This window comes from Bos grunniens, chromosome 16, assembly GCF_055505025.1.
Source record: "Bos grunniens cultivar Pamir isolate PY7600 chromosome 16, Bosgru_T2T1.0, whole genome shotgun sequence".
Taxonomy (NCBI): domain Eukaryota; kingdom Metazoa; phylum Chordata; class Mammalia; order Artiodactyla; family Bovidae; genus Bos; species Bos grunniens.
The window spans coordinates 79,263,607-79,319,483 of NC_141180.1; the positions used below are offsets into that span (position 1 = coordinate 79,263,607).

General features: G+C 49.3%; 2 protein-coding genes across 5 annotated transcripts; both read left to right on the top strand.

Moving 5' to 3' along the window:
• Positions 1 to 650: 650 nt before the first annotated feature.
• SLC45A3 (solute carrier family 45 member 3) lies at positions 651 to 21,299 on the top strand. Of its 4 annotated transcripts, XM_086345613.1 has the most exons (6): positions 1,009 to 1,075; positions 2,550 to 2,624; positions 14,135 to 14,529; positions 15,397 to 16,179; positions 17,039 to 17,304; positions 19,529 to 21,299. In XM_086345613.1, exons 3-6 carry the CDS (start codon positions 14,358 to 14,360, stop codon positions 19,958 to 19,960), a joined length of 1,653 nt encoding a protein of 550 aa, XP_086201739.1. In that variant the 5' UTR covers positions 1,009 to 1,075; positions 2,550 to 2,624; positions 14,135 to 14,357; the 3' UTR covers positions 19,961 to 21,299. The 4 variants fall into 4 exon arrangements, with proteins under 4 accessions (XP_086201740.1, XP_086201737.1, XP_086201739.1 ...); XM_086345614.1 differs by lacking the exons at positions 1,009 to 1,075; positions 2,550 to 2,624 and adding an exon at positions 651 to 726; XM_086345611.1 differs by lacking the exon at positions 2,550 to 2,624 and having other exon boundaries at positions 949 to 1,075.
• Positions 21,300 to 39,621: 18,322 nt separating this feature from the next.
• ELK4 (ETS transcription factor ELK4) lies at positions 39,622 to 55,253 on the top strand. The gene is made up of 5 exons (XM_086345615.1): positions 39,622 to 39,760; positions 45,984 to 46,199; positions 47,293 to 48,168; positions 48,855 to 48,971; positions 50,328 to 55,253. The coding sequence occupies exons 2-5, from the start codon at positions 45,993 to 45,995 to the stop codon at positions 50,424 to 50,426; spliced, it is 1,299 nt and encodes a 432-aa protein (XP_086201741.1). The 5' UTR covers positions 39,622 to 39,760; positions 45,984 to 45,992; the 3' UTR covers positions 50,427 to 55,253.
• The last annotated feature ends 624 nt before the right edge of the window (positions 55,254 to 55,877 follow it).

Below are 55,877 nucleotides of genomic sequence, written 5' to 3' on the forward strand. Positions count from 1 at the left end.
AGATTTCCCATTCTTCTCTGCCTTCAATTGGAAGTTCCCTTAGAGACCCTCTGGCCAACTCCTTCTTACCCAGCCTCGGAATATGGAAGGGACTTGTTCCCACATCATGCCTGGTTGATGTCAGGGCCAGCCTTGGAGCCCTGTGCCTTGGTGCTGGATCCATGGCTACAGTCAACTAGGTCCTCCCTTTCAAAAGCATCTTCCCCCTGATTTTACAGTATTCAAATCAACAATGCACATAAATCGGAGTGCTCTCCACTCCATGGAGGAAGAAAGACACAACTGGGCCCCCCACCCCAAGGGCAGCCTGGGCCCCCAGTTCTCTCCCACCTGCACAGTTCAGTCTTGTTAAAGGCATCCTAGAAACAGGCATCTTCTGGGACCTTGCTCAACAGCTGATAAAGGGAACATTTTACTGTCAACATATCCTATTTCCCCCGCCCCTTTCCCGATACACAGCCTTAAGCAGAAAGAAAAAAATCTGAAATCTTTTTTAACTTCAGAAAGAGGGACTGAGTGAGCCATCAGGAAGCTCTTTCTGCTTCCGAGAACAGCAAACAGTAGGAAGAGTAACTCGGGGAGAATACGACATCTCTTGCAAGGGCTGGTCCTGGGTGGGTGGGGTGCGGCTCGGCCCGGGGGACCAGGGGCTGGCCGGCATAGCTCGCGCGGGTAATGGCTGCAGACCGGCCGCGGGGAGCGGAGGCGCCCCGAGAAGCCGGGCAGGTACTACCTAAATGTTTGGTGGCGAGGGCGAGGGCGAGGGGGCGGCGCACTGCCCTAGGTAATGATAGTCTGGGAGCCACGCGGGGGCTGCCCGTCGCGGTCGCGGCTACAAAGACAGCTCGGGGACCTCCCGCTTTCCTCCCCTGGGTACCGGCCCCACCCCGCCCCCTCCCCGCAGCCCCCCACCTTCGGCCCGCCTCGCCCCGCCCCCTCCGGGCCCAGCGCGCATGCTCTCTCCCCCCGCCGAGTAACCTGGAGATTTAAAAGCCGCCGGCTGGCGCGCTGGGGGCGGCGGGGGGGACGAGCCCGCGCGCGGCGGCCCCGGGTGACAGGCGCCCGCCTCGGCCAGGTAGGGGCGCGCCCGCCGCGCTCCGCGGGAAGGGTCCCGGCGGGAGGGGCGCGGCGCTGCCGGGCTCCGCGGCGGCGCGTGTGTTGCGCCCTCGGGGAGGGGGCGGCTCGGTGGCCGTCCCGCGCCCGCGCGCTGGCTCCGCGAGTCCCGGGGGGTGTGACGGGCTGCAGGCTCCCGGGGCGCGCCCCTCGCCCTGCCGCGGGCGGGCTGCGGGGGCCCCCGCGGAGCCGCGCTTTCTCTCGCGGAGGCGGGCCAGGCTGGAGGCGCCGGGTCCCCCGCGTCCCCGACCGACCGGGCGGCGGGGCGGGCGGAGAGAGGCCCCTCCCTGGAGCCCCGGGTCTGGCCGACTGCGGGCGCAGCGGCCGCTCGCTCCGGTGGCCTTCTCCCGCGTCAGAGTTTTCTTTGGAAAGTTGCGTTTATTTTCTTCCCTTGTCTCGGCTTCACCGGAAAGGGGCAGGGTGAGTCACCGGGGCGCGCGCAGCCCGGGACCTGGGAGCCGAGGAAGGGGCCGACGGCCGGAACGCCGCGGGGTCCTCGGGCGCGGGCGGCTTGCCTGGGGGGAGTGAGGGGTTGTGAGGAGGGAAAGGGGGCTGAGCCCTTTTGCACGTCAGTCTCGGGGCTTGGCTCAGGGCCGAGAGCTGGGCTGCAGTGTGCGCGCCGTCCTGAGCCTCGGTTATCCGTCAGAAGAGGGGGGGAAAGAAAGGGCGTCCTTATCTTCGCCTCCCGGGCTCAGAGGTGCTGAAAATCCTGAGATCAGCCAACAGGTGTGCTGAGGTGGTCCCCGGGCACCCACCACAGCGTCGCAGGGCTCCGGGCCAGGCCTGCAGGGGAAGGCCCCAGGGAACTGCCGGGTCCCGTGGGTGAGGACCAGGTCTGCCCCGGTCCCCTGTGGTCCCCGGTGCTACATCACTGTGCGTTGACCTTGCCCTTGACCCCTGAATCGGTGTCTGCCTTCCTGACCGGCACTCTTGACCTGCTCCGCTTCCCGCCCTCCCCCGCCCCCCCGCCCCGAGGGCCACACCTCCCTATCTTTTTCCTCAGGGGCCAGACTGGAGGGTACAGTAGGGTTTGGCCCGGTGGGTACCTGGTGCAGACTTGTTCTTCAGCTGTAACACAGACCCCATCCCGGCGAAGCTGCCGTCTGCAGCTGGCCGCAGTCCGTGGACCAGGGCCTAAAGGGATCCTTGCTGGGCTCCCGAAAACGTTCTTCGGGGGCTTGATGAGGCCCTGGGGGGCTTCTGACTGCCTTTCCGGGCTCACTTCGGAGAGGGACAGCCTTGGTGTTGGACGCCCCTGCGCGGAGGCCCGCCCGCAGGCTGGCGTGTTGGGGTGGGGAGGGCAGTGTAGGCTGCTGATTGCCCCAGCCTTCCCTATAGAGCAACTTCTTCCAGTGTGAGATTGCAAAGTTATTTGAGATCACAGCCAACAAATACGGGTCTCATCCTCCCATTCCTCCCTTATCTCCTCTCACCAGGCTTGTCCGAAACCAGGACTCTGTTCTAAAAGTGCCCAGAAAAATGGAACTTGAGTCCACAGGATGAATCTGAAGGTAAAAATACAGCTGTGAGTACAGCTGTGGACGTTCAGGCTCCAATTTAGTGCAGGCATGTTGGGGGTGGGAGTTTTTCTGTCTGCTCATGGAGTGTGCCCCTCCCGGCTCTGCGGTGTCCTTCAGGAGGATGAGGAGCTGCACAGTGATCCTCGGTGGCCACTGAGATACCTCCAGGCTGGGTGCTGGAGGGATAGCGTAAATACCTCTCTCTCAGCCTGGGCAGGGCTCTGGAGAGAAAAGGGAGAGAGGCCGGCTGTTCTTGAGGACTCTGAAAGGCAGATTAAGCTCTCATCAGGACTCTTGGAGCCTGAAACATAGTATCATAGATAACAAGCCAGATTGTCAGGTGTTTATATCCTGGCTGCTCCACAGGCTGAGGGATGAAGGGCAAGTTACGTAACATCTTTTAAGTCTCAGTATCCCTGGCTACAAAATGGACATGACAGTAATAATGAAAATTCCTACTCTGTAGCTTTGTTATTTATTAAATAATAATGGAGCAAATATAAATATATGTACACATCAGTTCAGTTCAGTCGCTCAGTCGTGTCTAACTCTTTGCGACCCCATGAACCACAGCACGCCAGGCCTCCCTGTCCATCACCAACTCCTATGTCTAAAATGTAGAAAGCACTCCAGCTTTATTAAACCATGCATACAGAGCACTGGACTGTGTGCCTGATAGGTAACAAGTGTCAGTTACAGGTAACTGGTGTTAACTATACCCACTGTATGCACACGTGTGCCCTAGTGGACAACAGCACCCACCCTGGGCCTCTGTTCTTGGGTTCTGCTGTAGACTTTGTTTCTTTGGGATCAAGGCCTTCTGTACTCTGGGGAGTCCGTATGACTAGTTAAGAGCCTGGGTTTGAATTCTGTTTCCTTTTATTTACTTATTTAGCTGCACTGGGTCTTGGGTGTGGCATGCAGGCTCTTTAGCTGTGGCATGTGGACTCTAGGTCCCTGACCAGGGACCGAACCTGGGCCTCCTGCACTGGGAGTGCAGAGCCTTAGCTGCTGGGCCACGAGGGAAGTCCCAGTCTTATTTCCTTTTGCACAAATTACTTCACCTATCTGTGCCTCAGCTTCCTCCTCTGTAAGATGAGGATAGCAGTACCTGCCTCGCAGTATTGTGAGGATTAAACAAGCTGACGATCTCAAGCTCTGAGCACAGCCACCGTGATAACGTCAGCTGCTATTGTTTGGTAGCGATGGAGGCAGTCCTTATGGTTCATGCTCAGGAACCAAAGTTTCTTAGCAAGGGAATTATACCGTATACAACTGTATGTAAGCTGTAAACGACACACTTGCAGTTGAACTTGTCCGGTGCAAAGAACACAGCAGGACTTGACGTCCTGGTGTCTTCCCTGTCAGTACTGTGCATGGCTTGTTTTTCGATCAGTCCAGAAACCCCTGCCCTGCCTGTTTCCTCAAGTTGGAAGAAAGTGCCATGAAATGATGAAGGTACAGTGCCTGAAAGGTTAAATGCCTTCTGTGCAGAGAAGACTTTTTTTGTTCTGGTTTTTAGAGAAACTGTGCGAGAGGAGGGAGGGTTCTGAAGTTACTGTTCTGCTCTGTCCTCCCGCCCCAGCCCTGGGAACCCTTTGCTTTCTGGTGTCAGGAAGAAAAACCCAGCCTGGCTTTCTGTATGTTAACAGTCCGGGGCCCTGTTTGCTGGATAGCAAGGGCGGAGGCTGGACCAGTTGGTACCAGGCCCAGTGTCTTGAACGGTGATGCCACTTGACTCCCAGCAGCAGAGCTGCAGCGTGGAGCTTTGTCCAGTGTATTGAGTGTCCCCGCCTGGGGGCAGGGGCTGGTGACAGAGCCATCACGGGATCGTCCTGATGGCTGACCAGAACTTCCTGTGTAAGCCCTTTTTGTGCTACACAGTCTGTGTTTCCTCCCCCACGGGAAGAAGTCCACATTTTGCCACTGACCCTTAACGACTTGTGGGCCTTCTTGCTTCTGATGTTGGAGACAAGCCTACCTCACCTGTTGGCCTTGGTTTCTGTGTCTGTAATGGAGATGATCGTATCCACCTTACAAGGGTACGGTAAGGATTAAATGAGATCACCATATTTAGCAAGGAGCCTGCACAGACCAGGTGCTTGGTACGTTTGTTCTTTTTGCCTTCTTTGTTAATTCTAGAGGTCATTCTCTCTAGGAAGCTGGGATGAGCCAGCTGGAATGGAGTTTGGAGACCAGCCTCTGGTCTCATAGCCCGCAGTCCCTCAGTCATCAGATTCAGGCCAGATGAATGTCTAGGCAGACAGCATGCCCCCAGCAGCAGTCAGCCAGAGACAGACCCCCTTCCCCAGTGCTTTCTCTTATGCCCCCGCCTCCCCCGTCCCAAGCATACTTGAGTTAGCAAATAGCGTTCAAGCTGGGAGTGCCTGACCCATCCCTGGGAGTATGGCAATCTAGATTCCTGCTCCTGGCTCCTGTGGCTTAGAGCAGAGCACCTTCAGTGTACCTGGACACACTGGTCGGATCCCATCAGACAAGAACTCTGAATCAGCCGCACCTTTAAGGCCCTTGGTTGAGCACCTCCCTTGGCAGGGCCTGAGCAGGGACAATGCTCCTTGGTTTCTAGGAGCTGAAGGGCTGGTGGAGTGGGAGACAGGGAAGGACTACAAGTCAGAGACCAGGAGGACCATATCCATCACTCAGTGTCCAGTGAGTGTCATCAGGGTTTGGGAGAAAGGGGTCCTTGGCAGCTCGAGGTTCAGGTAGCCCTGGGGGACGTGGGGACTTTTGCTGGATAAGATTTAGGTGAAAGGGAGGGGAGGGCCAGGGGAGGTAACTGGAACATGATGGCTGCTTTGAAAATAAAAACAAGCCCAGTGCTGATGAATATCCCATGTCCCATGATTTGAGGTCTGGTATTCTTCCCGCCACACCTGACTCAGATCAGGTCAGTCGCTCAGTCGTGTCCGACTCTTTGCAACCCCATGAATCACAGCATGCCAGGCCTCCCTGTCCATCACCAACTCCCGGAGTTCACTCAGACTCACGTCCATCCAGTCAGTGATGCCATCCAGCCATCTCATCCTCTGTCGTCCCCTTCTCCTCTTGCCCCCAATCCCTCCCAGCATCAGTCTTTTCCAATGAGTCAACTCTTCACATGAGGTGGCCAAAGTACTGGAGTTTCAGCTTTAACATCATTCCTTCCAAAGAAATCCCAGGGCTGATCTCCTTCAGAATGGACTGGTTGGATCTCCTTGCAGTCCAAGGGACTCTCAAGAGTCTTCTCCAACACCACAGGTCAAAAGCATCAATTCTTCGGCGCTCAGCCTTCTTCACAGTCCAACTCTCACATCCATACATGACCACAGGAAAAACCACAGCCTTGACTAGACGGACCTCTGTTGGCAAAGTAATGTCTCTACTTTTGAATATGCTATCTAGGTTGGTCATAACTTTCCTTCCAAGGAGTAAGCGACACCTGACTGGGAAGGGGCTAAAAGGAGAGGCAGGTGCATATAGCAATCCCAGGCTCCCGTGGCGGTGTTTTATGGACATTGCCTTTTGTGCATAGTTCCTGCCTGCTGACTTTCACGGCTCAGCCTCCTCCAGGAACCCTGGAGAGCACGGAGCATGCACGCCTGCACCACCTCATGGTGCTTTGCCTGCATCTTGGCCCTTCTGAAGGGCGCTGGTGGGTTGTTTCCCAATCCCCAGCCCCTTCACAGCGGGGCTTGCACAGAGGGGGGCTCAGTGGTGGTGGGTGGGCAGGCTTTAGTCTCACTGACATTTCTCTGGGGGAGGTGAGGTTGTAATGAATGAGGCACACTCTCTTCAAAGGTGGGCAAACTCGGGCTCTTTAGCAGCAACAGAAAAAATGCCTCTTTCTTGGAGCCCCTCACACTCTGCTCACTGCTAAGGGGACTGTTTTGAAGAACACATCCCTAAGACTGAGTCCAGCCCAGAGCCCCCTCTGGTAAATGGGGCTGGTCACAGACCCTAGGATCAGTTCCCTTCAGTTCAGTCCCTCAGTCGTGTCCGACTCTTTGTGACCCCATGGACCGCAGCATGCCAGGCCTCCCTGTCCATCACCAGCTCCCGGAGTTTACCCAAACTCCAGCAGTCAGTCAGAGACAGACCCCCTTCCCCAGTGCTTTCCATTATGCCCCCGCCTCCCTCGTCCCAAGCATACTTGAGTTAGCAAATAGCATCCAGCCATCTCATCCTCTGTCGTCCCCTTCTCCTCCTGCCCTCAATCTTTCCCAGCATCAGGGTCTTTACAAATGAGTCAGCTCTTCGCATCAGGTGGCCAAAGTATTGGAGTTTCAGCTTCAGCATCAGGGCTGAAAGGGCCTCAGAGACCATTGAACTTGAGATCCAGGGGTGGGACCAGCACCATGGTCTAACTCCCGGGCCCAGGGCTCTCTGCTCCTTAGTAGGTCTGCCCAGACCTCCATGCCCTGGTCTCTTTCCTGTATCTGTCACCTTCTGAGGGAGGTCAAGCTCGGGGGTGGGGGTGGGGGGACAAGGATGTGTATGGCTGGGGAGAGCCGCCTGGTCTGGCTGGCTGGCAAAGTGCGAGTTCGCTGCAAGAGAGGCTGGTCAGGTTTCACTTTGCAGGGCTGTAGGGAGCAGGGGGAGGGGACTCCCCAGCAGCCTGAATGTGCCGCTTGCCCTTCTCCTGTGTTCCTCTCCCCCACCCCGGGCCAAGGGGTTCTTTGTGTACCACTACCCCCGCCTTGTAGGGAAGTGTTCATTGTGGCCCAAGTTGAGAAAGAATTTAGCTACTCTGCCAGGAACAGAGTCCAGCTCTGGGAGGGAGTAGGGGAGAGGTCAGTTCTGCCCCCAGATGGGTGGGTTACTCGGATCAGTTTCAGGTGACCGCTGACCCTTGGCACTCTATGTACTTGAGCACTGTGTAGGCAGGTAAAGGATGGGGTAAGTGTAGCTGGTGAACCCTTTTCCACCTGGTTCCTCTTGGCTCTCGGTGGTAGAGGACTAGGACTGCCCGGCCAGTGCCATGCGACATTGTTGGTGGGCACCGTCCATGGTGAGCACCCCACCTGGGGCCAGGGGGCAGGTGTGAGATCACATCGCCGTACAGTTGTAAAGAACTTGAGACAGCATCTAGACTAGCACTCATTTTACAGTGTGGAAACAGTCCCAGAGAGGTATTTCAGGATACACAGCTGTGAAAGTTGCTGAAACTGAACTACACTGTCCAGGCTCCTAGTTCAGAGCACTTTCTAGAATTCAGGAACAGTTTGAACTTTCCGTTCAACCGTTTTTTACCTGTGCAGCCTGGGCGTGTATTTCTCTGAACCTCTCCTTTCATCCTTGTGAAATAGGAATGTCAAATACTTTGTGGGATTGTGCAAATGGTATGAACTGGAGAAGATACATCAGGTACATGCAGACAACCTCCTGAACAGTCAGCAAGTGTCGGCCACTGTGATGATTTTCCGTGGCTGGGAACCACACTGTCCCCTAACTGGAAATGTCTACCCCAGCCTCCATTTCCCTTCGCAGCCTCCAGCACAGGCGCGTCTGCCCAGTGACCTCTCCTCACCTGCTGGGGCCAGCACCTGGGGAGGCATTTACATTCCTGGCATTCTTTGTGCCTTTGGGGGCCCCTGCAGGAGCCACGTGGGTGAGGGGGGTGGAAGCCGACGCAGAGCTGGTCCCCTTGCGACCTCTGCTGCTCCTGTTGGGAATGAGAGACCCCTTCCCACGTTTCTCCACGAGGAGGCCCAGTGCTGCATGAATTTGCAGGTCCTTGCTCTCACACACGGTGAGAGACGTTGGTGGTATTCATCTAAGCTTCCTCACCTGTCAAGTGGGTGCACTCATGCAACTGTCTCATCAAGCCAGTTGGAAGACTCAAACGCTTGGAAGGGCCCCTGGCATGTGGTAGACCTCAGTGTTAGCTGCTGTTGGTCATTGCAGATGAGGAAACTGAGGCTTAGGGAGGGCAGTGAACAAGGCCCTATAGTTACAGTGAGGTGCAGAGCTGGCAGGCGAACCCAGGTCAGGCTGATTGTCGAAACTTGGCCACCCTGGAGAACCCACTGGGATGTCTGGGTTGAAAGAGCTGCCAGTTGACTGTCTCCATCCGGACCGCACTGGGTCAAAGTGGTCCCGAGGGACCTTGGGTCGCCGCTGTTTGCAGGAGGGGCGTCTGATCCGGAGGCCGGCTGCCTGGCGTTAGGTGTGTGTCCGTTTTGACCGTCCCCATGGGGTTGCCAGGTGACTCTGGGAGGCGCGCTCGGCCTAGGCGGGCCCAGGTGAGGGTCGGCAGGCCCCGCCGCCCCGTGGCTGCATTGGCCGGGGGAGGTGGGCGGGCTCTGGGCCCCGGGTCCTTTCCCCTCCCCTCCCCCCGGCCTCCCCAGGCACTTGTGTGTCTCAGAGCCGGGTCTGGGGCTCTCAGGCAACAAAAGCGGCTTCCCTCCGCGCGCTGCCACCTGTTGGGTTTTCACACGTCGGGGGGAGTGGGGGGAGGGAGCCGCTGCCCTTTTCCCAGTGTCTGCGGCCGCCCCCCACCCCCAGTCCGGGGACTGGGGGTCTCTGCCTCCCAGCGTGGCGGGGCTCAGGGGCTGGGCGGGGAGAGGGCCGCAGCAGCTGGAAGGGGCCCGAGCGGGCAGGGGCCGGGGCGGCAGCCGAGGGGGAGTTTGACGGATTACTCTGCGGCCGAGAGGTCTCTCCCTAATCCCCCTTTGTGTCCCGGCTCGCAGCCCCGCGCTCGCTCTGACAAGCTGCTAAGCAGAAGGCTTCCCGTCCGAGCGAAGAAAAGGCGGCGCAGCAGGGCGGACGCTAAATCCCCGGCCCTGGGCCCGGGGGAGGCCGGGGCTGGGCTGCAGGAGGTGGGGGAGGGCCTTCTCTCTGCCGCGGCCGCAGCCCCGGGCCTCCCGCTCTGCGGCTGCATTCCGAGTGGGGCTCCGGCACGTCCTGGGGAGCCTAGGGGGTCGTGGGCCCTGGCTTCTTATGCAGATAGCTGTTGCCGGTGGTCGGGTCGGGGTTGGGGAGCAGACCCTTGCTTCTTTGGAAGTACACTTGAGCCTGGAGAATGCAGGCTGACGTGGGCTGGAAGGCGTGGGAGCTGCATGGAGGCTCCTCCCGCGTCCCCTTCTCCCTCGCTGCCCAGACAGGAGGAATTCCCACAGCCCAGCGGCCCAGGCAGAGAGGTTTGTCATGGTGGAAAGCTCGCCACCTCTCAAGCATGTTCATCTCCCATCTCCTGTCTGGCCAGCACAGGCTTTCTGGGGTGTCCTAAGGCTCCTGTGAAGAGCTCATTTTGGGGGTGCAGGGGGCTAGGTGTTACGAGGTAGGACCAAAGGTACTGGCCCCCTGGGTCTGAGGCAAGGGGCTGGGTGACCCCCCCCCCCCAAGAGGTTTTGGTGAGCTTCCAGAGCCATTCCCTGCCCACGACCCTAGAGGATCTGAGAGACGGCAATGTGGGGTGTGGCTCTGGGGTCCAGTCTGGTGTGGAGGAAACCGGGTCCCTCGTCCTGTGCGGTCTCGGGACCTCTACCTGTGGGATCCTTTGCACCTGCAGCCCCGGCCTGGGCTGGGGGGCATTAGGGAGCCTGGCCCGGGGTGACCCGACCCCTTTCTACTGCTGAGTCTAACCCTAACCCTGCCTCCTCCCCGTTTCCTTCTCTGCAGGGAGGGGCTCCCTGGCCTCGTGAGAAAGATGGCGGGCTCACACAGACCGCACGTCGCGGGGGGCTCGGGGTCAGGCCGGGGCTGGGGCCCTTTGATGCCTGGGCGATGTGGGGGCACCGGCCTGCATAAAGAGGCCACAGAGATGCCGCCCCCAGCCCACTCCCTCGGCCTCTGTCGTCCGCGGGGGCCGCCTGCTACCCCAGCCCCACCTCGCCGGAGGGGTGGCAGGAGCCCCTTTGAACGGCCTCAAAGGCCTCTTTATGCGTCCCTCCACACTCCCTTCCTGGAGGGGCCTTCCCACCCACCCCCCCACCAGCCTCCTCCAGCCCTCTGAGTTTTGGAGAGAAAGTTCAGGCCAAGTTTCACTCCTGTTGCTCAGTTGCACTTCCGTACTCCCTGCTGAGGCCTAACCTGAGAGGGGCCAGGGAGACAGGGGTGCCCTCCAGCCCAGGACCTTCTGCCATCCGCTCAAACCCCTGGCTGAGCCCTTAGGAGCCGCCCTCTGGGGGTCATGCTGGAGTCTCCTTGGGGTGTCTGGGCGTGGGGGCAGCACTTAGGTCCTGCTGTCCCTTCCACCTCCCACCCCGGGCTGCTGTCCGTGAGTTGTTCTTTAGATAAACGTTTCCCAGGCTCCTCTGCTAGAGTGGGTGCTGGAAAGCTGCATTGGTGCCTATAGCCCGCTCTGGGAGTGTGGCACCCGGAGTGTTTGGGTATCTGGAGCTGGGCAGGTAAAATGCAGGTTCACCCTCCATCTAAAGGGCTTGAGCTCTGGGGCAGAGGTCCCTAAAGCTTTCCAGAAGTCTTGGGGTTCCTTCAGCTTCCTTGCTGTCCTGTCATCCAGGATCTGGAAGGAAGGGGGGAAACAGTTGGACCTCGAGAGGGACTTGTTCTCCTAGAGGTCTTCCGTTCCTGTGCACAGGGTCAGCCCCCTTTCCCTCGTCTTCCCGCCCCCTCGCCACCAGGTGAGCTCCTCTGGTGGGTCCAGGAGCCGTGGGGAGGAGGATGAGTCAGAAGCGTCTCTGAGGCTGGAGGGTGGAGGGTGGAGGCGTGGAGTGGACCCTGCTGCCCTGCCTGTGTCCCTGAGGACGCAGGGGGCTCTGAAAGCGGGGGGACCTATCGGGAGTCGTCACTTTCAAGCTTTAGGGAGAGGTGTTCCTTGGGATGCAGATGGGAGCGGGAGGCAGGAAGGTGGTGACAGACTGCCTGTCCGAGCCTGGGCCCTGGGCTCTTCTGTGTCTAGAAGGCTCCGGGAGGACCACTGGTGACTAGAGTTGGTACTGTGGGAGTCCTCCTCTAGCTTCCTCCTCCTGAGGGCTGAGGTGGGGGTCCTCCTCTAGCTTCCTCCTCCTGAGGGCTGAGATGGGAGTCCTCCTCTAGCTTCCTCCTCCTGAGGGCTGAGATGGGAGTCCTCCTCTAGCTTCCTCCTCCTGAGGGCTGAGATGGGAGTCCTCCTCTAGCTTCCTCCTCCTGAGGGCTGGGGGGGGGGGGGGTCCTCCTCTAGCTTCCTCCTCCTGAGGGCTGAGGTGGGAGTCCTCCTCTAGCTTCCTCCTCCTGAGGGCTGACGGGGGGTCAAACGGGAGGCTGGGGCACTGGGGAACGGTAAGGAAAAGAAAGAGGGGCTTTGGAAGGGAGGGTGTTCTCATGGGCTTGGGCGTCTCTTGGGCAGTTCCGGGCTGGGGAGAGTCTGGGGTGGCAGGGGTGCCCAAGAGAGGGAGACCAGGCTCAGCACCCTGAGTGCAGAAGCAGCAGGGCTGGGTGCCCACCTCCTCCCCAGGAATCCCTCAGCTGGCCCAGGCCCTGGTCCTGGGCACAGCGCCTCCAGAGGGTGGAAAGAGGAGCCAGGCATGGGAAGGATTGCCTCTGGAGGGTGGAGAGAGGAGCCAGGCATGGGAAGGATTGCCTCCTGAGGGTGGAGAGAGGAGCCGGGCATGGGAAGGATTTCGTCCTCCTCAGTCCTGGCTGTGGGGAGCTGAACCGAAGGAGGGAGGGAGGCAGGGGGGTTGCTTGATAGTTGCTGGAGAGCTGCAATTTATTCTAAACAATCGGGGCAAACCAGGGTTTGGGAATGGGTGCCGGATGTGGGTGAGGCCGGGTCTGATAAAGTCTCTGTTTGCTCAGGGAGGACCTGGTCCCTTAAAGCCCAGGGCAGGGGAGTCCCCAGGGTGGGGAATGGAAGGGGCTGGAAGCCTTTAGACCCAGAACCCTTCCCTCCAGGTCAGACAGCACTGCCCCCTGGTCTCCATGGCCCCCCGCTTTCCTCCTGGGGTTGCCATGGCAGTGCAGGGACTGGGGAGAACTCGAGCGGAACCCACAGCCCCCAGCTAAGGGTGCTTTCTGGTCCCCCAACCCACTCTGGCGACCACATGGGTCCGTGTTTCACGTTTCTCCCATGCCATCCCCATAGCAGTCCGTGTCTCTTTCCAAAGTGGATGGTCTGGGTCTGAGTGGCTCTTGGAGGAGGAGGCTGCTGGTTGTCCAGCCTCGTGTGAAGTCCCTTTCTTCCTGGGCTACAAGTTGCACAACCCCAGCAGGCAGTTACGGGATGGACACTTCTTAGCCAGCACTGACCGCATCTGATTTCTTTGTGGCGCAGCGCAGACAGCACCTGCAGCATGCTTTGTAATGCACAGGCCCTGCGGGGCTTCGTGGTGTTAGATAAGGAAGCAGACGCTGAGATCGGAAGAGGGCACGGTGCTCCGGGAATGCGCTCGGTGGGGACAGGGGCTGGAGCCAGGCTCTCGGCCGTGAACCTTGCACTGCAGTAGTGCTTTTCAGCAGCGTTTGTGGCGCTGAGTCAGTGAGACTGGAGAAGGCACTCCAGGCTCCAGCCACGAGTGGCCTGAGGCTCTCTGTCCACCTGTCTACCCACCACGGGATGATGACAGGTTAGGGGACCAGGGCTCCCCTCTCTGCCTTCTCTGTGCAGCTGACTTGGTTTTCCCTCTTCTGTGGTCACTTGTAAACAGAATGGACTGAAGTGGGTGCAGTGGTCGGGAAGCAAGACCTAGAGGCCCACTGCCCGAGGGGCTGGGGACCAGGGTGGGTCTTCCCTGCTGGGATCTCTGAGCAGAAGGCCCAACGGAAAGGGCTGCGGGGATTTCTGGGCCAAGAGGGGAGCCGCCCCGGGGTCACTGGCATCATCACAGTGGCTGCCAGGTGGTGAGGCTGGGACCTGGGAGCAGCCCCCCAGTCCCCTGATAGTTGGGCAGCTTACACGGGAATGCTTCTTCCCCATGGCCACTGAGCATGGAGAGAAACTCAAGAGGGATTTTCAGGCTGAGGTTCTTCCAGGGGAGTGCTTTTCAAATGGTTTCAATGACAGGCTCAAACCCAACCCAAGAAACCACAGCCTTTTCTCTTCTCCTTGTCCTCCTCCTTGGGGTGGTAGTTTGGTGCAGCTTGGCTTGTGGCCAGGCAATGTGAAATAGGAAGTGTGATCTTAACAAAGGGGAATTGAACAGCCCAGCTTTGGCAAGTGGAGAGAGAAAAACAAACCGGGCCTTGCAGAGGGTCTCCAGGGGCACCTTGATAACAGTGCCTGGGGAACTGGGAATTCAGCTGGTTTGACTTTTTTTTTTCCCCCTCCCTTCTATACTAGGAAACAAGGGAAGTTGCAAAGATTTCAAAACAGAGAATTACTAACATCTAGTAGCCTCTGGAGTGTACTGAGGTTTAAATATCATGTTTACCTTATTAATTAGGTCAACCTTAAGCTAATATGAACATGCACTTCCTGCCTGCACAATAGGGGGTGGCTCCTGGGTGTCAGGGCCACGCCATCAGCCCGGGGGGTGAACCAGATTCAGAGTTCAGAGTGAATCCTAGAGCTTAGGTTCCCGGAACTTAATGCTCTGTGTTTGTGACTGTCCCTGCCCTTTTAGGATCGAGTGTTGACATCTGTACCCTGCCGAGGCCCCCCACGATGACAGGCGGTTAGCATGGCTGAGAAACCAGACCTGCACAGTGGGCCTGCAGGAGTGGGTTTCTGGCTGAGTCCTCGGCGGTCGGTGGCAACCAGGAGAGGCCTCGGCGTCTGCAGCAAGGCGGAGACGGAGCCATTCTGGAGCGTGTGAGCGGGCCAGAGCCCCACTTGCCCGGTCCAGCATGGTCCAGAGGCTGTGGGCAGGCCGCCTGCTGAGGCATCGGAAGGCCCAGCTCCTGCTGGTCAACCTGCTGACCTTCGGCCTGGAGGTGTGCCTGGCGGCGGGCATCACCTACGTGCCACCCCTGCTGCTGGAAGTGGGGGTGGAAGAGAAGTTCATGACCATGGTGCTGGGTGAGTCACTGCATCCTCTTCCCCTCCTGCTCCAGAGACAGGCCTCCCAGGGAAGGAAGGCACCAGCGCCTCTACCCAGAAGGTGCCTGCTGCCCCTTAGCCAGGGGGTCAGTGCTGCTGAACAGAGGGCTGACCCTGCGCCGAGGGGCTCCGAGAGAAAGAGGAGGACAGGGCCGTTCCCTGGTTACCTCTGTGTCCCAGGCCCCTACACATGTACAGCCCCCTGAGACGTGGAGAAACTGCCTCATCAGTTTGCAATTCAGACCTGTGGCCTCATCCAACTCCTGCAATAACGCTTTGAGGTTACCCATTTCAGAGAGAAGACAGTGGAGGCTAATGAGAGATTAGGTGACTTAGCCCAGCTGTACTGCTAACTTAGCTATGGATAAATTGGGTTGGGGTTCCCCCCACAACCAGCAAGGGCTCTTTCTGGCCCCCAGGGCAGGGGCTGGGCTCCTGGCTGGAGACGAATTCTGCGAAAGCCACAGAAGGCGAATGGGCACCATCGTTTGGTGGTGACCAAGCAAACGGTCACTTCCTTCACTCCCAGGAAGAGGGGTCTGTCGGGATGGCAGGGTCGGGGTCAGCCTGCCTGTTGAAACCCTGCCTCCCGCCCTCCCTGGCTCCGTGCCCGTGCAACTTATCACTGACCGGCTGCTTCATGCCTCAGTCTTAACATGGGGCGTTAGTGATCCCAGTTGTGAGGCATGTGTCGGGGTCCGGTGAAGTGGTTAGCACAGCACCAGTGCGGAGTGGGCCCTGCATGCGATGTCGTCGCCGCGTCCCTCCTTCTCGAGGAGGTTGGTCCCCGTCCCCCGCCCCTCCTGAGCCCTGGCCTTTCGCTCACACTCCTCGCCCTTCTTGCAGGCATCGGTCCGGTGCTGGGTCTGGTCTCGGTCCCGTTGCTTGGCTCGGCCAGTGACCACTGGCGCGGGCGCTACGGCCGCCGGAGACCCTTCATCTGGGCCCTGTCCCTGGGCGTCCTGCTGAGCCTCTTCCTCATCCCGAGGGCCAGCCGGCTGGCGGGGCTGCTGTGCCCGGACGCCAGGCCGCTGGAGCTGGCGCTGCTGATCCTAGGCGTGGGGCTGCTGGCCTTCTGCGGCCAGCTGTGCTTCACACCCCTGGAGGCCCTGCTCTCTGACCTCTTCCGGGACCCGGACCACTGTCGCCAGGCCTTCTCCGTCTACGCCTTCATGATTGGCCTCGGGGGCTGCCTGGGCTACCTCCTGCCCGCCATCGACTGGGACGCCAGCGCCCTGGCGCCCTACCTGGGCACCCAGGAGGAGTGCCTCTTTGGGCTGCTTGCTCTCATCTTCCTCACCTGCGTGGCAGCCACGGCATTCGTGGCCGAGGAGGCGGCCCTGGGCCCAGCCGAGCCTGCGGAAGGGCTCTCTGCCCCCTCGGTGCCGCCCTGCTGCCCAGGCCGCACCCGCCTGGCCCTGCGGAGCCTGGGTGCCCTCTGTCCTTGGCTGCGCCGGCTCTGTTGCCGCACGCCCCGCGCCCTGCGCCGGCTCTTTGTGGCGGAGCTGTGCAGCTGGATGGCATTCATGACGTTCACGTTATTTTACACAGACTTCGTGGGCGAGGGGCTGTACCAGGGCGTGCCTGGGGCTGAGCCAGGCACGGAGGCCCGCAGACACTATGATGAAGGTAAGGCCTTGGCTGTCCCGGGGGGCTGCTGTGGGAGCTGCCCTCCAATGGATGTTCGGGCATAGGGAGACGCCCACAGCCCACAGATTTCCCCACCTGGAAAATGGGCCAGCGTGCAGGCTGCATATGCAGTTGCTGAGGGAGAAGAGCAGCAGGTTGGCTGCAACCTCAGTGGAGCCTCGGGCTGTTTGTCAAGTTTTGATCAGTCATTGCCCCAACCTGGCGGATGGAGAGGCTGAGCTTATTTCAGGTCCGGAGGCCGGGCCGAGGTCTGCCTGGCCCCACGTTCTGTGTGCGCTCTGCGCCGCCGCTGCCGTGGCCACGCCTTGCAGCTCAGGTGTCCCAAACTCTTCCTTTGGAGGCCCTGGCGGGGCTGTCTTGGCCCCCTCCTGGAAGCTGAGTGCTCTGAGCCCTCAGAACGGCTTCCTTGGCCCTTGGCCAGTGGCTGTGATCACTTTCCCTAATCTAGACTCCTGCTGCTTGGGGTGGGTGCGGGGTGCTGGGTGCGGGTCTGGCAATAGCGGGTCTTGGGCAGCAGGGACCAATGCTCCTGGTTCCGAGTGCCCTGTGCCCCTGTGCTGAGCCTTCTCCCAACTACGTCTCATGGCCTTTCCCCCTCCACCCCCAGAGGTCCGGATGGGCTCAGGGACTGGTGCTCCTGGTTCCGAGTGCCCTGCGCCCTGTGCTGAACCCTCTCCCCAGCCCCATCTCATGGCCTCTCCCCCTCCACCCCAGGGGTCAGGATGGGCTCAGGGTCCGGATGGGCTCAGAGACCGGTGCTCCTGGTTCCGAGTGCCCTGCGCCCTGTGCTGAGCACTGTCCCCACCCCCTCTCATGGCCTTTCCCCCTCCACCCCCAGGGGTCCGGATGGGCAGCCTGGGGCTGTTCCTGCAGTGCGCCATCTCCCTGCTCTTCTCCCTGGTCATGGACCGGCTGGTGCAGCGGTTCGGCACCCGGGCAGTCTACCTAGCCAGCGTGGTGGCCTTCCCTGTGGCGGCTGGCGCCACATGCCTGTCCCGCAGCGTGGCGGTGGTGACCGCCTCGGCTGCCCTCACCGGCGTCACCTTCTCTGCCCTGCAGATCCTGCCCTATACGCTCGCCTCCCTGTACCACCGCGAGAAGCAGGTACTCAGCGGAGCCGGGGGAGGGAGGGCTGACCTAGCAGTCTGGAGCCAGGGTCTGGCCAGAGAAGCTGGAGGAGGAATTCTTTGACGGGAGAGGAAGCCTGTTGTGGTCCCAGGGCCAGAGACCTGGGCTGCGGAAGGAGGGTGTAGATAAGATTCTGGGAATGACATCCTGATGTCAGGATTATAAAGCCCTTCAAGTGGATGATTGCAGGAAATGTGAAATCCTCTGGAAATCCTGAAGAAGCAGGCTAGTCAAAGTCCTCAGTCTGGGTTGCAGTGTTCTGTGCAGAAGCAGGGGGCTGGATCAGATGACCTTTGGGGCACCTAGCTTCCGCAGCCTGTGAGTGGGAAAGGCCTGGCGTGGGCCTTGTCCAGGGAGAGACCTGGTTACTGACCTTGCTCTGGTCTCAGACAGGGAAGGCTCCCGACTCCTCCCTCCCCTCTTTCAGTTTATCTTCCTTTTCCTGCCTCCCTCCTTTGCCTCGTCCGCTTCCCCCACCCCCACGGTGGATCTCTCAGAGCCTGAGGCCCCTGCCACTGCTCGCCTGGGCACTGTGTAAGTCGGGGGACCTCCTCCCTGCTTAGCCCCCCTCTAAGCAGTGGCGATGGCACCCCACTCCAGTACTCTTGCCTGGAAAATCCCATGGACAGAGGAGCCTGATAGGCTGCAGTCCATGGGGTCACGAAGAGTCGGGCACGACTGAGCGACTTCACTTTCACTTTTCACTTTCATGCATTGGAGAAGGAAATGGCAACCCACTCCAGTGTTCTTGCCTGGAGAATCCCAGGGATGGGGGAGCCTGGTGGGCTGCCCTCTATGGGGTCGCACAGAGTTGGACACGACTGAAGCGACTTAGCAGCAAGCAGCCCCTCCAGGAGCCTCCTCCTGTGGGAACCTTCTGAGCCAGGCTGTGTGGTCACCTCTGTGACCTCCACTAGCCTCACTGAGCTGCAGCCCTGTTGCAGAGTTCTGTCCAGGGGTGTCCCAAGAAAAAAGAGACTCAGCCTGCTGTCATAGGGCTTCCAAACTGCAGGGGAGACCTGTTCTGCCCCTTGCAGGCCACGGGTGAGGAAACACCTAGCTGGGGGGCGTGTTAACCCAATCGGTAGCTGCAGGGGTGGGTGTGGGTGGGGGAACCTGACCCCCGCGGCCCCTGTGGGTGCCGATGACCTTTATCAGCCTCCAGTCTCTCCTGCGCTGACTGGGGGCTCAGGCTGGCGTCCAGGGGCCAGCCTTGGACACGTGCCAGGAAATGTGCTGCGGTTGGTCTTCCCCTAGACTGGGGAGCACGTCTGTCCCCAGGGCAGGGCGGCCGGCTGGGGCAGGGTCCCGGGCACCGTTGGCCCCGTGCTGCCTGCCCGCCTCCTCCGCTTCCTGGCAGCACACGAGCCTTGGCTAGAGCTCCGCCGCGGTCTCCCGGCTCTGATGCAGCCGACCCTGAGAACGCGGTGTTCCAGGCACGCGTGGGCCCTGGGACGGCTGTCACACGGGCCTTGTCCTCAGATGGGAGGCTCTGGGGCGTCCCAGGCAGGGCAGGGGCAGGCCGTGGTTGTCCCCGGCAGACGGTGAGAAGGACAGGACGGCTCCTACAGGAGCACATCCAGGCCATGGGAGCCAGGACGGGTGTTCCTCTCTTCTCCAGGCTGAGTCTGAGGACCCTGCCTGGCCCAGGCTGGGGCCACAGACCTCACAGGAGGGCAACAGCTGCAGCCTGGGCCTAGGCCCCGCAGCGGGCACATCTCTGTGTGGGGGTCGACGGTTTCCGGTGGCAGGTGGCAGGGGCCGGGAGGAGGAGGCCGGGAAGGAGCGTGCGGTTCAGGCGGCGGACCTCACCTGTGTTCCTCCGCTCCGCCGTGTCTCTCTGCCCGCCTGTCTTCCTTCTCCTGTCTTTCCTTTTACCTTGGGGTTCTGTTCCCCTCCGAACTGGCAGTACTGAGTGCATCTGCCATGCTGATTTGAGGAGAGGCTGGAGGAGACCTCGACATGTGGTTTCAGGGGTCCCCTTCCGGGCCCCCGACCCCCACTCCCGAGGAGACTCCTCGCAGGAGACGCAGACCACGCCGGGGTCTGCCCAGTTTTCTGCCCTGCTCCCGATTTTCATTGAGGCCCTTTGCTGGCTTCCTCTCGACCCTGAGTTGAAGGCCTGGGCCGGTTCTCACAGCTGGGGGACCCCGTGTCTGGGTGCTGACCTGTCCTGGTGTGTCCCCCTCCCCTCCCCCAGGTTTTCCTGCCCAAGTACAGAGGAGACGACGGAGGCGGTGCCGGCGAGGATGGCGTGATGACCAGCTTCTTGCCGGGCCCCAAGGCTGCATCCCCCTTCCCCCACGGACACGGGGGGCCTGGCGGCCTGCTGGCAGCCCCGCCCGCTCTCTGCGGGGCCTCCGCCTGCGAGGGCTCCGTGCGCACCACGGTGGCTGAGCCACCGGAGGCCAGGGCAATCCCGGGCCGAGGCATCTGCCTAGACCTGGCCATTCTGGACAGCGCCTTCCTGCTGTCTCAGGTGGCCCCGTCTCTGTTTATGGGCTTCATCGTTCAGCTCAGCCAGTCCGTCACTGCCTACATGGTCTCGGCGGCAGGCCTGGGTCTGGTTGCCATTTACTTTGTCACGCAGGTAGTATTTGACAAGAGTGATTTGGCCAAATACTCTGTGTAGGGTGCTCGCCAGGCACGGAGGGCGGAGGGCCTGCCTCCCGGTCCGGCTCTCCCTGCTCAGCCTCCTGGGGCCGGGGTTGGCCTTGCCCTTTCTGCTGCTGCCAAAGTGGTTGGTGTGGCTCTCCGCTGCCTCCTGGTGGCAGCGAGGTGCTTCTTCCCTCCCACCTCTTTCCCTCCCAGCCCTAAGCTAGTCTTGGCTGGCTTGGTAGCTCTTCAGAAGGCTTCAGTCTGGACTTCTTCAAGGGGAGAAGGGCAGGGCATTTAAGTAAGTCCACGCACTGGAATGCAGGACTCTGCCCAGGGATCACCCAGGCTCAAGGTGGACAGCTAGTGTCCTGGTCAAGATACACCCAGTGAAGGGATTGGGGTAAATCCCAAATTTGAGTAAATGCAACCACCTGTTCTGGCACCAAGGGCCTTTATCCTGTAGGTTCTCCCATCGTCGCTCCTGCGTGGGAGTTTCTGCTGTGAGACTCTGCAGGATTTGCAAGTACGAAAAGGACTTGGGGGGAGCACAATCCTGAGTGGTGAAGGCAAGCTGCCCCGCCCTCCAGCACCCCCTTTCTGCTATTCCCCCTCTCCTACACTTAGGACTTTGCTTGTTGGCCCCTGTGGTGCCATCACAGGGACCCTGGTCTTTAAATATTTAACTTATTTATTTAAGTAGAAGGAGAATCAAGGTGTCTAGGAGTTGGGTAGGATGAGATCCTCGGTGACTAGGTCCCCTGAGATGGTTGGTTATTGGGTTGAGGGTTGCCAGAATCTCCTTCTCCTGGAGGGATTGGTCTGGCCCCCAAACTGCCTAACCTTGACCTTGCAAACTCCACTCACCCCAACTGATATCCCAGCTCCTGGTACCCGAGGTGGGGAGGGCTGGGGAATGTGAAGGGTGGGGCTCCAGGTCTCAGCAGCCTCCCTAGCACCCCCTACCCCATGATCCTGCCAGCCCCCAAACCCCCAGCCTAGGGGGGCCTAGGACTGGGACTAGGCCTCCAAGCCTAGGACTTGGGCCTAGGACTGGGCCTCCAAGCCCACCTTTCCTCCCCCGCTCCACAGCCCCCTCCTTGGGGCTGTTTTGGGACCAGAAGCACAAAGTGTGGCTCCTTGAGCCTCTATCCGTCTCAGCCCCCAGGGCATATCTGTGCTTAAGAACTCTAGCGCAGAAACTCAGGAGCACCCCCTGCCTGGGCTAAGGAGGTCTTATCTCTCTGGGGGTTTAAGTGCCGTTTGTAATAATGTCACGTCTTATTTATTTAGCGGAGTAAATATTTTATGCTGTATGTGAGCAATCAGAGTATAATGTTTATGGTGATGAAATTAAAGCCTTCTTCTATGTTTCATCGGTCTTTGTGTCTTTTCTGAGGGGGAAACACCAGCCCCTGTCAAGACCCGGTCTGGGCAGCGGCAGGTCCCAGTACCACCAGCAGGTGGAGCCATAGACCAGCACTCATCTGTCTTCTGCCTGTTGGGTTGTGCTGCCTGAGGACTGGGGAAACCCTCTAGGGGGGAAGGGGAGTAAGGCACAGGGAGGGGGCGCATTTTCCTTATCACAGGGCTCACAGTGAGGCCAAGAAGACGAGCAAGCGCCCGTTATCAGCCTCAGCAAGAGGACGCACCTGGCAACCTTAATGGTCTTTGAAAGCTGCTTTGCTTTCTGGCATTAACAGATGTCCCGGCTCACCTTGTGTGTTTCTTGCCATAGATCTGAAATGAGCTATTTTCTCTAAGGGCATCTGATTGATTTCTGTGGAAAAAGGTTTTTTTCCACAGCAACCATAATATTGGCATTGGGGGTGCTTAGGTTGATTGTTGGTATTAGGCCTTTTCTGTGGACAAAACTAGGGGAAAAAATATTTAATGTCAATACGTGGTGAGTTTCTATTGATATTGCCTGTTTAAGTTCAGGATTAGAGATTCAGTTCAGTTCATTCGCTCAGTCATGTCTGACTCTTCGCGACTCCATGAATCGCAGCACGCCAGGCCTCCCTGTCCATCACCAACTCCCGGAGTTCACTCAGACTCACGTCCATCAAGTCCGTGATGCCATCCAGCCATCTCATCCTCTGTCATCCCCTTCTCCTCCTGCCCCCAATCCCTCCCAGCATCAGAGTCTTTTCCAATGAGTCAACTCTTTGCATGAGGTGGCCAAAGTACTGGAGTTTCAGCTTTAGCATCATTCCTTCCAAAGAAATCCCAGGGCTGATCTCCTTCAGAATGGACTGATTGGATCTCCTTGCAGTCCAAGGGACTCTCAAGAGTCTTCTCCAACACCACAGTTCAAAAGCATCAATTCTTCAGCTTTCAGCTTTCTTTATAGTCCAACTTTCACATCCATACATGACCACTGGAAAAACCATGGCCTTGACTAGACAGACCTTTGTTGGCAGAGTAATGTCTCTGCTTTTTAATATGCTATCTAGGTTGGTCATAACTTTCCTTCCAAGGAGTAAGCATCTTTTATTTTATTTTTTTTCAATTCTGAATACTCTTATATTAGCTCCACTTCAAACATCAAAACAAATTAAAAAAAAAAATCCACACTGGTCAAACTGCTACAAAACAGTTCTTTAAACAGGTTGGAGGCACGGGTATGGCTTCATTCTGCTGCATCACAGTTATATCTGGCAGTTTTGCTTACCTAATTCTGTTTCTGAAACAAGCAACATCCAAAACAGACAAGAGTCAGGAATGTGCCGATTGTCTCCGACGTTTCCAGGCGCTCCCTGATCAGGCCTTCTTCCTGGCATTACTGAGCTTTCTCTCCCTGACTCTCAAAAGGCTAGTTCCTTTCTCAGGACTGACACGGGGTCATCAATCGTATGAACCCAAAGTTTTTAGTCTTGAAAGTGACTTTAGAAGAGGGTATAGGACTCTCCGCCCTGGTATACCTCCATGGGGTGCAGGAGGAGGAGGGCAGGGGTGAGAAAGTCACCCCTCCTCAGGGAGCAACCAAGGCTGACACAGAAGGCAGGATGCACTGTTAAGTTCTGACCAGGATCAGACTGCAAGAATAGTCCTTTTGGCCTCAGAAAACCAGTCTGAAGCCAAGGTGATCAGCTTAGTGAAGTAGTCAAAGTCACTCAGTCATGTCCGACTCTTGCGACCCCATGGACTGTAGCCCGAAAAGTTCCTCTGTCCATGGGATTCTCCAGGAAAGAATACTGGAGTGGGTTGCCATTTCCTCCTCCAAGTAAGCGTCTTTTAATTTCATGGCTGCAGCCACCGTCTGCAGTGATTTTGGAGCCCCAAAAATAAAGTCAGCCACTGTTTCCCCATCTATTTGGCATGAAGAGATGGGACTGGATGCCATGATCTTAGTTTTCTGAATGTTGAGCTTAAGCCAACTTTTTCACTCTCCTCTTTCACTTTCATCAAGAGGCTCTTTAGTTCCTCTTTGCTTTCTGTCATAAGGGTGATCATCTCACACAGTAGCAAAGTAATGCTCAAAATTCTCCAAGCCAGGCTTCAACAATACGTGAACCGTGAACTTCCAGATGTTCAAGCTGGTTTTAGAAAAGGCAGAGGAACCAGAGATCAAATTGCCAACATCTGCTGGATCATCGAAAAAGCAAGAGAGTTCCAGAAAAACATCTATTTCTGCTTTATTGATTATGCCAAAGCCTTTGACTGTGTGGATCACAACAAACTGTGGAAAGATATGGGAATACCAGACTACCTGACCTGCCTCCTGAGAAATTTGTATGCAGGTCAGGAAGCAACAGTTAGAACTGGACATGGAACAACAGACTGGTTCCAAATAGGAAAAGAAGTATGTCAAGGCTGTATATTGTTACTGTGCTTATTTAACTTATATGCAGAGTACATCATGAGAAACACTGGGCTGGATGAAGCACAAGCTGGAATCAAGATTGCCAGGAGAAATACCAATAACCTCAGATATGCAGAGAGCAAAGATTATTGCCTTCTAAAAAAAAAGTTCAGGGTTTTTTGACTTAATGAACACTTTAGAAATACATGAGCACTTCAATCAATTATATATACATTTTCTCAGTCTTCTTGCATTAGTCATAAATATCCTTCACCCTGACTGCCTCACTGCTAACCTCACTGCCCCGTCATGTCGTCCCTCTCCTGGACTAATTCATTAACCTTAGCCATCTCCCTTTCTCCAGTCTAATCTCCATTTAGCCTGACTGCTTGGACTGCAAGCAGTTACAGGCAAGTTAGGTCCATGCTTGTCCCGCAGCCTGAGCTAGCTTCCCATGCGCCGAGCTGACGGCCCACGCAGGGGAGACTCGGGAGACTCACCTGCCTGTGGCTCCTTCACACGTGGCTCCATCCACCTCTTTATCCCCTTCCTCTCTACCTCCTCGTTCTCCCATCCCCTCAAACACCACTCCAGCCACAGTGGGTTTCTTCCCACTCCTCAACCAAACTTGGCTCGTATGAGCCTCAGGACTTTCGGCCTTGCTGCACTCTCTTCGTGGATAACCCTCTGCTTCTCTGCCTACAGCAGTTGTAGTTATTCTCCAGCCTTCAGCTTAAACCTCTCCTTCTTTGGTTCCCTGTAGTTAATCACTTCCTTTTCTGTCTTCCCACAACACACTGCTAACGTGCTACTCGTGTATGTTAGACAAAAACGTGGCTTATCCCACAGAATGGGGGAAATTAATGGAGTGACTGACAAGGGATTCATCTTCGAAATATATTCATATAAACAGCCCATGCAGCTCAATAACAAAAAACAACCCAATCAAAAAATGGCTGGAAGACCCAAATGGATATTTCTCCAAAGAAGACATACATTGGCCTCCAAAGAAGCCCAAAGTACATGAAAAGATGCTCAATATTATTAACTATTAGAGAAATGCAAATTAAAACTACAATGAGGTATCACCTCACACTGTCAGAATGCTGCTGAGTCACTTCAGTCGTGTCCGACTCTGTGCGACCCCATAGACGGCAGCCCACCAGGCTCCCCTGTCCCTGGGATTCTCCAGGCAAGAACACTGGAGTGGGTTGCCATTTCCTTCTCCAATTCATGAAAGTGAAAAGTGAAAATGAAGTCACTCAGCCGTGTCCAACCCTCAGCGACCCCATGGACTGCAGCCTACCAGGCTCCTCCATCCATGGGATTTTCCAGGCAAGAGTACTGGAGTGGGGTGCCATTGCCTTCTCCGCACTGTCAGAATGGCCATCATCAAAAAAAATCCACAAACAATACATGCTGGAAACGGTGTGGAGAAAGGGGAACTTTTCTACACTGCTGGTGGGAATGTAAATTGGTACAACCACTATGGAGAACAGGATGAAGATTCCCTAAGAAAACCAAAAACAGAGCTACCATATAATCCAGCAGTCCCACTCCTAAGCATTTACCTGGGGAAAACCATAATTTGAAACGACACATGCCCTCCAGTGTTCATTCCAGCATTATTTACAATAGCTAGTATATGGAACGGAGAAGGCCGTGGCACCCCACTCCACTACTCTTGCCTGGAAAATCCCATGGACGGAGGAGCCTGGTGGGCTGCAGTCCATGGGGTCTCTAGGAGTCAGACACGACTGAGCGACTTCACTTTCACTTTTCACTTTCATGCACTGGAGAAGGAAATGGCAACCCACTCCAGTGTTCTTGCCTGGAGAATCCCAGGGACAGGGGAGCCTGGTGGGCTGCCGTCTATGGGGTCGGACACGACTGAAGTGACTTAGCAGCAGTATACGGAAGCAACCTAAATATCCATTGACAGATGAATGGATAAAGAAGATGTGGTACACATATACAATGGAATATCAGTCATAAAAAAGAACAAAATAATGCCATTTGTAGCAACATGGACGGACCTTGAGATTATCATACTGAGTGAAGTAGGTCAGGAGGAGAAAGGACAAATATTGTATGATATCGCTTGTAAGTGGAATCTAAAAATGGTACAAACGAACCTATTTACAAAATAGAAATAGAGTCACAGATGTATAAATCAATCTTAGAGTCACCAAGGGGAAAGGGAGGCGGGGTAACCTGGGAGACTGGGATTGACATATGCACACTACCACCTATAAAACAGGTAACTAATAAGGGCCTGCTGTTTAGCACAGGGAACTCTACTCAGTGCTCTGTAATGACCTATATGGAAAAAGAATCTAAAAAATAGTCGGTATATGTATAACTGATTTACTTTGCTGTAGAGCAGAAGCCAGCACACCATTGTAAATCAATTATATTCTAATAAAACAAAACTTGGCATAATCATCTATGAATTCTTTCCACAAATACTTTTTAAGTAGCTACCATGTGCCAGGACTGTGGCAGGGTGAAAAGATAGGAGCCCTCTTGGAGGTCTCTTGGAGGTCCCCAACCAATGAGGACTTTGGAGACACACAGAAGCAATTCAGAACGTGTGACAGTGCTGTGACGAGGAGCCCAGGGCTAGGGGGATACACACGGGGGCCCCTGTCTGGTCGGGATGAGCTCAGGTGGGGGCGGGGTGGAGAGGGCGCCCCAGAGGTGATGGTAAATGAGATGGGGAGCCCAAGCAGATATGTACAGTCTGTTCTCCTATCAAGTTTCCCCAGAGCAAAACCTGCATCTCATTCATTGTTACTTTGCCCATATCCAGGTCTGTAGCTACACACAGTAGGGGATCACTAAATTTGCTTACTTGATTAAATGACTTGTTGAGCAAACAAAATGAATGGGCAAATAAAAACCGTCTTATTTTTAAGCAAACGGACAACCTCAGCTTAACACCCTGGCTTCTAATATCAGGTGGTTGAGCTGAGGATGAAGGCCGTGTTTTGCCTTTGCATTTCATGTGGTTTATTGTGGTACTTTTTTCTTTTTTTTTTTTTTGACCTTTAGGTTTGGTTTAGTAATACTGTGTGAGTGGTTTCGTGTTTTTTTTTGGAAAGACTTTGTGGCTTTTGTTTCAGTATGCTGTAGAAGTAAGTATTTAATGTCTATGAACTTTATGGATAGATAATATTTCCTTTAAAATACTTGTAAAATTTTCTTAATGTTAAAAAAAAAAAGAAAAATTACAGTTGTGAAGTGGGACTGGAAAGAGACTGTAGGGGTGATGGGCGGGACAATAGGGGAAGACAGACTTGGATAACCTTGCCTTTACGTCTGGGAGTTCAAAGCAGTTTCCCATCCAATGTCTCTCTTGTTCAAAACCAGGGCCAGGCCTTTTGAGTGACCATCATCTACTTCTATGGTTAATTTTATGTGTCAACTTGACTGGGCTACAAGGTGCCCAACTATTTGGTTAAACATTATGATGAATCTTATCTGTGAAGATGTCTGGGAATGAGGGTGATATTTAAATTGGTAGATGGAGTGAAGCCAAAATGGGTGGGCCTCGTCCAATGTTGAAGTTCTGCGTAGAAAAAAAAGGCTGACCTTCCTCTGTGTTAAACAGAGTTCCTTCTTCCTGACTGCCCTCAAATTGGAACATCGAATTTTTCCTGCCTTTGGACTCAAACTGAAACATTGGCAGTTCCTGGAACTTAAGCCTGCTGGTCTTCATATTGGAGCTGTGCCACTGTTATCTGGGCTCTCAGGCCTCTGGGCTTGGACTGGAACTGCACCACGGGCTCTCGGTTGACAGATGATGAAATTGCAGCCCAAGAAGGAAGGATCTTTACCTGACACACTTTACCTACCGTATTCACTACATAGCTGATGCTTGAAATCGCCTTAACTGGAAACCATATTTGCAAAGGATACTTAAAATGCAAATATCCCTAGGAAAATAATATACAGATATGGATTCATAAGAGAATATAAATGACTTGGTGGAATGTTTTCTGAAGAGCAGTTTTGGGTGGGGGAAGGCAAGTGTACAGGGTGAAATGGTAGACACAGTTCTTACCCTCTTTGAGGTCCTTGATGGATTAGACTTTCAGAGACGGATGGAAGCAAGCTGTGCACGATGGGCACGTTTGAATCTTAAAAGGAGGAGGCATTGGGGACAGTGGGACCTGGGTACAGGAGGGGCAGTGCAGGCCCGCAGACCTCACCTCTTTGACCTCAAGCACTGCCCCAGACCACGATCATTTGTGTTGTGCTGGGAAGTTGAGAGTTCACACATCCAGGGACATGAACGGCTGGAGCTGGCTAATCCTTAATTTCAGTGAGCTTGCAGGAAATTTCTGAAAATACAGACTTCTAGCAGTAACGTTGTCTCTTTTTAGAAATAAAATTCTGCGTGCATGTGTCTGCCTTCCTGGCTACACTGGGATGTGTCATGGGTAGAGTGGGTGGCGGGTTATGTTGGGATGTGTTGTGGATAGAGTGGGCAGAGGCTGTTTCAAGCCATGAGGTAACCAGAAGCCTATTTTCAAACCTTTTGTGTAACTTTTCTGCTTTTTGCTTGTATGAAGCTTCTGATTGAATGTTCTCTTTATGGCAACAGCTTGAAGGAGGAAACTGTATTATGCCCATCTGGCCAGTATCATATTTGTCCTTCCTATTTAAAACAGGGGCAGTGGGCAAGATGGTGAAGATACTTGAAATCCCACCACACGATGAAGGTAAAAGGAGTCAGGGATGTGTTTAGTTTGGAGAAGAGACTCCTCAGGAGACTTGAGAGCAGCCTTCAGCTATTTAAAGAGCTGGTCTGTGTTCTTCCGAGGGCAGGGCCCGCCTGGAGGAAGGTCACAGGAATGCAGATTTTGATAGTCAAGAGTACACAGGCTGTTTCAGAAGGTAGAGCGTTCTCTGCACTGGAGGCACTGGACACGTGCTTGGTGCAGGGTAAGCATGAAGGTCTGATTGGCCTATGCTATTTTTTAAATTTATTCATCTGTTTGGCTTTATTGGGTCTCAGCCGCGGTGCGTGGGCTTCTCCCTAGGTGCAGCGCATGGGCTTAGATGCCCTGCAGCATGTGGGATCTTGGTTTCCTGACCAGGGATTGAACCCGCGTCCCCTGCATCGGAAGGCAAATTCTTAACCACTGGACTACCAGGGAAGTCCCTCTGTCATCTTTCATGTAGATCTATTCTTGATGCAGATTCTGAGATTCTCTGGTATGAGGCTACAGACTAGAGGAGTCTGAAGAGATTTAAGTATGACCACTCATCCAACCAAACACGTTGGTCTGTTGTGTATGAAGCACTGTTTGGCATGAGAAACTAAAGTCCCCATCCCAAAGGCACAGATGCCTTTAATACAAAGTAGAATGTTGTGGGTCTTCCCTGGTTGTCCCCTGGTTAAGAATCTGCCTGCCAATGCAGGGCACGTGAGTTTGCTCCCTGGTCCGGGAAGATCCCACATGCCATGGAGCAACTCAGCCTGTGCACACAAGTACCGAAGCCTGCACTCTAGCCTGTGAAGCTTGCGCTCCACAAGAGCAGCCTGAGCACCACGACTAGAGAGCAGCCCCTGCTCACACAGCGAGAGGAAGCGTGTGCCCAGCAACGAAGAGCCAGAGCAGCCAAAAATCGATAGATAAAGCTTCTAAAGTTTTTAAAAATACTTTTAAAAAGTGGACTGTTGTGTAGGCTGTACGGTGTGCATTTTTCTTCTTCTGTTGGATACAGAACCTGGACAAGCAGGCAGAGTTAGGCTAGAAGCCAGGAGGTTGCTTTAAGAGAGCTAAGGGGAATGGGTCCGTAAGAAACAGCAAGAGGGGACCAGACGGGGAAGGTGTTGGGGCGATCGGCCCCGCGCCGTTTGGAAGGGGCGCTCTTGCCTGCACCCTATTGTGCATTTGGCATATCCGGTTACCATGTGCTATGGTCTGAATGTTGCCATCTTCCCTAAATCTGTGTATTGGCTTCCTAACCCCCAAAGACGATGGTATTAGGAGGTGGGGCCTTTGGGGTGTGTTTCAGTCACGAGGGTGGAGCCTTTGTGAGTGGGATTAGCTCTCCTATAAAAGAAAGTCCACAGAGCTCTCTTGCTACTTCCACCCTGTGAGGACAGAAAGAGGTGTTGGTTCTGGCCCAGGAAGCAGGCTCTCACCAGAACGTGACCATGCTGGTGCCTTGATTCTGGGCTTCCCAGCCTTCAGAACGGTGAGAAATAAGGTTTCTGTTTATAAGCTGTGTGGTCTGTGGTATTTTGTTATAGCAGCCTGAATGGTCTAAGACATCATGAAACATTTGACTCATTCAGCTCACTCCCTCGGCCCATACACCGTACTCACCAGTTAGCAGGATGCTCATGATGTGGTCTTTCACATTAATTTCTCTATGGGACACATCTCAGTCTTCTAATCATTGCTTGTCCCCCTACTACCCTTGACTGAGGTTACTTATGGCCCTCTCTCTTTTCACAGGACCTGGTACTTAGCAGCAACTCATGAAATTTCTATTAAATGATGAAGGCTGGAGGGAACTATCACATTTAATTGTGGTGGACGTGGGCAGTGGTCAGAAGAAATGAGATGTAACATTTGAGAGCTGGGCTTTCCTTGAAGTGGGAGTTCCTCATTCAGCACTTGCTGAGTCCCTATTATACCCAACACTGATCTAGGGGACACTGGGTGTACAGAGGTGACAGATACAGTACTTTTTCAAAGAATTCCATCGGATAGAGGAGACATTCCAGGCTGAGGGAACTACACACACAAAGTCCTGGGAGTGCTTGATATGTTTGAGGGGCTCTACTACGTATGGCTGGAGATTAGCCCGAAAAAGGGCTAGAATGCAAAGGGTCACTAATCAAAATAGGAAATGCTGTAGGATGATATGGCCTTTAAATCTTACTCCTCACAGGCCGCTTGGGCCAGAGTTTGGACTTTATCCCGGAAGCGGCAGAAAAATCAATCACAGGACACTAACATGGATGAGTGACGTAATCAAATGTGGGTTTTAGCAATTTTCCTTGTGGTAATGTGGAGGATGAGCTGAAATGCCTGGATACTGGGAGGGAAAGTAGAAAGCTATTGCAGTAGTCCTAGCAAGAGATGTTAAGAGCCTTTGGGATATGCATGAGGAGGGAACAGATGTGAGATATTCTAGAGATTAGGTACAACAGACCATGGTGACCAGTTGCATAGGGTGAGGAAAAAGGAATCATTAGAGATGACTAAAATGTCTGTGGAATGCTTTCAACTGAGGGGAAGGAGGATTTGGGGAAGGTGTGGCAGGGTATATATTCTGAGATGGAGGGAGGGTCATGAGGTCAGCCAGGGGAAAATACTCTGTAAGAAACTGGAAGCATGGATCCAGAGTTCAGGGCAGAAGTACAGATCAGAGATAAAGGTTAAAGGTCATTAGCACTGGGGTGGTAAACACAGCCATAGAGAAATTGAGGTCTCTTGTGGGGAGAAGCCCAAAGACAGAACTCTGAGGCAAGGATAGAACCCATTCTTCAGAGCTGGTGGAACAGAAGCCCCCAAAGAGAGAAAAACTGGCCAGAGAGAGAGAAGGAGAATCATGGAAGCCAAGAGAGAACTGTGTTTCAGGGAAGGTCCCAGGAAGGGACATCTAAGTTTGCTTTGGAGGTCAGGATATTTTGCCTAAGGGGGTGATGTCTGAATTAGTCTTAAGGACGGAGAACAGGATGAGGACTGGAAGGGGGAGGTTGGATCTGGCCATTTGGATGACTGTAACCTTCTCTAGGGCAGAGTCAGTGGTGGGGCCAGCAAACACATTCAGTGGATTAAAGATTGAGTACAAGGTGAGAAAGCGTAGGTGGCAAATATAAACATTATTTTTTGAAGCTCAGTACTAAAGGGCTTCCCCGATAACTCAGTTGGTAAAGAATCCACCTGCACTGCAAGAGACCCCAGTTCTATTCCTGGGTTGGGAAGATCCCCTGGAGAAGGGAAAGGCTACCCACTCCAGTATTCTGGCCTAGAGAATTCCATGGACTGTACAGTCCATGGGGTTGCAAAAGCTGGACATGACTGAGCGACTTTCACTAAAGGGAAGGAAAGAGAGGAAAACGTAGGCTGAGAGTTGGGGTTTCCTAAGGATGGTGACTTGTACCCCAGCACACTTCTCTGCATCATGCACGTTTGCGCTGTTCATCTTGATGATCTAGTCATTCTGTGAGTGTTTATTGAGTATGGTCCCTCCTGGGATAGGGACCATTCTGGGTGCTGGACTGCAATGGGGAACAAGACCTCTCAAGGACCTCATCCAAAGGTTAAAGAGACAAATAAGAAATTTCAGGGGCTTCCCTGATGGCTCAGTGGTAAAGAATCCACCTGCCAATACAGAAGACATGGGTTCTGTACTGTGAAGATCACACATGCCGTGGAACAGCCAAGCCCACGTGCCACAACTACTGAGCCTGTGCTCTGGAGCCTGGAGCCTGAAATTACTGAGCCCACGTGCTGCAGCTACTGAGGCCTGTGCACCCTGGAGCCTGCGCTCTGAAACGAGAGAAGCCATTGCAGTGGGGAGCCTGAGCACAACTAGAGAGCGGCCCCCGCTTACCACAACCAGAGGAAAAAGCCCACGCAGCCACGAAAATCCAGCAGAGCCAAAAATAAACACAATTATTTTAAGCAAAAAAGAAATTCCAGGTCAGTGCCACAGACAGGGTTAGTACTGGATACGATGGGAGATACTGGAGGTCACAAACCCCGCCTGGAGGCCTGGGAGGACTCCCTGGAGCAGGTGACATCTGAGCTGAGGCCTAAAGTAGAAGATAGCCAGGTAGGGCAGGGCAGGGGAAAAGGCATTCCAAGCAGAATGTCTTTCCTGCGCATCCCCTCCCCACCTTTCTCTAAACCCTAGACACCCTGGATGTCCATGGAGAACACAAGGAACCTCCTGTCCATGGTACCCTCGCCTCCCAGAACTTGTTTTTGCCCCCATTTGGCATGCCTTCCTATGTCATAGTGACTTTTGCCCCCTCATCTATTAGAAACGTCTAAAGAGAAGAGACTTGGCTTAGCCATCTGTCTGTCTGCTGACATATCTACAGCAGTTCTCATGGCTAATGCTTAAAAAAATTTTTATGTGACATCATCTAAGGGCCAAGGACCACTGTCGTGGCTAATGCATTTTCAAGGGAGCCACTGGCAAGCTTAGTAAATAGAGGTATAAAGGGAAACGAAACATAGACAGGAATTAAAATAAGGCTGCGAGAAAAGCCTGTGGTGGGAGGTGGAGAGGAAGCAAAGAAGCGAAGAGAAAGTGTGCACAGAGTGGGGAGGGATACAGTTCCAAAGAAAATCTAACCCGAACTCCCTACTCCACACAACCCTGCCTTTGGTTTCTTTTCTGTCATGGGCAGGACTCCTTGTTCTCCCTCTTCTTCAGGGTTTTCCTGTTGGAATCTGATTTCTAGACATATTTCATCAGTTATATGCATCACAACTGCATTTTTTTCAGGAATGAGGAGAAGCTGAGAGAGAGAGAGGTGAGGAAAAAAGCCCTCCAGACCCAGTAATTTTCCCACCTCACAGTGTTGAGCCCAAACAGAATTCAAATTTCCTTCCCTTGAGAGAGGGAAGCTGGTGGCCGTGTCACACTTCTGAATTGGGTACACAACTCACAAGCTAAGTTCTCTAGCACAGCAAAACTAATTTTGTTTTGCAGCTGGATAAATAAAGTAAGGAAGAAAAAAGCAGGCATTACACATTTTTGAATTAGCACCAAGTCTTTCAAACTCCGCCTCTTTCAGGAAATGTTCCTTAATGTGGTGGGAGGTGGTAATTTCATTCCCTCTCCCAATCCTGCCTCACCACAAGAAACCCTGTTTAGAGCTGCACTTACCCCTTCATTTGTCAGGCTGACTTTGCTTTGCCCGGTGTCTCTGGGTCCTTCAGTGAATTCTCTGTCTCTGCCAATGGGGTCAAAAGAAAAGAGTGTGGAAGAACTCAAAAACTACCAAGGAAGTTGTACATGGTGATGGTCTCTGAGGGTGTCAGTACCACTGGTCCAAGACTGAAAGTTTCTAGAAAAAAGAACAAAGCCCCTTTGAGTTTTTCCTGCAATAAACAGGTGAGTATTATGCTGAATTAGTGGTTTCTGAATTAACTGTAATTGAAAAAGAAAAATTTTCCAGCCAGTTATCATAATATATGCAAGAGAGGAAACAAAACTTCTAGTTTAAAATTCAGAGCAATACGATCCTACAAGGAGTTGGACAAGCCACCCAGAATCTTGTACGTTACACATGAAGTGGATTTCATGAGCTTTTGTCAATTGAGCTATATCTTTTCTAAAGAGCAGTTCGGAATCAGGTTCCCTCCTCTTCTCTAGAACACACTTCATATCAATTTTCATAAGCCTAGGAAAAAGTACATTTATCAAAGACCAATAAAGTTATTTTAGATTAAAAATATAGTGGAGGAAGAAAGAAGTAGCTGGGTGTAGATTTTAAAGATGAAAACTATATGAAGTTATTCCTGAGGTGTGTATTTATGACGAGTCATTAAATATATTAGATAATCGTTATGCCCCAGGCACGTAACTGCAGTAACTCATGTCTCATCATGTCCTCTCTGAGAAAAACAATGTTCTGTGTGAAATTTACAGCTTGGGCTGAAAGATGTTGCCATGAGCTTTCCTCATAGTCTAGAAGCCACAAGTACCTTGTCCAAGGAGCTTTTCATGGATTTCTCTCTGGACCTTGAATATTCTCTGATTGTAAGTCTTATTATTGGAGAGGAAGCACTTCCCCGGTGGCTCACTTGGTAAAGAATCTGCCCGCACTGCGGGAGACCTGGGTTCAATCCCTGGGTTGGAAAGATCCCCTGGAGAAGGGAAAGACTACCCACTCCAGTATTCTGGCCTAGAGAATTCCATGGAGTGTGTAGTTCATGGGGTCGCAAAGAGTCGGACACAACTGAGTGACTTTCACTTACTTACTTATTTACTTGGAGAGGAAATATCTTTGTCAAGAACAAGTCTTGGTGAAAAGACATTTCTAACTTTAATTTCATTGATTGTCTTTGGTGAATTTTAGGTCCTTGATAGGTAGTGGGCTTAGCAAATGCTGCCAGATTTGATAGACAGCTAGCACACATTTTCATTGGAAAAGACTCTGATGCTGGGAGGAGTTGGAGGCAGGAGGAGAAGGGGACGACAGAGGATGAGATGGCTGGATGGCATCACCAACTCGATGGACGTGAATTTGAGTGAACTCCGGGAGTTGGTGATGGACAGGGAGGCCTGGTGTGCTGCAATTCATGGGGTCGCAAAGAGTTGGACACGACTGACTGAACTGAATTGAACTGAGCATGCATTTTATTTTCAAAGATAACTTTTCCTCTATGATTTCAGTCTTCACAAATACAGTTAACTGTAGGATCATTTAATAGGAGTTCAGGCATTGTTTGATCAGCCATCTTTTTCTTTTCACTCTATGCACCACACACTAGAAGTGAAAGGTATGACTTTATTTTTAACAATGTTGAAAGGGAGGCAGAAAAGATAAGGATGTTATTTCCTAGGACTTCCTCAGGAGGATCAAGCTTTGGCTAGAAGCCAGAGACCCCTGATTTTTCTTCTTTCATATCAGATGTGGAGCGATTTGCCTCAGATCCATCCCTGCCTGGGATTGTTGGTGCTCCTTTTGATCGAAGGTTATCTCTTCTCTATTTTGTGTGCTGTAAGACATTGCCTGGAAGACGCGCAGGTCAACTGGCTGTCTCCATGCTTGCTCAGTGAGTCAGGGTCCATGAAACATCTCTTTAGGAAAAAGGGATACATTCATCCCTCATGATCTGTGGAGGGTTGCTTCCAGGAACCCTGAGGATACCAAAATCTTAGGATGCCCAAGCCCCATATATAAAGTATTTGAATATAAAGTACATCCTCCCATATACTTTAAATTATCTCTAGATTGCTTATAATACTAATACAGGGGAACACATGTATACCTGTGGCGGATTCATTTTGATATTTGACAAAAATAATACAATTATGTAAAGTTTTAAAATAAAATAAAATTAAAAAAAATACTAATACAGTGTAAATGCCATGTAAATAGTTATGTGCAGCCAATTAAAGTTTTGCTTTCTGGAACCTTCTGGAATTTTTTCCCCAGAAGTTTAGTTGGATTCATGAATGTGGAACCCCTGGACACAAAGGGCTGCCTGAGCTAACTTAGGGTAATGATGAGGTAGTGAAATAGAAGACAGGGATCAGGAAGTTGCCTTAAGAAGAAATGATCATAACTTACGGTTTCTTAGAAATGTAACTACGTTAGGGGAACTGGAGTGGCAGGTCTGGGATAATTGACACTCTAGGACATGTCAGGCAGAAACACGTGTTTAAATACTGCATAAAATCTGCAAATTATATGTGAGATAGCCCTGAGTAGTTAAGAATGAGAATCCATCTATCTGGTGGGAAAATGACAAACAAGATAACAAAAAAGCACAGTCTTTCTGGTTGACCAACATAACCACCATGGAGTTTTCAAAAACAGAACCATCTGTTGTATAAGGAACCCTGGAGAGAGAGTATGTATTTACAGAATCCCGCATGGGAAAAACAGGCATATTAATAAACTTTTTAAAAAATTAATTACTCTGAAATCCATTTTTCTTCTAGTTTCTCTGCTGTCAGCATATACTGTGTTGAAACAAACAAACAAAATATCCAGTCAATTTAAAAGCAGACAGACTTGCTATGACTAATTTAAGCACTTCCCAAAGTAGGCTCTTTTCCAAAAATACACAGCAATTGACAATACTGGCAGCTCAGTCTACAGGGTTATGATACAACTAAGACCCTGAGGATGAATGTGAAGTTTACTGCTAGTTTGGGCACAGTAGGGTAATCTGTAAAGGAGCGTCTACAGCCCTTAACTGTTTTTGGTATGGGGCTTCAAAATGAAGTCTTCCTATAACCTAATGTTTCCAATGGGTGTACCTTAAATAGTCTACCTTAATAATTCTTATTTTTCCCTCTTGGTTTCTAAAATGGAAGTTGTTGTAAGGAAAAATCTTGAAGGGCCCAGGAGCCCTAGTTGTATGCTCCTTTTAAAACACATTTCTTAGTGGCCTCCTTAGCACAGTAGGCAGTATGTCAGTCTCACAAAACATATATTTCTTTTAATTTTTTATTGAAGTTTAGTTGGATTATAGTGTGGTGTTAATTACTGCTGCGGAGAAGGCAATGGCACCCCACTCCAGTACTCTTGCCTGGAAAATCCCATGGACAGAGGAGCCTGGTAGGCTGCAGTCCATGGGGTCGCTAAGAGTCGGATGCGACTGAGCGACTTCACTTTCACTTTTCACTTTCATGCATTGGAGAAGGAAATGGCAACCCATTCCAGTGTTCTTGCCTGGAGAATTCCAGGGACGGGGGAGCCTGGTGGGCTGCTGTCTATGGGGTCGCACAGAGTCGGACACGACTGACGCGACTTAGCAGCAGCAGCAGCAATTACAGCTGTGCAGCAAAGTGACTCACTACACATATATTTACATTCTTTTTCATGGTCCCAAACTCCCACCCCTTGGCAACCACCATTCTATTCTCTAAGTCCCTGATTTTGTTTCTGTTTCATAGATAGGTTCATTTGTAGAATACATTTCTTTACCAACTGCACTATCAGGGAAGCCCTGTAGAACACCTTTCTTTATGAAAATATGTGGTAAAATTATTTTTTAAAGCCTAACATCTTTAGGTGTTGTTGCTTTTTCATGAATACCTTTGTGCGTTATAATCACTCTGTATTATGGTGGAGGAGGTTGGAAATCAAAGTAAGTGATGATTCTCTTCCAAAAGGCTTCAAAGGGATAGTAAGATCACATTTCTTCCTTCCTTCATTCCTTTTAAATCCATAATTTTTCTAGGAACTTTTTCAACTAAGTTTTCATATATACCTTCATAAAATTATTCATAGTATTTTGTATGTATGATGTAAGTATGATAGCTTTTTAAAATTAATTTTTATTGGAGTATACTTGATATACAATGTTGTTACTTTGTACTGTACAGCCAGGTAGATCAGTTACACATATCCACTCTTTTTTAGGGTTTCCCTGATAGCTCAGTTGGTAAAGAATCCGCCCACATTGCAGGAGACCCTGGTTTGATCCCTTCCTTGGAGAAGGGAAAGGCTACCCACTCCAGTATTCTGGTCTGGAGAATTCCATGGACTGTAGAAGTCCATGGGGTCACAAAAAGTCAGACACCAGTCAGCGACTTTCACTTCACCACTGTTTTTTAACCTTCTCCCATGTAGGTCATTCCAGAGTATTTGAGTTCCCTGAGAGGATCACGTTTCACTGAGTTCAATTAATTTTACCAGGAGGAATTCCCTGGCAGTCCAGTAGTTGGGACTCCTGCTTTCACTGCCGTGGCCAGTGTTCAATCCCTGGTTGGGGAGCTAAGATCCTGCAAGCTTCTCTGTGCCGCCACAGAGAAATCAACTGTGGAGTTGAGGAGGCAAACATAAATGACCTCAGGACTTCCCTGGTGGTCCAGGGGCTGAAACTCCATACTCTCAATGCAGGGGGCCAGGATGCATCCTGGTCAGGGAACTAGATCCCACAGGCCGCAACTGAAGATTCTGTGTGCTAAGACCTGGCACAGCCCAGTAAATGCATTTTTTTTTTAATGGCATCATCATTTATTGTTTTATCTTCTCAGGAGTGCTGTACACGATCTTCATCTTATATGAGGGGGACTGAAGTTCAGAGAGGTGAAGGGACTCAAAGCTAGTAACTGGACACTGGACTGGCTTGTTGTTGGCTTCCTGCTAAGTGGGATACACAGTATATTTCTTGGAGGTTTTGTTCAGCAGTCTCTATACATCTTCCGCCTCTATACTGTTCAAGTAGTTGTACCAAGTGTGACCTGGTTCCTTAAGAATTCTATTTAATGAGCAAAGAGTCGGACACGACTGAGCAACTGAACCGAACTGATGGGCTAGACACTCCGCGAGGTGATTATACTTGGGTTCTCTCCATTTTACATATGATGAAATTGTTTCGGGAGATAAAGAAAGTTCTTAAAGATTGGCGAGCTCGTGAGAGGCAGAGCCACGGCTGGATTCCAGGTCTCTGACTCCAACGCCAGAAGGAGCTTTCCCCTCTTGACCAGTGTTTCCCTTTGTCAGCCCCGGGGCTAGAGGGCCACAAGGCTGACTGAACGTATATCAGCTGTTCACAGCGCCCTGGGGCCTGGCACTTCCACGAGACAGCTGTGGCGGTTCCGACCTCTCTGTCCACCCTGCCAAGAAGGCAGGACGGGCGGCCTGGAGGGAAAAAGCCCTCACACTCAAGCTTCGCGACGACACACGCGGCCCCCTGGAAGCCACTCAGTGAGCGCCACCCCTTCCCTCGGGCGGGGCAGACACCGAGGCCCTCCGAAGTCCTGACCCAAGCGGCAGCTCTGGCGTGCGGGCTTGGACCGCGCGCCTCAGGGAGCAGAAACCGCTAGCGGTCCGGGGGAGAGAGCAACGCGGGGAAGCCCAGGTGGCGGCTTCCCTCACGCCCGCACCCCTCACCCGGCACCCCGCGGACGCAGTCGGCGGCGGCCGGCAGCGCCCCTCAGCGGCCGGCCGCGCCCTTCCCGCCTCCGGAAGTGACGCGCAGCTGCTTCGGCGTCCGGGAGGGGCCCCCGACGCAGCCGTGGGGGGCTCGAGAGAGGCGGCGGCCGCGGAGCGACTGGCAGGCTCAGCCGCGGCGAGGAACGCCCAGAGCGCGCGCGCCCGGCGGGTAGCGGCCCTGACGACCCGCGCCGCCGCCGCGTGCGGGGGCGGGGAGGGCGGGGCGCGACGAGCCGCGGCGGCGGCGGCGGCGGGAGATGCGGGCGGCTGCGGGCACCCGGCGGGCTCGGCTCGGCCGCCGGCGCCTTCTCCGGCTCCGCCGCGAGGGTCGCAGCGGCTGCCGCGCCGTCCTCGAGTTCCCGGCGTGAGGAGAGGAGCGTCTTGTTGGAGGCGGAGACCCGGAGGGAGCCCCGCGCGTGGCCTCGGTGAGCGTCCGCGTCTGGGTCCCGCGGTCGCCGCCCCCGCCGGCGGGGCGCCGGGGCGGGGGGCTGGCCGCACCTCAGGAAGCGGGCGCGGGGCCGCGGCGCGCTCCCGAGGGGCCCGGCCCGGCCCGCTGGCGGGCCGGTGGGCGCGGGACAGACCCGCCTTGCTCCCTTCGCCCCTTATTTGGTCCCGCGAGGCCCCTGGGGCCAAAGGTGGCAGTGTTTTTTTATTCTTTTCTTTTTTCGCCGGGGGGGCGGAGGGGAGGGCCCGAGGGGAGCGTCTCTGGCTTTCTGTGGTGACAGGAAGTTGGAAAGTGAAAGCGCAGCGAGTCAGTGCTCACCCGGGCCCGGACTTTGATCTCCCCGGGGGCACGCGGTCTTCCGCGTTTCTTCCTCTCCCCACGCTCATAACTCATCCGGCGTCGACTTTCAGTTCTTTTTCTACTTCTTTCCAGCCAATCCTCTCCCCTCGTTACTTTCCGGTTAGTACACAGCTGCCGCGAGGCTTCTTTCTTGGGAAAACCAGTTGGAAACATCTTTTGGGGGCTGAATGTTAACTGACCTGGGCAGGCAACAGGGGACCTTGTTGACCGAGGTAGTCACGAGATACAAGGTTGGCTCCCACCCCCCGCCCCCCAGGCTATTGGTATTTGAAGTTTAGGGCTTTTAAAGAAAAAGACTTCAGAGTTTCATCCCTCATCAGAACGGTTCACCCATCTCTTTGGTTGGTGTATAAGATCCTTCTTCCTCTCCTTTTGCCTTCTTCCACTCACCGTCCCACTGCGTGGAAAACTTGGTACTTCAGTATTTAAGACTGTCAGTGGTATTTTCTTTAAAACCTATTGTGATTCAGTTTTCCCCGTCAGTAACTCTCCCCACTTTGATTTTATTTAAACGTTAAAACTGCCTAAGTGGAATCCATTTAGGGAAATGTTTTAAAGTTTTTATTGTAATAGTACACTTTTAGTATTCTGTTGGTATAGAGTACTGAATAGTTAGATTTTTGACAGATACAAAGATTTTAACTCAAACTTCGCCTTAATGCCTTTTATAATTTGTTTCTGTTTTACTTAAGTAGCACTCTGAATTTGGAGACATTTATTTTTTGGGTCTTAGCTACTGTTTTTGAAAAATAGTTGGGCCATGGGTCACCACAGCAACTGGGCTGTGTGTATGATAAACATGTTTAGGGTGGAAAAGGTTTCGTTTAGTAGAGACTTCCTTTCCCTAATGAGTTACTTCCAATATGCTCCTTCTTTCCTTTTAGCACAGGGATTAATCTACTGTCTTTTAAGTATGAGTTAGTTAGTGTTAGTCGCTCAGTCCTGTCAGACTCTTTGCATGGACTGTGGCCCACCAAGCTCCTCTGCCCATGAAATTCTCCAGGCAAGAACACTGGAGTGGGTTGCCATTTCCTTCTCCATTTTAAGGGTTAGAATCAATTATGTTTTCCATATATAACCCCTCAAAAATCAGATTCCTTCATTTGGATCAGTTAAGTATTTCTCTTCCTCATTATACTACTTCTAAAAAACTCTTTAAAACTGAAATTTTGGGGAAAACTGTAGTTGTGAAAACATTGAGGTTTTCATGAAAAGGTTTTCAAGAAAAAGGATTTGGGTTTCTTTTGATAAGAATAAGAATAAATGTATTAAATATTTGTGTCTCTTTATTTCACCTTTGTAATTTTAAGTAACTTCTGACTGTTTTTACTTTAATCCCCTTTCACAGCTGAAGAAATCGTTGAATTTCATATCAATGGCACACTTTTAGGAACTCAAATGAAGAGGTTCAGCTTATGTGCCCAGTGGTTCACCGCCTTTTCAATCAAAGAATAAACATATCAAAGTTGAATGAGTAAAATATTCCTTTAAAGTACCTGCTGAGGATGTCCATTTTACGTCTTCGTTAGTTTTTCCCAATAGAAGAAAAATTTTTTCCAGTACTTCAGTCCAAAACCACAGTGCCCATTTTCTTTCACAATAATTTTCTATCCTAGACATACTGTCAAGTACTACAGAAGCTTCAGCGTTTTCCACACAGTTAGGTTCTGCCGTGCAGTATCCAACAGCTCCACCAGGATTTGGCTCAGTCCACAGTTGAGTTCAGTTCAGTCGCTCAGTCGTGTCTAACTCTTTGCAACCCCATGGACTGCAGCATGCCAGGCTTCCCTGTCCATCACCAACTCCCGAACTTACTCAAGCTCAATCCACACTCTCCCCTAATAACCGAAGGGAGAGGTGGAAATTAAACCCGCACCACCTTGGGAACACTTCCCATTTGCTCAGGATGACTCTTGTGTGATTGTTGCGGAAATATTCACTGTTATTTCTGTCGTTTTGTACGTATTGCTTAGCCATTATAAACCTGTAGGGCTCAAGCATTATCTGCAAGATAGGCATAAAACTCTAGGATTTGGTTTGGGGAATTTTTCCAAAAACAAAGGAAATTATAGGCACCAAACCTGTAATAGTCTTGATATTCCAGTTCTCTGCTTGTCTGTCCTTTCCCTCCTCCCCTCCTCCTAGCTTCGGCATCGTCACCATCATCGTCTCTCTCACACATACACTGCTGTAAGCATTCTTAACATGAAGATGGTGTCTGGAAATGTAAAGACTTGGGTTCTTTGGTTAAGCTGAAATTTACTAGGGAATAGTTGTAACAGATTTAGACTAACAAATTGTTTAAGTGGGAAATATATATAGTTTAAAAGTAACTTACCATGACAGTCACCATTAGAAGAAAAGCCTCTCTGGTAAATTAAGAGAAATGACAGGGGACCCCTCCCCCCCAACTATACTTGATGGATATAGTATAAAACCACTGTTTTAATCCAGCTTAAGTGAGGCTCTAGAAAGCTGTTTTCTAGTGAACATGGTTATTTAGCATTAAAGTAGCACTTCATATTTGTACATTATTGTCAGTTATTATCTAACAATGTAATACAATGTAATACTTCTTTATAATCCTAGGTAATGTGAATGCTCTTATCCATCTAGGAAAGTGGTTTCCCTTGGGGACAGAGTACATGACTGTGATGAAAGAGACTTGGATTCATGGCCTCAGTTTCTCTGTTAACTCCCTAACTTTGGGAGGCATCTCCCTTTTTGTATTCTTAATTATTTTCTCATCTCTACTTTTGGACGACAGTATCTCTGTATAACCAGCTTCAAATTTATGACAATAATAGGAGGACATTTTGAATGTCTCAGAAAAATTACTGAGATATCTTACGATATAGTTGCTCATCTCTGGCCTTTTTGAAAGCAGACATTGTTGACTTAAGGATCCCATCCTTTGTGAGTTGTGCATTGTTAGTGTTAGGTTTCTCAGGCCTAACTTTCGTGTTGTTTGGAGTGTTTGTTTTTAACGTTTTTATTGAGATATATTTCACATAGAGTAAAATTCGCTTGAAGTGTACAGTTCAGTGGTTTTAGTATATTCCCAGAGTTGTATTGCCACTACCACAATCTAAATTTAGAATGTTTTCATCACCCCATTAACAGTCACTCCCCTTTTCTTTTCCACACCCATCCCCCATTCCCAGCCCTAAGCAACCACCAGTCTGCTTTTTTTTTGCCTATGCAGATTAATGGCTGGTTTCTCTCCCTTAGCCTAATGTTTTCAAGGTTCATCCATTGAACTAGCCCATATCAGTACTTCATTCATTTTTCTGGCTAATATTCCGCTATGGGGTTATATGGAGGCTTTCCTGATAGCTCAGTTGGTAAAGAATTCGCCTGCAATGCAGGAGACCCTGGTTCAACTCCTGGGTTGGGAAGATGTGCTGGAGAAGGGACAGGCTACCCAGTGCAGTATTCTTGGGCTTCTCTTGTGGCTCAGCTGGTAAAGAATCTGCCTGCAATGTGGGAGACCTGGGTTCGATCCCTGGGTTGGGAAGATCCCCTGGAGAAGGGAAAGGCTATGTTTTGCTTGTCTGCTCATCAGTTGATGGACATCTGGGTAGTTTATACTTTTTTGGATATTATGAATACCACTCTGAACGTTCCTGCATATAAATGTCTGTGTGGACATATATTTTCATTTCTCTGGGACATACACCTAGGAGTGTAATTACTGGGTCATATGCTAACTCTGGGGAACTGCTGCAACTGTTCTCCAAAGTGGCTGTACCAGTTTACATTCCCATTGGCAATGTATGAGGGTTTCACTTTTCTCCACGTTTTAGCCAATACTTATCATCTGTCTTTTCTGTTTGGCTGCACTGGGTCTTCCTTGCTGTGTCTTCCTTGCTGGGTCTTCTCTCTAGCTGTGGTGTGTGGGCTTCTCATTGCGGTGGCTTCTCTTGTTGTGGGGCATGGGCTCAGTGTTGTGGTGCACAGCTAGTTACTCTGAGGCATGTGGAGTCTTCGGGGATCGAACCCACGTCCCCTGCATTGGCAGGCAGATTCCTAGCCACCGGGGAGGTCCATCACCTACCTGCCTTTTTGATCATAGCCATCCTAGTAGGTGTGAAGCAGTATCTTGTGTGGTTTTGATCTTTATTCCCCTAATGACTAGTCACATCTTTTCATGTGCTTAGTGGCTACCTGTATTACTTTTTGGAGAAATGTCTTTTCAAATCCTTTGCTTATTTTCAATTTTTTTAAATTGTAAGAACTCTTTATATTTTTTTGATGAAGGAGCCTTATTATTTGAAAATGCTTTCTTTCATTCCAAGGATTGTCTTCTCATTTGATGGTATTGTTTACAGCACAAAAGTTTTAATTTTTGCTGTTGTCCAATTTATCTGTTTTTATAGTATTTTAACAGAATTGATTTGACTTAGTTTCTGTTCTGATCCAGTGAGATCTAATTCACAGACTGAAAACAGGAATGTTTTGTGTATGTGTGTGTATGTGTAAAGTTCCCTGATAGACGTTTTAGGATGTGCTTATGTATATTTGGCCAGAGTTTCCACCCTAAGATTTCTTTCTTAGAAACAAGATGTTTTAAAGTTTTTGTGAGGAAAATAACTTTGAGAGAACATTTCCCTGCCGCTCCATTGCCTAAACCAGTGGTTATTAACTGAGATGATACTGTCCCTCAGAATGTTTGGCAATGTGTGTAGACATTTTAATTGCCAAATTGGGCAGGAGATGTTAGTGGCATCTGGTTGGTAGAGGCCAGGGATGTTAAACTGCAATGCCAAAACAGCCTCCAAGAACAAAAGAATTATCTGGAGAACAAAAGAATTATCTGGCCCAAAATATCAATAGTGCTGAATTTAAGAAAGACTGGCCTAAACAGGAAGATCTTAAAACTTGAGATATTGAAAGGTTTTTCAGTTCAAATCTTGATAATCAAATAAAGGTTGCTAATCAAATAAAAGGATCTGTGTATAGGTGGACTTCCTGTGGACAGAATGGTGGCAGAACTTGTAAATCAGGGAACATTCTGCTGAGTTTTCAGTGCTGTCAACTTATACGAAAATTACATTTATTATAATGGAAACTATTCCCCCTATCTCTGGGCCACCCTGAGACACACAGAACATCCTGGCATATAAATCAACTGGGCTAGTATAGATAGATGCTGAAATGGCGGTCACCTCAGAGAATATGGAGAAGGAAATGGCACCCCACTCCAGTACTCCTGCCTCGAAAATCCCATGGACAGAGGAGCCTGGTAGGCTACAGTCCAAGGGGTCGCAGAGAGTCGGACACGACTGAGCGACTTCACTTCAGAGAATATGACGATGAGTTGTTTTTTTAATATTTATTTATTTAGCTGCACCAGGTTTGAGTTGTGACGTGCAGATTCTTAGTTGGGGCATGTGTGCCCAAGTTCTCTGACCACAGACCAGCCCAGCCCCCCTGCATTGGGAATATGGAGTCTTAGCCCCGGGGCCCCCAGAAGTCCCGACAGTGAGTTTTTAAGATAAAATTTAGTAACAGTGATACTGCACTGGTTGGCATTCATCAGTCTGCTCCTGTAATTTATGAAATTAGCTTTATCTCATAGCAAGACTTTTCTTAAGCAGTATTGCATGTTTAAGAGTTTGGGTCTGTATTCAGATTGCCTGGGTTTAAATCTCAGCTCCACCATTTACTTGTGTGAGCTTAGACAAGTTACTTAACTCTGTAATGAATCAGTTTTTTCACATATAAAATGAGGCTGCAGTAGTATCTGTCTTAAGGATTCTTGTGGGATGAAATGAACAATTAATAGTCTAATGCATTTAAAGTGCTTAAAACAGTATGTGATACAGTGTTGCCTCTTTCAGCTCATTGCTATGGACAGTGCTATCACCCTGTGGCAGTTCCTCCTTCAGCTCCTAAAGGAGCCTCAGAACGACCACATGATCTGCTGGACCTCTAATAATGGGGAGTTCAAGCTTTTGCAGGCAGAAGAGGTGGCTCGTCTCTGGGGCATTCGAAAGAACAAGCCTAATATGAATTATGACAAACTCAGCCGAGCCCTCAGATACTACTATGTGAAGGTAATACACGTCCACCTCGAAACAAAAATTGTTCCTTCTCTTCTGTTGAGGTTAGACATACTAATGTTGTGGTTTGTTCAGTTATTAAAGTAACTTTTTAATTGAGGTGTAATTGACATATTGCTTTTGAGTGTACAGCATAATGATGCAATATTTGTACGCATTGTGAAATGATCACTGTTTTGGTTTTAACTCAATTTATTTTACAGCTTCAGCAGCTTGGAATTAGAATAAAAGATGTAAATGTTCTAAGTGTATTTCTGCAAATTCATATTCAGTACCGGACTCCTGTGCACATATTTTATTCCTAATTGCAGTTGTCTTTAAATAAAAAATGATTATAGAGTTAGAATAAGGAAAAGGAAATTTGAAATTCTTCAGCATAGATAAATACTCTTGTTTATATCATCAGATCAGATCAGATCAGTCGCTCATTTACTTTAAAAATTATCTCATACTGTTTTTTTAGATGTACTTAATTTTTATTGTTTAGTTTAACTCAGAACACAGTACCTTAAAGAATAACTGTTAATACCTAGATTTGATTTCTTAGTTAAAATTTTTTTGTAATTTCTAATTATTTTGAATACATTCTTGGGCACGGAAGTAAAATAAAATGCTCAAATGAAGAGAATTAGAGTGAGAAGCTGGGATCTTAATTTCTTTCACCTTTGAGTGTTGATATTATCAGCTTTCCTGTGTGGAGAGATGAGGTAAGAAACAGCTCGAGTTTCTGAAGGAAGTAGGAACCTTAGAAGTAATGTTCTAAATTCCTTTTGCTTCCTGAGGATATGAGTGTTTTTGTACCTTTGGAGTTAAGCAATTAAAATCTTTCAGCTTTTATGCAACATATTAGTTCAGTTGTTAATAAGACATTTAAATGTTTTTAACTTGTACTCCATAATGGTCAGAACTGTGTTTGGTATGGCTGGATAAATTTAGGTGATTTTGAAGTTTTCAACTAAACTGCCTATCAAATAGAAAACCCCATTCAGTCAGCTTTCTCATGATCTTTGAGGGGGTGGAGTAAAGTTTTAACAAATGCTTAAGAAAAGTTTAAGAAAGTCTGAGTGCTTATTTTATTTATCTACAGAATATCATTAAAAAAGTGAATGGTCAGAAGTTTGTGTACAAGTTTGTCTCATACCCAGAGATTTTGAACATGGACCCAATGACAGTGGGCAGGGTTGAGGGGGAGTGTGAAGCTTTAAGCCTCAGTGAGCTCAGCAGCAGCAGTTCCAAAGATGTGGAGAATGGCGGGAAAGAGAAGCCACCACAGCCTGGTGCCAAGACCTCGAGCCGCAATGACTACATACACTCCGGCTTATATTCTTCTTTTACTCTCAACTCTTTGAACTCCTCCAATAGGAAGCTTTTCAAATCTATAAAGGTTGAGAATCCGGCTGAGAAATTGGCAGAGAAAAAGTCTCCTCAGGAGCCAACTCCATCTGTTATCAAATTTGTAACAACACCTTCTAAAAAGCCACCAGTTGAATCTCCTGCTGCCTCCATTTCAGCTGGCCCGGGTATTTCTCCATCTTCAGAAGAAACTATCCAAGCGTTGGAGACTTTGGCTTCCCCCAGACTGCCTTCCTTGGAAGCACCAACTTCTGCATCAGGAGTGACTGCCCCTTTTACCACCACACCTCCTGTTTCGTCCGTGTCCCCTCTGCAGGAGCCTCCTAGAACTCCTTCACCACCGCTGAGTTCCAACCCAGACATGGACACGGACATGGAATCAGTGGCTTCTCAGCCAATGCAGCTTCCAGAGAACTTGTCCCTGGAGCCTAAAGACCAGGATTTAGCTTTGCTAGAAAAGGACAAAACAAATAATTCATCGAGGTCCAAGAAGCCCAAAGGGTTAGAGCTGGCACCAACCCTTGTGATCACGGGCAGTGATCCAAGCCCACTGGGAATATTAAGCCCATCTCTCCCTACAGCTTCTCTTACGCCAGCGCTTTTTTCACAGGTAACATTCTCTTTCCTTTTAGTGCCACCATTTATCTTGTTTTTTCTCATCTTTTAAAACAAATCCAGAATTTATAACCTCAGTTCTCATTCTTCTACATAGTAGTTTTGCTTTAGAGAGTTTATATGTGACCCTGTGAAAGTAACCTAATTTTTCCACTTTGTCCTAAAGAAAATAAGTATATTCTATCTCTCTCTCTGGTGGAGGCGGGGGGTGGTCTTATAAAACAACAGTGACAATCTCACGTTAGAAAATAACAGATCCTGCGGACCTTAATAAACATGGTGTGATGTTGAATAACAAGTTTTACAGTTAGCTAACATTAGCTATTTCTTAACTTTTTCGTCTCATAGAACATTTAAACACATACCTACTCATTGTTAAGGGGAAAGCATAGTTGTGACTCAGTTACCCATTATTTTTCCATACTTGAATTCAGATTGGTTTTATTTTTCTATTTGACAAAGATTGTACGAGAAACAGTTTAGAAAATACTTTGACCTTTTTCTTTTCTGGGTTGTAAAAGTAATTTCCGACTGTTTCCTGAGGATAAGATTTCAGACTTGGAGATATTTGGAATGGAGAATAGGACAATATTTGGGTTCAGGGCTAATTGTGTATTATTACAAGGATAAAACATAATCCTGATAAGCCATTTAGTTATATTTTTGGCTTGTATATTGCAGACACCCATCTTACTGACTCCAAGCCCCTTGCTCTCCAGTATCCACTTTTGGAGTACTCTCAGCCCTGTTGCTCCCCTGAGTCCAGCCAGACTACAAGGTGCTAACACACTTTTTCAGGTAAGTTACACAGAAGCTTGTCTTTTGTAACTGGGGTATGGTAAATGAACAGAGAGGCAAAAAGGCAAAACTTCTATTTAAAAAGTGTTCCTTAGATTTACTTTTGAATTTCTAAGTGTTAGTTTTCTGGCCCACACATAACTCAGATAAATATTCACAGCAGAGTTTCCTTTTCATTGTTTACTATTCCATACATTTGAATTAGACTAAGAATTGTTCAATACTGTAGTAGATTTTGAGCTCATCCAGTTTTTTAAATCATTTTAAATGCTGGACATCCTCTTTTCTAAAAAAGTATGTGTGTGTGTGTGTGTATGTATATATATTTGGGGGCATTCTCTGCACATAGATTTCCCCTTTTAACCGAGGATTTTTTTTTTTAATAGAAAAAACTCTTGAGAATAGTATTATCAAATACTCCCATTTTCCTGTCACTCAGAACTGATACTCATCAGCATTTTAAATATGCATGTATATATTTTAAAAATGAATATTGCATTACCTCTTAACGAAAATCTTATTAAGAAAGATCTCATAGCTGTAAACCATTATTTTGCCTAAACTATCTAGACTTTATAACTTGGTCAGCTTTCTTATATTGATTCATTCACTTATTCCAGGGTGACTCCCTGGGAGATTTTCTTAGATTTTGTAATTTAAATTTTCATTTGTTCTTTTGAAAATGAAATGGTAAGGGGTGGGGAAAGAAGAAAAATTGTTTAAATCTTTCTACTAATGCAGTTACTTTTGCAGAAGCTTCTAAATTGCTGAATAGAAAGAGTATGGAAAATTTTCCATATTTTCCTTTTACATTTTTGTTTGCCTCTCACAAAGAGATAATTGATTTATATAGAGAAAGCCATAGTGCTCATGTAGCTTCAACCTGGAATCTCCATACAAATTTGGTCTCAGAATACATGATGGGGAGTGCTTTTTTAGGATGAGCACACTGCAGCTGTTTGTAGCAGGTATGAGATGGGCATCTCCTCCTGGACCTCTTTTTGACAGTCTGTGATTTGCTATATGACTGAATTATAGTCTACAGTGTGCCTGCTATCATTTACTGAACTTTCATTCGAAGTCAGGTGTGAACCTGTGTACTTTAGCATCTAAGGAAAAGTATAGATTTGTTCTTTACATTCCATCAAGGTAGGCTGGAGAGTGTTAATATGTAAGACAAACATTTTTTTTACAGTTTTTGTGACATCATATTGTTCCATGATAAACAGTCAGTGCCTTTGTCCTGTGAGCCACTGCAGGTGCTGCTGTGTTCTGCCTTAGGGAATGTAACAGGGACAGAAAGTGAAGTTTAGGATTGCATAATAGGATGATAATGTGTTTTATTTTCTTTCTCAGTTTCCTTCTGTGCTGAACAGTCATGGGCCGTTCACTCTGTCTGGCCTGGATGGACCTTCTACCCCTGGCCCATTTTCCCCAGATCTACAGAAAACATAACCTATGCACTTGTGGAAGGAGAGAATCAAGGCATAAGGAAAGAGAAAGACATTCAACACGATTACATTTAAAGTGAGGGATTGATACTTCACAATGCTGATAATAGACTGTTATGATTTCTGCCGTTCCCCATTAAAATGCTTTTTAGGATTCCCTTTGAATAGGACTCAAGGTAGACTGTATATAAAAATGCCTTAATTGGAGTCCAAACTCTACCTTCTTCTTTCTTTCTTTTTAAAAGATATTTTGAACCTTGTGTTAAGGAAATTTTTAATGGGGTTTAGCAGCAAGCTATGCTTTGCAAGAGAATTAAGAACAAAGTTATTCCTCTTGCCTTATTGGGACCCTTTGGCAGTTGTGCTTTGAGCATATTATATAAAGAAATACTAGTTAAATGAAATTAGCCTTATCTTTAGGACTTACATGTGCTCTGTTGAATGCTAAAAGTGAGTTGTGCATAAGCAGTGGAGGAAAAAGAATCATTCCTATTCACACGAAATAAGATTGGAGCAGGACTATTGGGGATATTCTGTTTTGCTGTGAAGTATAATCTATGTAAGCAACTCCACAAACAGTTACCTTATTTACATTTATTCAGGGTGGTTCCCTTAGCCCTATGTATGATCTTGCCTGAATCTGAACAGAGCATGGAGCTAGTTTATTCCCACATAAGATTTTTAAACCTGGGGCTTAAGGCAGTATTTGGAACAAACAGTGAGAATATGGGGCCTCATATCTGGCACAGAAATGTCATCTGCTGGTATGATTCCACACCCATGGAATACTTATGGTAAATGATGGCTTTTAGGGGGATGAACCTGGGATTTGAGAGTCTGAGGCATCTCTAAATCAAGGATTCAATTGAAAAAACTTGAAACATGTAGGCGTTTCCCAGTTAGAAGATACCCATTGTGAAGGACCTTTTTTTCTGTTCGTTTTATCCCATTTCGTACTATTTATTTATCTTTTAAATTTAAAGTTGTTGGAGGTTATGATAGTTTTAATTAGGAAGATGAAATGCAAAGTGAACTCTTTAAATCTGTAGTGAAGTAAAAATACACTTGTTTTTTTTTTTTTTTTAAATTAGGAAGTAGCAAAGCTCATCTGGAAGTGCTCATACATAGGGACTGGATTATTCATATTAGTAGTGAAAAATGTAGGCCTTCATCTCTGCCAGATTTGTGAAATGTTAGCATATAGTCATCACTGCCAGGTACAGACAGATTTGTTGAACCCCTAAGCTGATTTGATGCCAACATCACAGTGGAGTCTTTTGAAAAATTTGGCTTTAAAGTCCAGGATTAGATTATACGCTGCAGCCACCCCTCCGCCATCACCCCTGCCCATTAAACTACTCTTTTAAGCCTAGAAATAGTTCCTATAATTGAACAACTTGAACTAAATGGTATACGAAAGTAGTAAAGGACTTGAGGGCTCAAAGTGACACTGCTATAAACCAGCATCTCCCAGTTGTATATGTTTGCTTGAAATTTGTTTTATACAGGATAGAGAAACTCTGGTATAAGATGCCTGTGCTAGTTCATTAGTAGCAGAAGGATGGTATTCAGGGAGCTGCCTTTATATTTGTAGTGTTGGAGACCTGTTACTGTTTAATTGGTGGTTATCAGCTGAAAAGTTCTGTTCCTGAGATGTGCAATAGTAGTGTTGAAAGGTACTGTTCAATAGTGATGGGGAACAGACATACTGGATTTTTTCTCCCACATTGAATCATGTAGTTTGCATGCTTTTTTGAAATCAGACTGCTCAGCAGCGCTTTGGACTAGTTTTATTAGGTTAATTCACATTTTATACATTAGATAAGTAAATATTGATGGCTTGATTTAACTAGTCTTTAAAATTTTGAAAGCACAAAAAGTATTTTATTTTGAATCAAAGGAGAAAAGCCATCGGTTTGTTTTCACAGATAGTATCTTTGATAACGAACTGTTTCAGTAAAAGGGTGCCTGGGAACCAACAGCACTATTAAAACTCAGTCAAAGCAACTTCCTAGGAACCAGTTTTAGTGAGTCCTCTGCCTGTAAACCTCTCCTGGAAGTCTCTGAGAGGTGTGGGCCTTACGAGGTTGATGATGATCTGCTTTTTCATTGAGATAACTATTTAGGGGAAGCTGGTGTGTGTGTGTGTATGTGTTCATGTTTTTAAGTGAAATAAAACTGCAACCATAGTGAAGTGTATGAGGCAGGCTGTTCTATTTGTAAACTACCTCCTTCCTGGGAAAGTCTGATTTTGAAACATCCACAGAGTTCTTCTTAGCATCAAAAGGTGACATACCACTTCAGATCAGTATTCACTGGAGAGGCTTATATTTGGTAGCTGTAGCTGGTATCCATCACTAGTCACTTTGCCAGGATGAATGCTGGTAGGCAGAAGTAGCCCAGGTTAAAATAGGAGAGCAGGTTTAGTGAACTTTTGCAGCTTCTGCTGTGATTAGCTTAGCTTTTCATTTGCTCTGGCCGGTATCTAAATCAGTTGTGTGCTGGAAGGTGTTTAACTACCAGGCTGTCTGAAGGGGAAAAGGCCTTAAATTGTAGCATTTGCTGAGTCCATTCTGTGGTGTAAGTGACTCCCCTGTGGCTGACTTCAGGCCACCACCTTGGAGCTGAGAAGGGATGCCCACAGGGGGCTCAGGTCCACACACTCAGCCAGTGAACCACTGCATTTATTCTGCCCTTGGGTGGATTGTCACCTAATTTCTAAAATAATTTTTTCCTTTTGGTTTGTCATAGTGCTTTTGTGATGTAATACTCTTCATGGCCATTTTTGTATTCAAACAAAGGTGGAAACTTCCATTGATTTTTGAAAAAATTTATACAGGATGGAAGAATCCAAAAACCCTCAAAAGATCAACCTTAAGCTTCTTAGAGTTAAAAGTTAAAATATAGGTTTAATTTTTCTGTATTTTGGTGGCTAAAATACAGGTAATGTGACTTTTTCTTTAGATTTTGATGGGGAAAATAAGCCCATGAGCCTATATAGTAAAATGGAACTGGATTTTTTTTTTTTTTTTTTTTACACTGGATTTTTTTTTTTTTTTTTTACACTCAAAGAATTCCTTGAAGATTTACATACTCTATTAGAGATCAAAAAAAAAAAGAGGGCTAGACTGACTGTTCAATCTATTTTACACGGCATGATTTCTAGTTTTTTCATCCTGTGTGTCACTTAGGTTTGGAGGGACATGTAGGTCAGAGGCTTGGAACTCTGGAGCCGAAACTGCAGGCTGTTGATGTTACACTGTACTGTCCACTCAGATGACAGTATTTCCTGCTGATCTCAGAACTTGTGTTACGATCCTGAAGTTCTCAAAGTCAGTTCTAATGAATTTAGGCCCATTAGAGCCACTCCTTGGCATTTCAGAGAAACATTCTCTAAGCTTTTTGAACACACACCTTGATCAATAAAAGGCTTTGAACACAATCCCCTATTGCAAATTTGTGTGTATGTTTGTTAGGTTATGTACTGCTAAACACAAAAACAGAAATTAAGGATGATATAAAAATAAATCTTGAGTAGAAATTCTGACGTTCTTCCTGCGTCCAGTAGATTGTGTTGTGCACCCTCTGGGGCACACTCTGCTTTAAAGACCCCTGACTCAGCATATTGTTCCTCAGTCTGATCTTGAAAAAAAAAGTTTTGGTTGTGATATATGGGGAAATCCTTTACATATTTGATCTGATTTTTATGTAAAATCTCTAGAAGAGATTAGGAACTTTTCAGCAGAGCTTGTCATCAGCTTTCTGAAATTTGCTCTTTCTTTTTCATACGTTGGTAAATAACCATTACCAAATGTTTTACAGAGCTTCGTGCTTACTGTTTGTTGACAGTGTGGCTGTCTCTTTTCCTTTTCATATTAGGTGACTTTAAAATTTACTGGCCATTCACAAATTTCTTTTGGCCTTATTATTATTATATTTTACCAACACTTTCAGAATTACTTCAAGTTGCTTTGTTTTAAAATACATAACAACTCCATTTTCTTGCTGCATTACTCAGTTTTTATTATTATTTTGGTAACATTTTGGTGTCTGAAGAAATACTTTCTTGATGAGCCTGTTCTGTGTATCACTTCATTTACTGTATATATATTTTATTTGCCTATGCCAGAAATGTAGAGTTGTGCTGAGGTACCATTCTTAGCTATGTAAACAAGTATGGTGACAAGTGTAGGTCTCTGTGCAGAAGCCTGGAGTTCTGAGTGAAGGACCGCTTTCCAGTAGGAAAGCTAGACTCCTCACAAAGTTGGTGGTCTGTTATCTGAGGGTGTGATAGGCCGGAATTGAGAAGTTAATTGTTCAATTCATAGTAATGAAGTGGAGGCCAGCCATGATTGTTCCAGCCAGGTACTCTGACCAGAGAATCAGTTGGGTGGAAAGTGTTTTGTTAGTTATCTTCCTGGTTTTGGGTCAGCAGAGTGTTTTGTTACTGTATTTAATGCTGCTGGCATTGCCTGAAACAAGGTGCCTGTTATTCTTCTGTGTCAACAGAACTGTGCTTACTGAGGTTGAAGTTTTAATCTTAGAATCTAGAATTCTTGTGGGTGGTGGTGTATTAAGCAAGAAGAGAAGGCGGTTTGATTTCATTTCTCGTACTTGGTGGAACCTGTTAGAAGGAAAGTCATGTTTTTACCTGTAAATGGAGCAGATCTGAAAAGGTGAGTTGTTGATGTAGTATAAATGTTCCATTTGAAGCTGCCGGTTTCTTCAAGCTCCTTTTCTAGAAGAAAAAAAAAAATTGTGATAGATTGACAGCCTGGCAGAAAACAGTGATCTCTAGGGTGCTGTGATCTGCACTTAGCCATTATGAAAATGGAAATGAGAGTGGTTTACCTGAGAGGGGCAAGGGTAGCTCTAAGCTTTCTACAGAAACCAGGAGATTCAGGCAGTTGTTAACGTTTTCAGTGATACCTTTAACAAGAAAATTTATGAGGGATACAATCCAGCATAGAAAGTCTCTTGAACTCTAATCTTTTGAGTATAATACACATCAAGAAGTTTTATGAGGCTTAAATTTTTATTTTAAAATATTTAGTTGGGAAACCAGAGCATTTTTTTCCAAGTCACTCTGATTGGCTGAGTGCATGTGTATGTGTACTGATTATTGACTTGAGTATGTGTTTGTATGTATGTGTGTAAATAAATCTGTGTTTCAGAGGGAACATGGTCATCCTACTCTAGGATGGTTCCTAGGCTATTTTATACTAAAACTTCAGAAAAAAATTGGCTGCACTTTGCAGTTGTCACTTTTTAAAAAATAAATGCCTTGCACATTTCCATTTTTTTAAATGCATAGAATCATAGGCCTTAAAAATTGCTTGTCAACATTTTAGAAATACTGTATAGTGCTACCTGTGATATACTTTAAGCAAAGTCACCATAAACTGTTCTCTTACGTTCATGTATTATTGAGCAAATAAGGATGTTCTTTCTATAA

What these genes read in the sequence shown, in the direction of transcription:
- SLC45A3 (XM_086345614.1), top strand. Translation starts at nt 14,358, where the DNA reads ATGGTCCAGAGGCTGTGGGCAGGCCGCCTGCTGAGGCATCGGAAGGCC. An exon ending in CCGCAGACACTATGATGAAG is followed by an intron (nt 16,180 to 17,038) that starts GTAAGGCCTTGG and finishes CTCCACCCCCAG; the next exon opens with GGGTCCGGATGGGCAGCCTG. An exon ending in TGTACCACCGCGAGAAGCAG is followed by an intron (nt 17,305 to 19,528) that starts GTACTCAGCGGA and finishes CCCCTCCCCCAG; the next exon opens with GTTTTCCTGCCCAAGTACAG.
- ELK4 (XM_086345615.1), top strand. Translation starts at nt 45,993, where the DNA reads ATGGACAGTGCTATCACCCTGTGGCAGTTCCTCCTTCAGCTCCTAAAG. An exon ending in TCAGATACTACTATGTGAAG is followed by an intron (nt 46,200 to 47,292) that starts GTAATACACGTC and finishes ATTTATCTACAG; the next exon opens with AATATCATTAAAAAAGTGAA. An exon ending in GTGCTAACACACTTTTTCAG is followed by an intron (nt 48,972 to 50,327) that starts GTAAGTTACACA and finishes TTTCTTTCTCAG; the next exon opens with TTTCCTTCTGTGCTGAACAG.